Here is a 72089-nt window from a genome sequence, read left to right as displayed (position 1 = left end):
AATCATAGCCAAATGAGAATGAGCAAAATGATTGACAGGTGAAAAGCGTCAATGTCAATCACATATTTGTTTGCTGTTTACAAAGTCTACAGCTGTCACAGAGACCGGTGAGAAATCTGAGGACCAGTGGCGGTGCCAGGATTTTTTCACAGGGGTGGCCGGGCAGGGGCCATCGATCAGTCTGGACTGGCATGGGGTTGGGGGTGTGTGCATTGTTTTTGCATACTTTTCCATGAAAACAAATCACTTACAGCACCTTTAACAGCCATCTGATGTTGTTTACTAGCATAAGACTGGCATATGTGTCTTCCGAAACACCCTAAAACTGAACTTCAGTAATTCAGTTTATTCAGAATAGTACACTGTTGGTTATCTCCTCTTTAAAAGTGAAACTGAGAAAGTGTGTTTCATGTGGTTGATTACCCACAGTCTACAGCCACCTCGTGACATGGCAACGTTTAGGCTACCTTGAAGCATTGTGAACTGCATTGTGAACTGTTTCTGTAGATTACCAGCCTGATTTCAGCTTAAATATTGATCAGACATAAAAGAAAGGAGCAGAAAAGCTTAACAGACAACTAAAGCCTATTGTTTCAATTTGTGTGGCCCAAAGAAAATCATATTTTATATGATCTCGAGGACCTGTAGTGTTGTTCGTCTTCCAGATGCCCTCCACGTGGTGGGGGCACCTCCCCCTGTTGGTGGATAATGGTACTGCATATGTGGACAACAGTAGCTGTTTCAGTGCTACACAGAACACTGTACTGGAGGGGGTGCAGTTTGGAGGAATACCCCTGGTTCTGTTGCTTGACTTTATATTCTTTTTGGTAAGTTCTGAATACATAAATTACAATATGTTATGTTACATGAAATATTGCTTGGTAAGAGAGTTTGTTGTGATTTGATTGGCTTATACATATTCAGTGTGATGTAATTTGAATGATTGTTGTATACCTGTCTGCAGATACTGCTATTGGCCTTCACTCTGATCCGAAGGAAACTGTGGGATTATGGGAGACTCGCTCTTATCGCAGAGTCTGAGGGGTATGTGACATCTGTCACTATGGAAACATACAATGGCTTATTATTACCATGAAAACATACAATATCATATTTTTTTAGTCTTCAATTTTACAAATAAAACAGAAACATTTGCAGCTTTTAAGTAGCCAAAAAGTATGTATTATTTTTTAATTACTTATTTAATTTAATATTTTATAATATTATTATTATTTATGTTAGTATTTATTTGTAAATATAAAGTAATATAATGTTTTTTTTTTTTAAATAATTAATTAGCCAGTACGCAGTACGTGATCCCTGACTATATTCATCACAGGCTGAGCGACGCTAATAAACGACGTTATAGTAGAATGACGTCATCCATGGCTGGTGAAGAACCAGAGTATGAGAGGGTGAGTTTAGGATTCATCAATATTATTATGACATTATCAGCATCATCATTATGATTTTCTTCATTTCTTGTAGGGTTGCTGTTCTTGGCTCATCTTCATCATAAATATGGAGTGAGTACACACACACACACACACACACACACACACTTACATGCACTCAGAAAGCCTTTGTTGTGTCCTAATGTTGGTTTATAATTTTTTAACTCAAGCTCAGTATGGGGAGTTCAGATGTGAAAGTTCTAATAAAGGAAGTTGAGATATGAAACTGATGTGTTTTTATATGTGTGTGTACATACAGTGAGACGATGGTCAAAGAGAGATGCGGAGTTGATGCAGTCCATTATCTGTCATTTCAAAAGCATCTGATCTCTCTGCAGTTGCTCATCTGTGTGCTATCAGTGTTGGTCATACTGCCAGTCAATCTGTCCGGCAACCTGCTGGGTACCTGTCACACATTCACTCCACTATACATAGTCCTCATTGTGTTAGACATGTAGACTATTTTACATTCAATCTGTGTTTAAGTATAAATGTGTTTCGGTCTCTGCTGAAAGGAAAATGAAAGACTGACTGATTACTGTGTTCCAGGCAACAACCCCTACAATTTTGGGAGAACCACTATAGCCAATCTTAAGCAGGGGTATGCATGTGTGTATGTGTACAGTATGTCTTTAAATATAACTGTGTATGCAAGAGTCTGTTTAAACTGTGATTTTGTATTATGTCTCTTCAGTGATAAATTGCTGTGGCTGCACACTGTGTTTGCTGTTCTCTATCTTATGCTGACGGTGGCGCTGCTGAGAAGGCACACTTCGAAAATGGAGGGAACAAAGAGAGAGGTGGTAAGCCATTTTGCAGTCTCACGCACTCACACATGTAAACTTGTGGGTTGATGTCAGTCTAACAGGTTTATGTTTCCATAGGCCAGAAACACCCTGTTTGTGAATTCTGTTCCAACCACAGCCAGTGACGAGAGTATAAAAACTCACTTTATGTAAGTGGGAACACATTTCCAAGACTTCATGCAATACATTTTTTTTTTTTAGCCATTCACTCCATCATTTCCCTCCTCTGACTAACTTTACATTTCCACGCTATTTGTTCCATTCGAAAAGCATAATGAAAGATGATCTCAGGCCACGTCCACAGTAATCCGTTTAAGGTTGAAATCTCCGTTTTCAGTTTATAACTTTTTTCAAAAGTATGTGGTTATGGAAAGCGTTTCTAAAGGTCTCCAGTTTCGGTGGAGAAAACAATGTTACAGTGTGGATGAGAGGTGTAAACGTAGCAAAAGCAATGCATTTTTCAATAAAATGTATTTGTGTGGACGTGGTCTCAGATTACAGCTTGTGGGTTAATCAATGGAATTTTAAAGGCAACTAGATAGGTAAAGTTTGTCAAGACAAACTTTGATATTGGCTTGATAAATCTTGGCCTGAAAGTTTTACATTTTTTTCAAAGTTTAAGGTTTAAAGGTTTTATAGACCTTTCAACAAACAGCCAGCTAGCTAGTTAGCTAGCAAGAAATACAAGAGACAGGGGCTGCATCCAGATCCTAAGGTAGCTGCCTTGTTGCCTCGCTGACCTATTAGTTAATGACTTAACAGACAGTGTTTACGTGTGAAGGTACCTCCGGAAACTGGTTTGGACAGGCTTCTGAGGAAACATTGCTTCGTATCGTTGCTAGCATACCAGCATTCATTCAGTCCAGCCAAACCACAAAGGTCTAATAATCTAAAACATAATCAAGAGAGTTTTGGCGATAACCAAGTGTATATTTAATAACCACTTTACTAATTTCTCGTTAGAAATGGAATCAAAAGTTGTAAAAAAGTGAACAAAAATTTGCATTTATGCACAAACCGTCTGTAAACGGCCACTTTGTCCGCCATTTTCTTTCTTCAGTTCAACCGCTGTGGAAACGCACGCACAGGATTGTGATTAAAGGCCTTGGGTGTGTTTGTTTACATTTGAATTTTTTTGAAAGTTTGAGTTTGAATGGTCTTCAGTGTAACACAGTGTCTACACCAGATGTGGATTGCATCAAAAGCATATCTTTCCCATTATTATCAGTGACGCTGACTACAGTAGAAGCAACCATTGCGTTGCGTTGCATTGCGCCAACAGTAAACGGATGCCCCATTTTATTGTTGATTCACTGTAGTGCTACTCCAGCCACTTTATTATCATGTCCATCTGAAATAAAATGATTTCTTACCAAATTTTATACATGTGAATCTTTCTGCCATGAATTTTATTTGTTACCTATTTAAATAACTTCTGACTGTTGCATTAAAGCCAGCTCATTATATTTTTTGGTCTCTAGTCTGTTAATTTCAAAACTTTTGTTTCTAATCATATGTCATACATGTGCATCTATGTGAACTTCTGTAGTTAATCCTGGATGGACTTCAAAGACTTTAGTCATTAATATTACAGTTCATTAAAACAAAACAAAAAACACTTTTTTTTTTTTTTAATACTGGACCTTAACACTTACTTAGTTTATACATTTAAAACCATGACTTGCACTGCACATAAATAAGTAATATTGGCATTATATTCATGATGTTAGCCAGAAGTGAACAGGCCCCCACAGTGAGCCTGGTTTCTCCCAAGGTTATTTTTCTCCATTAACCAACATCTTATGGGGTTTTGTGTTCATGCCACAGTCGCCTTCGACTTCCTCACAGGGGTTCTAAATACAATTGTTATATCATTATTACATTTTTATACACAATTTACAATTATATTTAATCAAACTACACAATGATCACTTTAAGACTTTATAGATATTACAGTTTCATTTTCTGTTGATGCATGATTTTCTGTAAAGTTGCTTTGAAACGATGTGTGATGTGAAAAGCGCTCTACAAATAAAAATGACTTGACATGTATACACAGTTTTTAGCGACAATAACATTAAAATAATAATTCTATAATAAGTAAAATTTGTACCAGTGGACGTCTGTTGAAAATAAAGAAAATAATGAAAATGTAATCGAAGTCTACTCAAGCTCACCGCTGATTGGTCAGTGTTGTCTGCGCGTCATTTAGAATGTTCACTTGCCGTCAACGGACGCATCTGGTGTAGACAGGGTATAAGTCTATGGATTTATTCTGAGTTTTGATTGTCCATTACCGAAAACCATTAGTCTGATCAGTTAGAAAAATTGTAGCAACCTGAGTCAGAACAGTCTGAAGGTCTGTACCAAGTTTGGTTAATTTTGGAAAAACCCTAAACCATGTCTGTTCACTACTAGTGGCAGCTAATGGAATTGCAATCTGATCTCAACATGGCAATATTGGCTCAGACAATGGCTTGATTTTGGTGTGGGAATACTTGTTTTCCGAGCAATGGTAGATGGGGGTTGTTTGGGAAACCTATTTAAGAACAATCATTATTTTCACAATCATTAATTCGGTTAGGTGCCGCTAGTGTTGACATTACACACTTAACCCTTAAGGCGTTTACATGTCTTCATTTGTTTAAATATTTGTTTGCAGAGAGGCGTACCCTACTTGTCATGTGACTAATGTTAACCTGTGTTATGATGTTGCCAAACTGATCAACCTGGCCAAAAATAGGTGAAGACTTTTCTCTGTTAATTTTTCCCCAATATTGCATTTTAAACAGTGGAGGAAATCTTGTATATCTGCTGCTGTTAGTTTTTTTTATGTTTTACATCATTTTATTGAAAACAGAAAGAGGGCCGAAATAAACCTGGAGCATTACCGTAAGATTCTTCAGCGGCATGGCCGGCGTGAGGTCATCAACACGCAACCGTGTAGCTACCTGTGCAGCTGCTGCCACTGTCAGAGCTGTGAAAAAGTAAGATGGATCACACCATTGGTGGCGGGAATTTGTGACTTTTTGTGTTTTTAATTTTCATAATGACGTTTTGGGCTGCAAGATAACGTGTGCATTTGTGTATAGGTTGATGCTATAGAATACTATAGCTCTCAGGAGGCTGCTATGGTTGAAGAGGTAAATAAACTTAGGGAAAGTGAAAAGCTGGCTCCTCTGGGCATGGCGTTTGTCACCCTACAGAACGAATACATGGCCTCTTAGTAAGTGCTTTACAGTCAGACATAACAACACAAGGACTGTTCCAAAACCTTGTGAGCTGCCTACTTAACATTTTTAGGCAGTTCCATACAGTAGGCAGCAGAAATGTAAGCATATTGTGTTCATTACTTAAAAACATTGATGGAAACAGTGAGGCAGCTCACTCGGTTTTGTAATTTGTCTTAAAGCGATAGTTCACCCAAAAATTCTCTCATCATTTAATCACCCTCATGCCATCCCAGATGTGTATTAATTTTGTTTCTTCAGCAGAACACAAACAAAGATTTTAAGAAATGTATCTCAGCTCTGTAGGTCCATACAATGCAAGTGAATGGTGACCAGACCTTTGTAGAGTTAAAAAAGGACTTACATTTTGTTCTGTTTCTCACCCACACCTATTAGATCGATTCTGAAGATATGAATTTAACCACGGGAGTCTTATGGATTACTTCTATGATTCCTTAATGTGATTTTTGGAGCTACAGAGGTCTGATCACCATTCAGTTGCATTGTATGGACCTACAGAGCTGAAATATTCTTCTAAAAATCTTTGTATTCTGCAGAAGAAAGAAAGTCATACACATCTGGGGAGGCATGAGGGTGATTAAATTATGAGAGAATTAAAATCTTTGGGTGAACTATTCCTTTAAGACAAACCTTTCAATTAGTCTGAACTCAGTTTGAGAGGTTCTAGAATTCAGTTGATTATATATCTGAGTGTCATGTTCTACCTCACAGTATTCTGAAAGATTTCAATGCTCTGGACTGTGGAGGTGGGGCTAGGGGTGTGGCCGGAGAAGAAATGAGAGTAGGAATTAAGTGTGGGTGTGGCCGGGAGCCTCAGCCGTCCTCTAAGAGTGCAGAGCTGAGGGTACGAAGATGGAAAGTGAGTTACGCCCCTAACCCACATAATATCTACTGGTAGGTTCCATTTTTTTAGGGGCGAAATCTGTAATATTACAACCTGCTTTTGTTTGGGAAAATGATTCCAGCTGATCTCCTTCAATATGTTCTGTTTTTCATACTACTGACCTCTCTTTTTCTCTCTCTTAGGGAGAATTTGTCAGTACGTGGTTGGCGTTGGTGGTTGCGTTGTCTACTGCTGAATATGGCCCTCTTCATCCTCCTTTTCTTCCTCACAACTCCCTCCATCATCATCAGCACCATGGACAAGTTTAACGTCACCAAACCCATTCACTATCTGAACGTATGTGACCGAACACACATTTTCATTCTGTCTACAAATCACATATAGTGCTGCATTTATACTGTATGTACAAATGGAGTACAGTGATTATAATACTGCATATTGTGTTTTTAGAGTGCTGTTTTCAGCCAGTTCTTCCCCACTCTTCTACTGTGGACCTTCTCTGCACTGTTGCCCACCATAGTGTATTACTCTACTCTGGGAGAAGCCCACTGGACCAGGTACACTCTCACTCACAAACACACACACTTACACTCACACACAAAAGCAAACACACTCAGTAATGCTTGTCTATGTGTGTGTAGGTCTAGTGAGAACATGAGCATGATGTACAAGCTGTACACCTTCCTGATCTTTATGGTGTTGATTTTGCCATCACTGGGTCTGACCAGGTAAGAACACACTGAAGCAGTAAGCTACAAGATGTTGTGCATTACTGTGATTTTACCACAGTTAAAGGGTGTTGATAGACTCATGTATTTTCACCTGCATGAACTACCGTTAAGATGCTGCGTGCCTTTCAATACGTACATATATTTTTTGCCATTTGACGAAAAAATAAGAAAATAAAATGACTAATTTCTTAGCTCAATTACGTAATGTTAGAATTATATAATTCACAGATAAGTAGGCTATTGTTTATTTCAGTGGGTTTATTATAAGCAGCCACTTCTGTAAACTCATGTGAAGTTTATTTCAATAGGCTTTTTAAAATAAGTAATTTATAATGTATAATTATTAAATCAAAATTAAATCAGTCAATTTAAAATTTGTTTTTAAAATAAGTAATTTTAAAAATAAATAGATAAGTTTAAAAGATACGTTAATTTGATCACCTATAGGCTAAATGAATGATGTTTTAAGAAAATGAATAAAAAGCAAGGGAAATAACATTTGTGAGCAGAATATTTTTATTGGCCGTCATTTCCAATCTAGCTGTAATTTTTCACAATTATGCAAAAAGTGTGAAATTATTTAATTTGTTTGTATTTAGGATATATAAAATGTTAGCTATGAAATTAGACAAAGGAGTCGGCCATAATTAATAAAAAAATAAACAATAAAAAAAAATGTAATTTCCACCACAGAATTCTTGAAATGGAATTTTCTTGAAAGTGCCAAAAGTTGAGGAAACACCCAAATACAGATTATTTCTCACTCACAACTCATGCCACAGGTAAAGGTGTTTCGCCACATCAAACAGGACACTTTTGCCTAAGCAAACTGCTCTGATGGTGATCTAATGTCCAGATCTGTTATCTTTTTCCCTCAGTCTGGATGTGTTTTTCCGCTGGGTGTTTGACTCGCAGTCTGAAGGGAAGCTAAGGTTTGAGTGAGTATTTCTTCCGCTGTCGTTTTTTTCCCAAACTATGTATTTGCGAAAATATCACAGTGTTCTTTTAAAATGCTTTAAACATTTATTGTCATGCACATTAAATAGAAGCAACCTAATTATAGTCTCTGTCTCTCAGGTGTGTGTTTTTACCTGATCAGGGGGCGTTCTTTGTAAATTACGTGATCGCAGCAGCACTGGTGGGCTCTGGCATGGAGCTGCTGCGGTTGCCAGGGTTACTGCTTTACATTGTGCGACTGGCACTTGCACACTCGGCTGCTGAGAGAAAATATGTTAAACAGGTCAGTCTGTGGCTTTAGATCTTTCTAGATGGATATGGAATTTTTACTTCAGAACCCTAAAGGAATTTTCTGGGTTCAATACAAGTTAAATTCCATTGACAGCATTTGTGGCATGATGTTGGTTACCACAAAAAATATTTTCGACTCGTCCCTTGTTTATAAAAAAAAAAAAAGAAAAACAGAAAAAGTGGTGTGATGTTTATTGAGCAATTTTAGTGTGATGAAATTATTAGTGTAAAGTTATATCCAATAGTACAACTTTGTTGCCATGACGATACAAAGGCACAATTTTATCATACTAAAAACCTGTACAGTAGAACAGAGTTGTTATCAAACTAAAATCAATGTTAACGTGGCTAAGGTTAGCTATACATTGGAACAGTGTGTATTTTAATGTTTATGGACTGGTCCCATTCACTTCCATTGTAAGTGCTTTACTGTAAGCACAAGTTGGAAATATATTCTACGGTAATTAAAATTATGCCACAAATTTTGTCAATTGAGCTTAATTTGTATTGACCCCAGAACATTCCATTAAACTGATTAATTTCAGTTCTGTTTTAAATCTCACCTCATCTCTTTTCTTCCTCTGTAGAGTCAGGCATATGAGTTTCAGTATGGAGCAATGTATGGATGGACTCTGTGTGTGTTCACAGTCATCATGGCATACAGCATCACCTGTCCAGTCATCGTCCCCTTCGGTATGATTATTTTACTCAAAGCATCTTATTCTGTATTTAACAGTATGCAAACATTCAGACTCCTCTGAAGTCAATGTGTGTATTTGTAGGTGTGCTGTACCTGTTTCTCAAACACCTGGTGGACAAACACAACTTGTACTTTGCTTACCTGCCTGCCCGCCTTGATCGGCAAGTTCACCTGGGAGCTGTCAATCAAGCACTGGCTGCACCAATCATATGCCTGTTCTGGCTCTACTTCTTCTCTGTTCTCAGGACAGGTACCGCCCACTAATCACTGATTGGCTGAATACATCTGCTTCTCAGTCTGTGAGGCAATTTATTGGTGTTTTAAATTAATGTGTATACAGATGTATCAAACTAAACTTTTTTATCTGTTCTGTTTGTTCTTTGTGTCTGCGTCTGTGCAGGATTCATGGCGGCCACATCTCTGTTCACATTAGTGGTTTTGTGTATAACCATCTTTATCGGTATAAGTTACACCTGCTTCGGACACTTCAAATACCTCAGCCCACACAACTACATTGTAAGATGATGTTTGTTCCTTAACGAGAAGTGTAATGTAAACGTTGTACATTTTTAATTTTATATGTTAGAGTTTACAAGGCCTCTATTTTTATATATACGTGTATGTCTGTGATGTCTATTTAGGTTAAAGAGGAAGATGAAGATGCTACAGATGGTGCATCAGAAAGCTCATCTGCCTCGGTAATTTGTTATCGAAACTGGGCAAGGTGTTATTTCTATAACACATACCATCACACGTCTATTCTATATGATGTTTTCTGTCTCTCTGTCCGTCTTATTCTCCGTAGGTGTATCTTCCCAAAGTGCTGAACCCAGACTCATCGTCTGAATCTGCTGATAGATGCAGCCACCGTCAATCATACGGCACGACGGACACAAGCCCAGCCTTTCTTGGCACAGAGGAAGACTGTCCAGAAACAGATATCTAACAACAACAGTCAACACATCCACCAATTAGAAGGCATCTGATACCATCTCTGAAGGAAATAATTCTTGCCAAACATGGGAGCAAAACAGACAACCTGGAAGGTTATGTGACAATGAGGACACTCCAAATACTCCAAAAAGGGGTTATCGGTGGGGGGGGTTGCTGAATTGTTAAATTGCTGTGTAACTTATGGAAAGGAGCTTCTCGGGAACTAATGTTTCTTGCCAAAGACTAAACTGTTTATTATGGAGCCCCTAAGAGGACGGGGTGGGATTTTTTTTTTCTTTCTGAAAAAGTTTTGCATGCTCTTGCAATAGTTTGCGTTCCCTCACTATAAATTTACCATGGTTCTACAACAGTAACTGTATTTTAACCATGATATTTGTTGTGAAACCATAGTAATAATACAGGAAAATGAAAACTATGGTAATAAAAATCATAATTTTGTGGTAAAACCATAGTAGCCACAAGATTAACCATGGTTAATCTATAGTAAAACCATAGTTATTATATGGATACAATATTATGTATTATACTATATGGGTTCTGTAAAAAAAAACAAAAAAAAAAACATGGTTACCCTTTATAGTTACTACAATAGTACTATAGTAAAACCATAATTTATGCCCAAAAAAACCCCCCAAAAAAACATGGTTCGCCTACTACAGTCGAGGTTAGTAGTACAATATTACTATAGTAAAACCTTGATTTACACCAAAAACTAAACCATTACTATGGTTTCTGCCAAAAACATGGTTATTACATGGTAACTACAATATTACTATAGTAAAACCATGGTAAATGTATTGTGACTCAAAATAAATTTACCATGGTTTTAGTATAGTAATATTGTCATTTGTGAAGGAATGCAAATTATTGTGAGGGCACGCAAAACTTTTATCAGTAAAAATCTTGCCCTGTCCTCTAAAGGGTTCTGTAGTTTGTAACCTTGCTATTCAAATTGCCAAACATTTCTGCATTACAAAAGCAGCCTCACCAATGAGCATGTGCCAAGGAGTACAAATTCAGCTTTAGTATATGAAAGCACACATTTGAGATGACTCAGTGGTACTTTTTCTGAAACAACGGATCACACACTTTATAACTGTAATTTTGCTGAGGATTGAGTATTTGCTAAGGTTTCTATGTATTTAACTGAAATTTTATACAAATATGTTAATATATTGATTTTGACAGATGTTTTTAAGCTCATTGCTCAGTGGCCTTTCATTCATATCTTTTCAATCAATGTGTTTTGTGTGTGTTAATGAATAGAATTGAGTGAAAAGACTCAATAGATGGCTGTTTGAACTGGTCATCAGAAGGGGGCACTGTTGCCTTTTGATTTTCTAAAGAGCAGTTCAGGCTAAGAGGGTGAGACAGGTTCTCCGACTGACTCTCAGATCAGATGACGTTGAGGGAAACAGTTGGGGCAGGTAGAATCTTTGCGTTACTGTTGAAATTTTTATTTTGCAAATTATATTGTGGATATAAAGGGAAAGTCACTCACTCAAAGGCTGTTCGGTGTTTGGAGAAGCATATTACCATACTACTCTTACTATAAGTGCAGTGTGTAGTATGTATACTGTGCACACTATGCAATTTTTCTGTTGGAATGTTTTGTTTTAGTACGTATTAAGCTAGTATTCCATTCTGAACATGGTTAAAGCTTGATGTAGCAAAGTTTCCTTCAAGGCAAGCCTGTTCACTCGGCGGCCATCTTTTGAAAGCTCCCAGGCAGCTATTTTCTATGGATACATGCGGCATGAAAGTACAGCTCTACTTACATAGGGAAAGACCGAAATCTCCAAAATGGTTGGTCAAGATTATGATCAAAGAACATATTTCAAATCAGCAGTTGAATTTGACATCAATGTTATTATTAATTGTGCTTCTTTGTATCTCGGATCACGCTGAAAAACGCTATTTTTGGTCCAGCTCATGCACATGCACATTTTTGAGTTGACTGATATCTGTATCTAAAAGATGATTGGCTCTTTTACTTGTAAGGCAGGACTTTTCTACATCTGCCATATTGGGCATTCTCGTTTTAATACCAGTGCTCCATCTCGGGCTAAATAGTGTCTACGTTCATTGTATGAAAGGAACAGTAACAGAATTGTAATTGTTGACCAGTTAAACGGCTCAACAATCATACAATGAGTCTCATAGTCTCAGATTAAGCCTCGGTTTTCCTGGTAATGGATGAACGAACGCACCCCACACACACACACTCTTGACACATTTCTCATTTGACTGTGACTGTGTTTCCAGCTCATTAGTTAGGATAGAGCAAAATCTTCTTATATTAACACCATAATCAGCCACAAACTCAGTCTCAGCCTCAGTGACCCGCAACAAATACCCAGGATCAAGCGTCCAAACTCATTAAGAAACTGATCTGATGATTGTGTGTGTGTGTGTGTGTGTGTGTGTGTGTGTGTGTGTGTGTGTGTGTATGTGCGCAAATATACAAGAAATGATTTCATTTAGAAACTCTTCAAACCATTTCAAAGATGTTTAGGGTTTTTAAACAGACAAAATAGTGACGTGTACACACCGTTTCATTCTATGAGAGCCAGAAACAACAGCATTCACAATATTTGACACCACTTTAAAGCCTCAGAGGGTTTTACAACTCCCACATTCTTGTATGGAGTCAAGAATAGATGCATTTGAGTCATATAAATACATATTATAGTTATTCTTAAAATGAGCTAAAACGTGCTGATCGTAGGTCAAGTTTCACTGAATGGAGGTAGTTTGGGGCCTCAAGTGGCAAAACTCCCAGACCAGAAAAGAATTCTGGATTGAACTGAGTCAAGTGTTGGCAGCTGTAGCAAATCCAGAAATACTTTATTAAAACTTTAGAAACAGCTGCTGAAATCATGGAAACTGACCATTTGGACAGCGAGTAAACTTTTGCTTTTTAAAGAAAGTGTACAATATTGACTGGTCTCTTTGGAAATTATGTAGATTCTATCATGTTCATGTAAAACACATAACATGATAATGATTGAGATGTCTCCAGCTGGGTTTGGTCTTTCAAACTACAGGAACTAATTATTGTTGCGGTTGTATGTGGTACCTCCAATGATGATTCATCCCTCCATTAACACAGACTAAGATGTTTCCACCTCTCCTCCCTTCTTTCCTCCTTTCAGTTAGTCTGTGCTCTTTTTTGAAGTCATGATTGATGCCTCTGACCTCATGAACCAGAGTATGTATGACTGATCTGTATGCCAGCCAACCACAAAGCCTGATGGCATTGATTTCCCCTTTAGATCCCTCCCTTTTCTCTGCAGGGATTATTCCCATGGCAACGCTGGTGGTCTGTAAGGTAGCATTCTCAGAGGTGGTGTGATAGACCTTCACCAAGCCCTGGGAGTGAACTTATTCCACTTACCCAGACAAAACTTTTTAAAGAAAACTAATAGCAAAATGTTGTTTCCTTGCCAGACATCTTTTAAAGTTTGCAGAGTTTACTCGGGAGGAAAAAAGGAGACAGCCCAAGGACAGAGAGAAATGAGAATAGAAACTGAAGAATTAGAGAAAGAATTCCCTGACTAAGTCTTTTTCCTAGTTATCAGACAGAATGGTGCAGGAAATCTCAGGCTCCAAAACTGTTGTCTGGGGTCTTTGTCTTGTAGCTGAAATGTGTATTTTTTTTCAGGTAGGGAACGCTTTCCCCTATCCCAGCTTAATATACAGAGACAATTATATAAGCCATTTGTAGGTTGATTTCCCCGTAAAAGTGTAAGCATTGTGTCACATACGTTTGAGTGGCGCAACAGTGACTCAACCAATAATGTGTGTTTGGGGGTATTATCAGACATTTTTGGTTTGTAGAATAATTTATGGGTTACAAATATCTTTGTGAGTAGGGTGTTTCTAATACAATACAATTTGTTAAAAAATATTTGCTTTTCCGTGATGCTGCATCCATGCTAATAGGTGTCAGCATAACAAACAAGACTGCTGTTGTATCATCTAGTGAAAAAAAATTGCAGTGAGCTTTTCAGTGCTTAGGATTTATCCTAAGTTGCAATAGAGTGCGACAGTCTGATTCTGAAAGTAAAAATCGCATTAATTTTCTCCACAGGCGAACTGATTTTTAACAATAACCTATAAATCCTTAAAGACAGACCTTCCATAAACTCTGAGGTTAATCGATGGTATATGCCTCTGTTGAAGGCATCAGTCTGTGTTATTTCAATAAGGTACATTTCAAAATTTCAGTCTGCGTGTTTAATAGCAGAATTTCTGGTGAATGTTACATTTATATAGCACTTTTCTGGCACTGCACTCAAAGCACTTTACATAGTGAACAGGGGACTCTCCTCAACCACCACCAGTGTGCAGCATCCACCTTGATGATGCGAAGGCAGCCATTGTATGCCAGTACGCTCACCACACACCAGCTGTTGGTGTAGAGTAGAGTGATAGAGCCAATTCATGGGAGGGGATTATTAAGAGGCCTGTGATGAGGAGGAGGGTGGGGCTGGGCCGTGACTACACACGGCCAGCCCCCAATTGGGCTAATCAGCCGAGGAGAGGGATAAATGTGGCGGAACGCGGCAGGTAGGGAGAGAGAGAAGGGCCAATTGGGGGAATTTGGCCAGGACATCGGGGTTACATGCCTACTCTTTACGAGAAGTGTCCGTGGATTTTTAATGACCACAGAGAGTAAGGACCTGGCTTTAACATCTCATCCGAAGGACGGTGCCTTTAATAGTATAGTGTCCCCATCACCACACTGGGGCGTTAGGACCCACATGGACCGCAGGGTGAGCCCCCGCTGCTAGCCTCCGTAACACGTCTACCAGCAGCAACCTTAGTTTTCCTCAGGAGGTCTCCCATCCAGGTACTGACCAGGCTCAACCCTGCTTAGCCTCAGTGGGTGACCAACGAACGTTACAGGGTGATATGGCTGCTGACGTAAGATAACTGCAGCCAACAAAGTGTGCCAAACAAGCTTAACAGCCCCTGTCCACGTCCATGACACACTGTGAATGATGCGAGCAAGTCGGTCACCCTACACTCTCTATATTTGCATTTATTTTATTATTTTGCAACAAACTTAAAATGTATTGTTTCTGTACTTAAAATCAATAGTTCTATATTTTTCTTTTTTATTTATGTCATTTGCATTGCTTCGTGGGATTTTTCTGTAAGTATTTTTCAGTAAGTACACAGTCTTGTACCTTTTTCTTTTTGTCTAGTTTTCTAAAAACTTATTGCTTCAAATAAAAATGTGTAATGTTGTGATTCCAACAAGATCACACAGGAAGTTGGCATGTTGTTTCTGGGAGTTCCAGTACACTAGGATCGTCCACATTATGCTGACACATTGACAAGCGGCATCTCCTATCAAACTTTTTTGCATCAGCTCCATCACGTTTACCTTCCCTAGGGCTAGGGGTGCGACCTAAAGCGTGTTGCATCAGCAGCGAAGGAGACCCGGGATCGGATCACACTTCAAAACCATAAAGTAATTGTGTTTGCATAATCAGTTACAAGCGCGATTTGGATGTTGCATTATTCCCTGTAACATTACATTTTTACACCACTAATGGTTAGGTTTAGGTTTAGGGTTTGGGTTGGATGAGGTACAGTATATAAAATATGCATTCCTATTCATTGTATTACAGCCTGTATAACTGGAAACAACTCACATTTGGCGCCTCTCCGTGGACTATACACCCAGAAAATGGAGCTCACACTTGCTCATACACACAACAACACTTAACGCTTCACCACTGGGGGCAGTGTTTTGCAATTCAGTAAGCACAGACTGATTTTAGATAAAGAAAAGTCAAGCTACCATTTCTGATTTTACTGTGAGATCAGTCTTGAGATTCACCTGAGAGCTGGTTGGTTTGGTTTATGGCTTAGAATATGGCTTTTGAAATCCCTATGGAAACAATTAATGGTAAAAATTATTTCGGAACCAAGACAGCTGAAAAAGTGGGCGGGGACTTTTGCACTCTATAGTTTCCATCCATACAACCATAAACATAACAAGGTGTCTATGCTCCATGAAAATCGGTGTCCAAAGATATGAAATTCAGACATCTTTCCTTCCTTTCCTCCCTCATCTCTTCTTCTTCCTCTCTTCCCCATCCTCCCCTTTCATTCCTGTCCCAAATCTTTCCCCTATGGTCATAGCCTTGCAGAGAGGTCTGCGCTTTGTGAGTTATAACCGGCGGGTGTGATGTTGTTGCTGCTAATCTCCTGTGAATGAGTGTGTGTGTCTGTATCTCTCTCTCTTTGTGTTTGTGTGTGTGTGTGTGTTAAAAATTCAGTATCACTAACTCAACAGGGTCTTTGTGGTTAACGGTTCCTTGACAGCGCTGAAGTACCGTCGCTATTCACAGTAATGCAGATATATCAGCCTGCTCGCACTCATGCTCAGTGACTGTGCTGGAGTGTTAAGTACATGACACCTGTAACAGATGTTGCTTGTCAAGGTTTTTGGTCTCATGTGTTGTGTTTATAAAAGTAAAAAAAAAAAGCCTATGCTCTAGAGATGTATAGACCAAAGAAAGGTGAACAAAAGAACTGTCACACAACATGTTAGAAGCAAAATGGGTGAATTCATTCACAAAGAACATTCATAACAAAAAATATAGACTGTATATATTTTTTATATAAAGAAAATGAAGCCTGTGTTAGAACCATTAGGATTTTTTTGTGCTGTGACATTATTCTCATGATGAAGCATTTTGCAAATTCTAACCCATATTCATTACTCATCATCACAATCAAGAACAATGATGACTCTCATTTCTGTAATACAGAAATGTAAAATCGGTCCTGACAAAATAAGTACTTTTATTCAAATCAGCATATGTTAAAGGCAGTATGCCAAATGTTTCCATGATGCACAAATACTTCATTTAAACAATATATCATTACTTTTTGCATTATGGCAACGATACTTAGATTTATTTATTTATTTGGCTTTACAGTAATGAGACTTTGGCAGCAATGTCACAAATGCAAAAAAAAAAAAAAAAAAAAAAAAAAAAGAAATGCTTCTAAAATAGGGACTAAAAATATAATTTATTATTTTTTCTTTTGATTTTGGAGTGAAATATGATCTGCTCTTGATAATCTTCTTGAGTTTGACCCACATTGTAGGCTATTATATTATTTTATAAATTCTAGGTCTACACAAATGGTATCTTAAAAATGTTTTAAATGTACACTAATGCCTGTGCAAAGGCAAAATCTATGTTTGTGATTTTCTTCAGAAAATCTGCACCACACACACACACACACACACACAGAGATGTGTTCACAGCAGACAGCTGACTTCTCCTGTCACTGATAGTTGGTGTTAACAGCACTAGTTGACACATACAGTGTGTAAAGCTCTTGGGATCACGCAGTGGCATTAGGTTGACCAGAACATACATCCTGCCAGCTGTCAGACGCTTCCTTTCTCTTAATAGATTACTGTCATTTGATCTTAAAATGTATGTGTGTGTGTGTGTGTGTGTGTGTATATATATATATATATATATAAACATACACACACGCACACAATGGGGGTAAAAAGTTTGGAATAATGTACAGATTTAGCTCTTATGGAAAGAAATTGGTACTTTTATTCACTAAAGTATCATTCAACTGATCACAATGTATAGTCAGGACATTGATAATGTGAAAAATTACTATTACAATTTAAAAAAAAATAAACTACTTCAAAGAGTTCTCATCAAAAAATCCTCCACGTGCAGCAATGACAGCTATGTAGATCCTTAGCATTCTAGCTGTCAGTTTGTCCAGATACTCAGGTGACATTTTACTCTACGCTTACTGTAGCACTTGCCATAGATGTGGCTGTCTTGTCGGGCACTTCACATGCACCTTACAGTCTAGCTGATCCCACAAAAGCTCAATGGGGTTAAGATCCATTACACCCTTTTCCAGTTATCTGTTGTCCAATGTCTGTGTTTCTTTGCACACTCTAACCTTTTCTTTTTGATTTTCTGTGTCAAAAGTGGCTTTTTCTTTGCAATTCTTCCCGTAAGGCCTACACCCCTGAGTCTTCTCTTTACTGTTGTACATGAAACTGGTGTTGAGTGGGTAGAATTCAATGAAGCTGTCAGCTGAGGACATGTGAGGCGTCTATTTCTCAAACTAGAGATTCTGATGTACTTATCCTCTTGTTTAGTTGTACATCTGGCCTTCCACATCTCTTTCTGTCCTTGTTAGAGCCGATTGTCCTTTGTCTTTGAAGACTGTAGTGTACACCTTTGTATGAAATCTTCAGTTTTTTGGCAGTTTCAAGCATTGTATAGCCTTCATTCCTCAAAACAATGATTGACTGATGAATTTCTAGTGAAAGCTGTTTCTTTTTTGCCATTTTGACCTAATATTGACCTTAAGACATGCCAGTCTATTGCATACTGTGGCAACTCAAAAACAAACACAAAGACACTGTTAAGCTTCATTTAACGAACCAAATAGCTTTCAACTGTTTTTGATATAATGGCAAGTGATTTTCTAGAACCAAATTAGCAATTTAGCATGATTACTCAAGGATAAGGTGTTGAAGTGATTGCTGCTGGAAATGGGACCTGTAAAGATTTTATCAAAAATAGTGATGGTGCTGTTTTTTTACATCAGTAATGTCCTGACTATCCTTTGTGATCAGTTGAATGCCACTTTGGTGAATTAAAGTACCAATTTCCTTCCGAAACAGCAAAATCTGTACATTATTCCAAACTTTTGGCCCAGTGTGTGTGTGTGTGTGTGTGTGTGTGTGTGTGTGTGTGTGTGTGTGTGTGTGTGTGTATATATATATTATATTATATACCTATATTAGTATTAGCTATTTAAAAAAATATTTTGTTAGTGAAACCATTTAATAAAATGTATAATATTTATTCTTTTACCTAAGATATACAGTGTGCCAATATTCTAGTATTGAGGGAGAAAAAAAATACATATCCAGCCACCGAGTCCTTGAATGCAGATGTCATCATAGGGGTGATTCACGGGTGACCCATCCCATGAGTACGAGCTCACAGAGACACACACTCAAGGAGAGGGGGACGAAGCTATTGAGGAAGAGGTCACGGTAAGAGGAGAGGCGGTGGGTTACACGGCACAGATGGGGCTAAAATAAGCATGCTTTATCTCTGGAAATAGGAAAAAATAAAAAACTTACAGTAAACCCTTCCTCCCATCTGTCTTTATTTATGTGGTATATCTTACATAGACTTTTGTGAAAGGAAGTCTTTTAAAGAATTTAGTGGCTTTTTGTCAATGTCTAAACTGTAAAATCATATATATGAAAGTGTTTTCCTAAAAGTTGATAAAATTAACTTTCAGCAGATATAAGTAAAAATACATATTTTTTCTCTTCCAGGAAAACAGACTGTAACACTTCTTGACCACGAGATGCTTGACCACGTCCTCGCTGCCACATATCCCCACCGCCCACCTCAGGCCGGGGCAGCATCCGGCCTGCCTACCACTCCCCCCCCATTCCTGGAGAGGATGTCGGTGACAGCCATCTGCACCCCCGGTCTGTGGACCACCTTGAACTTAAACGGCTAAAGAGCCAGATACCAACGGGTGATCCGCACGTTGGTATCTTTCATGCGGTGGAGCCACTGGAGTGGGGCGTGATCGGAACAGAGGGTGAAGGCCCACCCCAACAGGTAGTATCGGAGAGTGAGGACCGCCCACTTGATGGCGAGACACTCCTTTTCCACGGTGCTGTATTTAGTTTCCCTCAACGAGAGCTTACGGCTAATGTACAGCACCAGGCACTCCTCCCCCTCCACCACCTGCGAGAGCATGGCCCCCAGCCCTCTGTCTGAAGCATCTGTCTGTAAAACAAAAGGGAGAGAGAAGTCAGGTGAATGTAAAAGCGTCCCCCCGCAAAGTGCGGCTTTAACTTGCGTGAACGCCTGCTGACACTGCTCCATCCACTGGACCGGGTCTGGAGCTCCCTTTCTAGTGAGATCAGTCAGCGGGCTGGTGACGTCCGAATAATTAGGCACAAACCTTCTATAATCGCCGCTGTCTTGTCAATTTGGGGACGCACCTGCCCGTGGCCCAAGTGGAACCCCAGATACCGTACCTCCACCCGCCCAGTCGTGCACTTCTTTGGGTTTGCTGTGAGTCCCGCTCGGCGCAGTGATCTCAGAACCGCCCTCAGATGTTGCATGTGCCACTGCCAATCATTGCTGTAAATGATGATGTCATCTAAATAGGCAGCAGCGTAAGCTGAATGTGGTCTGAGGATTCGGTCCATGAGACGCTGAAACGTAGCCGGGGCTCTAAACAAACTGAACGGAAGTGTCACAAACTGGTGTAAACCAAATGGTGTGGAGAAGGCGGTTTTTTCACGGGAAATTGGTGTCAAGGGGATCTGCCAATAACCCTTCGTCAAATCCAATGTCGAATAAAATCGAGCAGTGCCCAACCGATCGAGCAACTCATCAACGCGAGGCATTGGATACGAATCAAATTTAGACACCGCGTTGACTTTCCTATAATCCACACAGAACCGTACAGACCCATCGCTTTTAGGCGCTAGAACAACTGGGCTGGACCAATCGCTGTGGGATTCTTCTATTACCCCCATATCGAGCATTGCATCCAATTCTTCCCGAAGGATTTTCTTCTTGTGTTCGGGTAATCGGTAGGGGCGGCTACGTACCACGACCCCCGGTTCGGTCTCGATGTGGTGGTGAATGAGGTTTGTACATCCCGGTAGAGGGGAAAACACATCCGCAAACTCCTGTTGCAACCTAGCAACCTCCGCAAGTTGACTCGGTGAGAGGTGGTCTCCGCAGTGACCGGGGTGAACTGTTTATGTTTTGAACTCACCTCCGGTCCGAGCTCCACCTTCTTGGGAACTACCGTAGCCAACATCACAGGGACCGCCTCCCTCGACAATTTCAGAAGATTGAGGTGGTATATTTGATGTGCGCCCCCTCTATCGGTTCGTTTAACCTCATAATCGAGATCTCCCACTCGTCGTGTGACCTCAAAGGGTCCTTGCCACTTGGCGAGTAATTTAGAGCTCGATGTGGGAAGAAATACAAGCACTTTATCTCCCGGTGCAAATTCCCTTAGCTGAGTTCCTCTGTCATACAGTCGGCACTGTCGTTCTTGAGCTTGGAACAAATTCCCCTGTGTTAGTTGCCCCAAATTGTGGAGTTTTGCTCTAAGATCAAGAACATATTGAATTTCATTCTTACTATTTGAAGGTCCCTCCTCCCAGGCCTCTCGCAATACATCAAGCACACCACGTGGGCGTCGCCCATACAGCAGCTCGAATGGGGAGAAGCCAGTGGAGACTTGCGAGACCTCTCGTACTGCAAATAACAGGGGGTCGAGCCATTTATCCCAATTTCTAGCATCGTCGTGCACGAACTTACGAATCATGTTTTTGAGGGTTTTATTAAATCGTTCCACCAGGCCATCTGTTTGAGGATGGTACACGCTGGTGCGAATTGATTTAATACTCAACAATCCATACAGCTCACGTAGTGTTCGTGACATAAACGTTGTGCCCTGATCGGTGAGGATTTCTTTCGGAATCCCCACCCGGGTGATTATTTTGAAGAGTGCCTCCACAACACTGCGTGCTGAGATGTTGCGAAGAGGTGCTGCTTCCGGATATCGCGTTGCATAGTCCACTAGGACTAATACAAAGCGATGTCCGACGAGGTCCATTCCAATTCTCTCAAAGGGGACCTCGATCAACGGAAGAGGGCACAATGGCACTTTTGGGGTGGCCGGTGGGTTAATCAGCTGGCATTCGCGGCATGCCACACACCACCTGCGGACATCGCCGCCAATGCCCGGCCAATAGAAGTGGGCTATTAGACAGTTCAGTGTTTTCCTTTCTCACCATGGGATTATAATGAGCTGCCTAGAATACCATTTCCCGACGGCTCTGTGGTATCAAAAGTTGGGTTGTATCTTCTTTAGTCTGAGCATCCTGTGTCACTCTATACAACCGCTCATTTATAATTGCAAAATAGGGGTATGAAAGGGTGATGTCAGGCTGGAGTCGTTGACCATCAATGACTCTCACTTGGTCGAAGGTGTGTTTGAGGGTCTCGTCTCACGACTGCTCCAAAGGGAAATCCCCCTCAGGGAATTCCCTGAGAAGGGGAGGAGCTGCAGCCTCTCCCCCTCTCTCGTCATTATGACGTGGAGCTGTCGAGGACAGCCCCGGCTCCGCCTCCCCTGCCAGAGCATCGCACATTGCACATCTCCCTAATTTCATACAGGACCCATCCGCACAAATTCCCTTTAATAAAACTCTAAAGTCAGGCCAATCAGTCCCCAAAATCAGCGGATGGGTGAGGCGGGAACTAACCGCGGCCTCCACTCTATGCTTTTTCCCCCAGAATTTAATTGTCAGGGTCACCACTGTATACTTATGAATATCCCCGTGCACACATTTCACCCTCACTGTTTTATTTGTGCCCAAAGCCTCGGGTTGAACCAAGCGTTGGTGGATAGTGGTTTGATTACACCCGGTGTCCACCAACACTTGGTGAGTACCTCCCTTGACACTTACCGGTATCTGGTATGCTCCGGCCGGTCGGGGGCAGCCTGCGGGATGTCAGAGACCTGCACCACCATCCCCAGCTCCATCAGAGGGCACTGATCCCGGAAGTGGTCTGGGTCCCCGCACCTCCAGCAGGCTGGCCCAGGCGCTATGCCCACACTTGCATCGGTGGGCTCCCCCCTGAGGGGGAGAGTGGCGGGGCATCGGGGTAGGGGAAGGTTTCGGAAGGTTTTTCGGTCTCAGTGTCTGAAGTCCTCCTCTTCAGACACTGAGACCGAACACTGGCGGTGTGGCTCTTTTATGCCGCTCTCCCCGTGCTCACTGAAATTAGAGACAGGTGTTAGACATAATTTAGCTCGGGTGTAAGCGCCCTTACCACTTTCTCTCTCTCCGGAGAGATGCTTGACCACGCCCCCGCTGCCGCACAGACCAAAAATGTTGATGACTCATGCTGCATTCACTCATTTTGCCCAATCAAATGCTCTCTAGAATATGAATGTCCCTCCCCTTAACCTACTTCTAACTAGCAATAGCAAGATGCAAATCATGTTGTTCATGGTTGTGACATACTGTAAACTAAAGGCACCAGTCCTTTGATATGTCCAATCTGAGACTGACTTTAATATTTAGTACTCAGAGTGTTTTTTTCAAGATATTGTGGAAAAGTGCTTCAACGGAAGAAAAGAATACCCACACAAAACGAATGATGAATGTGTTGTTTATGTTGACGTGGTAATGCTTTGATTAAAAGGAACTGTTATTATTTATTTGGCTTTTTGTTTATTCCTGGTGAGCGTTGAAGTAAATATCGTAATTGGCAGGTGGCTTGTTGAATTAACATGTTTTTCTCCTTCCGTAGGTAAAAGTAAATGAGCAGAGTCGGTTGTCACGAGAGTGTTTCATATTGATAAAGACGGATCTGTGGTGCCACATGGTGCATTTGTCAAGAGCCCCAGAGGCAAAGTGCTGACAAACTGAAACTTTGGAGGTACTATATGCTTACAGCCAAAATCTTTCAAGAAGTTAATTTGTGAGTTTGTGTGTGCACAATCTGTATGTTTGTTAGTTTGTAAGTGTATATACTTTCTATTAGAACTGAGAAGGAGCTGTGTATAACACTAAATTCTGTATGTTTCTATTCTGCTGATCATATATCATAATTTCAGATGTGTGTGTAAAGATTATGGTCTCAATTACAGCAACTCCCATCTTAATTCTCTAAAGACTCTAGCTTTGTTTGGAATAGCAAACTATTATATACTCATACTATTTCTGCTGTATATACTGTATTATGTGTACTTTGAAATATGCAAATTTTCTGAACAATGTATGGAATACGGAATAAAAATTAAGATTTTTTGCACAAAATTGGAGTAAAAATATATCTATTTTTTATTCTCAAGATAACTGGATGGCACTGTTTTTTACTGTGTGAATGATTTATCATTGCATAATACATACTGTTTCACATATACAAAAGACATATATTCATGTTTTACAGGTCTACATCCGTCTGAGGCTGCAAAGCTGCGCAACTACCTGCACTTTCGTGAGCCAGTTAACTTGAAGAAGAAATCCATCTTGGAAATGGCTAAAATGAACCCTGCTCTCGACTTCCTAGATCCTTTGAGGGAGGACATTCCCAACGATAGCAAATCTAATCTTTCATTACCATTTTGCATTATGCTTTTTTTTTTTTTTTGTGATTAACATTTTTTATTGATTCACACAACAAACAAAGAAAAGCAAAACATATATATATACCGAATCAACATTTAACCCCTACTACCACCCCTCCCAATCCCCAACTCCACCCCGACCCTTAACAAACACCTCTGTGGTCACACATGAGCACATGCACACACACACACACAAAAACATAAAATAAAATAATCACACACATAAATAACCACCTCTCTGTCCACTGCCCAACCCCGAGAGCCCTCCAAGAACACCAAATATTTGCCCCATTTCCCAACAAACAAATCCAAATTTCCCATTCTTCTAGATGACCCTTCTTAGAAATCCGCCACCCTCCCCATCTCCGAGCACCACTCCTGAAATGGGGCACTCCAGCTGACTTCCATCCCCTTAAAACAACTTGTCTGGTGATAATGACACTGGTTAGGACCCAGTTTTTTATGTGTTTATACCCTTTATTGATGACCGCCCCATTGCCTAAAATAGAGATTCTGGGGCATTTTATTGCCCAATACGTCACACATAAAACTCTGAACCTTCAACAAAATTCTTGGATCTTAACACACCATCAAAAATCATGGGTTGTGTCTCCAACTTCTGACTAGCATCGCCAGCAGGTGGGTGTGTCTTTAAGACCAAGCCTATACAATCTAGAGGGGGTCCAATAGAATCGATGTAAAATCTTGAATTGCATAAGGTGCACCCTTGCATCTCTAGATGCAGACTTGACGTTTTTTTTAGAATCCTAGCCCACACTCCTTCCTCCAATACCATGTTTAAATCTTTCTCCCATAATCTCTTTATAGAAGTTAAAGGTCCGTCCCCAGACTCTGAATTAGCAGGGAGTAATACACTGATGCCTCATGACTTTTCCAAAAGCAGTAATCACCTCTCCCAGAGTATCTGCCGCTTTAGGGTGGTGTATGCTACTCCCAAAAATAGTACAGAGCAGGTGTCGTAGCTGTAAATACCTAAAGAACTGAGGTCTGGGAATTCCAAAATGGTGAACCAAATTTTCAAAGGATCTCAACACTCCACTCTTATATAGGTCACTGAGTGTATTCACCTCCCTCACAATCCACTCTGACCAACAGAAAGGGGACTTATTAATACATAATTTTAGGTTCAGCCATATGCTTGAGGCAACATTTAATTAAATGTCCGAATTAAACACTCTGGACACTTTTGTCCATACCAAGTGCAAATGCGAGATAACGGGTTGTAACTTAACTTCTCCGATTAGTTTGATAGAAAGGCTTTGCAATGGCGAAATAGGGGCAAGAATTCCTGTTCAATACAAAACCAGGGAGGGGCTCTCTCAGGTAGAAGCGACCAATGAGCCAAATGTCTGAGACTGAATGCATAATAATAAAACAAAATCTCAGGTAGGCCTAGCCCACCTTTGTCAATCGGCCTATGCAATTTACTGAAATGTAATCTGGGACGTTTACCGTTCCAAATGAAGGACTTCGCTATGCTATCAAATTGCTTGAAATAAGTGAGGGGGATATCTATAGGGAGAGACTGTAGCAGGTAGTTGAATTTTGGAATACAATTAATTTTAATAACATTAACCTTCCCAATCATAGATAAATGTAATGAAGCCCACCTGCCCACATCGCTTGAAAACTTTTTATTATAGGGTCAAAATTAAATCACTAAATCACACAAATTTGCTGGGAATAAAATACCCTGTTTGGGCCACTGGAAGGGGCCCGGCTGAAAAGCTGTTACCGACTGGGCAGTATGCTGTCAGAGCCAAAGCTTCGGGTTTAAACCAATTAACTCTGTATCCCGAGAACTTAGAAAAGGAATGAATAATTCTGTGGAGGCAAGGCATAGATCTAGTAGGGTCGGAGATGAATAATAAAATATCATCTGCGTAAAGCAAAAGCTTATGCGCCACACCTCCCGCCACCACCTCTGGAAAATCATCCTCCTTTCTTATCGCGGCTGCTAATGGTTCCAGGGCAAGACAGAACAATATTGGGGAAAGAGGGCAACCCTGCTGGGTGCCCCTATCCAGAGTAAAATAATCTGAAATTAATCAATTTGTTTGTACCACTGCTACCAGGTGTCTATAAAGTAACTTAATCCAACCAATAAAAGTATTCCCAAACCTGTGCATTTACAAAATCTTAAAAGATAATCCCATTCTACCATATCAAATGCCTTTTCGGCATCAAGTCATATGGCAGCGACCATAGTCTGATCATTTACCACTGACGACATGATATTGATGAAATGCCTAATGTTATCAGAAGAGCTACGGCCCTGAATAAACCCCACCTGATCTATATGTATAAGAAATGTCATAACTTTACTTAATCGGTTAGCCAAAATTTGTAACAATATTTTAACATTTAGATGGATCAGGGAAATGGGACAGTAACTCTTACTCTCGCTTGGATCTTTGTCCTTTTTAAGAATCAGACTGATCCGGGCTTGCGTCATGGTTGGCAGAAACTTTCCAATCTTTAATGATTCCGTATAAACTTCTAGCAAAAGTGGAGCCAGTTCTGTAGCATAAGATCTGAAAAACTCAGCAGCAAAGCCATCTGGCCCCGGAGACTTGCCTGTAGGCTAGGCCTTAATTACCTCGCCAAGCTCCTCCAAGGTTATCTCAGAATCAAGAGACTTTTTTTGCTCAGCCGTCAGTTTTGGAAGTTCTAATGGTTCCACAAAGTTTCTAATATCCTCATCAGTAATCGAACACGTGGAACTATGGAGATCAAAATAGAATTCTTTAAAAGCATTATTAATATCAATGGCTGAGGTAAATATTTCACCTCCAGCACTGAGGGAATGGTAGAAAAAATCTCTCTCTGTTTTCTATATCTAGCCAGAAGTTTTCCTGCCTTGTCCCCTGACTCAAAGTATGACTGTCTTGCCCTCAATAGCCAAAACTCCACCTTCCTTGACAAAATAGTGTTATATCTGTATTTCAGTTGGGTCAATTCTCTGAGGCCATCAGACGACATTTGGCGCTTCAGCTCTGTTTCGGCACTTTTAATATTCCCTTCCAACTCCATGAGTTCTTGTGCTTTGGATTTTTTAGTGAATGAGGCATACTGTATGATCCAGCCCCTAAGAACCACCTTAAGTGCCTCCCAAGCCACGACCACAGAGGATACTGAGGACCAGTTGGTCTCCATATAAACATTGATTTCAGCCTTTAACATTTGTTGGAATTCAGGATTTTGCAAAAGGGATACATTAAAGAGCCAACTATATGATTTCCTTTTCTCCATATGCGGCAACACCTCTAAACTCACCAGGGCATGATCTGAGACTAAAATGTTTCCAATTGAGCAATTAACAACAGATGAAATGAGGGACTTAGATAAAAAAAAAAAAAAAAAAAAAAAATCTATTCTAGAATAAATCTTATGGACTGATGAAAAAAATTTACAGTCCCTACCAGATGGGTTAAAACGTTTCCACATATCTGTAAGACCAAGATTTTTACACATCCTGTGAAAAATGTTGCTCTTGGGGGCTTACACTCTTTTGCTTCACTATGATCAAGGACTGAGTCCATCAAAAGATTAAAGTCTCCTCCCAATATTATATCATGAGGGGTGCCAGCGGCTTGCAACATCCCTTCAAGATCTTGACCACGTAAGTGTCTTTTAATGTCTCCAGAGACCGAGGATTTTGAATTCTTTGACATATTGTCTTCCTAGAACAGTTATGTAACCGAGTATATCGAATCTCACCGGTTTATGACATTAATAGTGTTAAAACTAGCAAAGTGCGCAGAGCTCGCCGTTCACACGTCCGAACCTCGCATGGCGCCACGCGACTTGCGTGATGCTTAATTCTTTGTGCGGTTTTATTTCCAGGCACAATATTCTTTCTTGAACTCGCAATGACATCTTCCCACCCTCAAACCTTGTAACGAAATATTTGCAGTAAATCCCAACTCCTCTTTTTCATTAGGCATTTTTACTGTAATTCAGAGGTGAACAACACCTGTTAACACCACTGCACTACACAAAAAAAAAAAAAAAGGAAAAAAAAAAGATGCTGACATGCAAATTGCTTTTTTTAGCCAGTCCATATAGTGGTGGGAAATAAGATGAGGGTGTAAGAATCCTAATGACAGATATGATTTGGCAGCTGTCTAGGCTAAACCAAGGGAGACATCTTGGGTGTTGTTCTGCAAACTATGATCCCGTTGTTCTCGTTCCTTACGCTCTTTTTTTTTATTCTTTCTGAGAAGCATTTGAGCGATTGCCATTTCTACATCAACAATAAATCAGTGTTTCCCTCTCATACATCATGGTTGCTCTCTGACGTGTTTGTCAGTTGGTGGCAACTAACAAAAAGGTTGTTCAGAAAAATATTCTTTTGTGGTCTTTCTACAAATTGGTTTGCTCGCAAGGTTGCTGAAAGCTATTCATCAAACACTCTTCATGAAGCTTTGCCCATTGCTTGACCAGGCTACAGACCAAATACGGATTGTTTAACGTTGATTCAGCTGTAGAGTTCCTAGTGGAATATCTTGTTCTGCTGATTCTGAATCTTAACCAGATGGAATCATGAGAGCATCAGTTTGAGCCTTAAAATTGACAGAAAACACTACTTTGGCTTATGACTTTGGTCTTTATCCTTGGATTTAGATGCATCATACAGCACTCAAAACACGATTAAGACCTCTTGCTGGATGTGAACTTAAACTGTAAAGACAGACAACGAAGGAGAAGTCTGTAATCACCCATCAAAGACTACATAAATTAGAGGACAAAGAATAATGTCCTCAAAGGGAATATCACTATCAGACTCAGGTTTAGAAGGCAAATGCCACTTTGTTTTACAGTAGAGAGTTTGATGACCCGGTCACCCAACTGGAGATATGCCCAGATTTCAAGTGTGTCAGAAACATCTCTGCTGTTTCGTTAAAGGCGGTGAACTGTCCTTCTTTATTTCTCTCTCTAAGGGATGGCTGCTCACCAGGCAATATCCAGCTAAGCTGATTTGTTTCGTCTTTGGAGACTTAGTACTCTGAAAAAGTAGCTGGCTCAGGCCTCAGAAAGAGGGGATTTACCTGCCCTGTTTAAAACTTTGCTCTTTTTCCACATGACCAGTCAGGTGGAAATAACACAATATGGTCTCTAGAGGTTCCAGAGGTGAACAGGTTCGTCTGGATGCCTCAGGTAGTGGGTAGAGTATACTGGGAAAGAGCTCTCTTGATGAGTGCTATTTACCGCCCTTTGCCTTCTCTCAGGTTTCCATGAATGTGGCCTGGACAGGAAGATGTGGGGAGATTTCCCAAGAACTTGGAAATGAAGAATGTGTTTTATTACCGCATAAATTTGAGCCAAATATCACTGCAACAAATGGGTGGAAGCCATTCAATTTAATGATGATGGAAGGCTCCAAACTGCCAGTCTGTCTACCCTAGAGTCCGAAGCTATTGGGAATACCTGTCTCAATACTTTGGTGCTTTGGGAGTCTAATTGCCACATATCATCTTTAAAATCTGCCATTCCGATTGCTGCATTGCAATGGCAATGCACTCCCTTCACCGTTTAGGGGTGTTTCTTCAACTTTGTGCATTTGCATGACAGAGGGTTTGATTTCTTTATGAAAACGAACAGATTTCCAAGTGGTTTTTTTTTTATGATATGAAGGTCACATTAAACTGACTTGGAAACTTTTACCAGGCCTTCATAATTTATTTTTGCCACTTTTCCAATGATTTTTATAAATTGAGTTTTACTGTTTTAACAGACCCAGTCTTTCAAATTAAACTATGAAAAGCCATATAAACAAATGATTACATGTTTAAAACTATGACAACCTAAACAAAGAGCAAAATAAGCTATTTCAATATTTATTGTGTAAAAATGATCCCACAGTTGCGGTAACCTTTTCACCACACAAAACAATTTGCCTCAATTTGTTTTTTTCCCCTCAAAGTTAGTGTACTTTTTAACCAAGTCAAAAAAGGGAAAGTAATGTTTTAAGGAAAATCTCTTGGGGTGAAAAAAAATCAAGATAATTATCACTTATTTTATTGAGAATATAAATTTCAGAATAATTTATTGGACCTTTTTTTAATTAAGCTGTAATTTTACCATATTAGGCAGAATGTGTTTAAATATTTAGTTTTGTGTATTATTTAGGATAAATAAAATGTTAGCTATGAAATTAGCCTTAGCAAGACAAAAGGGGTCGGGCATTTTATTTAAAAAATGATAATGTAATTTCCATCAGAATCATTCCCACCACAGAATTCTAAACACAAAACAGAATTTGAGATGTGCTGGAAATGAGACCGTGATGGGAATTTTCATGACTTTTAGAAACAATTTTACATAAATGTCCTGTGATGCATGTACATACACTGTTGGACATTTTTAGTAGACAAATAAAATAAAAAAAAGTTTGAGGGAGTCACACTGCTAAAAGAAGGGGTGTCTGACAATGGACATTACTGTTGTTGACATTTAAACTATTAGGTTAAACCAAAGTCTTTCTAGCAAGTCAGTCCACTGTCGGTCATCTTTGGAACATTCTAGGGAGGCTATTTCCAGTCATGCCAGTGCAGCTCCTATCTGCTTGAATGGGAAACACAGAAATCTACAAAATGGTTGGTCAAGATTACTAAGTACATATTTCAAATAAGCAATAAAATTTGACAACACTGAAATCATAAATTGTGCTTCTTTAACTCATATTATGCTAAAAAAAAAAACAATAATAATAATTCCCAGCTTGTATATCTAATGTGCATGCATGCATGTTCTGAAGTTGATTGACAGGCGATGTATGTATATAAACAGGATTAGCTCTTTTACCTGTACCTGACTTCCTTTCTACATCCGTTTACCGTTGGGGCCTAGAGTTTCTTGGTTTGACGTTCCAATTTCTCCCATTCATTTTAATAAAAATGGTCCGTCTCTGCTAAACAGTCATTTGCAGTTGATGTTCAGAGCTGCGATTCACACACACACACAGACTTCATTGGCATTGAGTTTTGTGGTGCTGGGTGCAAGCCAGTGCAGCAGCTGGATGCGGGGGCCACCCAGACAGAAAGACCACTGAACGGCTCTTCTTTATGCACTGCTATGATAAAAGTCATCCCTAACTTAGCCAACTCTGTCAACAAATGTTCTTCTCTCCAGATTTTGTTCAGCATGTCACATTATCTGAGTCTGGTTTTTGACAATGCTTCCTGTGTTATGGCTAATAATTCACAGTCAGTTTATGTAAAGTCATTTCTCGTCTCATTTTCTCTTTGATCCATTAAATGTAGTCTGTTTCTTGTCCCAAATTGTGCTTACAGTGTGTGTTCTTCCTGGAGGGTCATGGAGTCTACAGTTTGAGCAGGGAGGTACCGTGTGTGTATTACGCAGCCTACTCTGGCTGGGTCTCACCTTCTACCACATTCCCCAGACCCCACAGCATGGATACATCTACATGGGAGATGGACTTATGAATCTTGACCTCTCTTTCATGTTATAGCAGCCAAAACACTTAGCACACTCCCATTTATGTTATATCACCCAGTTGTGGTGTCTAGATGGTAACCCTGATGGTGTAAAAACATTATCTCATAACTTTGTGACCTTACTGTCACTGTGATTTTCTTTCCTGTTATTTTATGTGATAAAATATAAACAAATGCCAAAATGTTTGGAGGGTTGAAAGCTGTATTGATGTTTCATCCTCAAGGCAGTCATGAGAGTTTGCCTTGCTTTCTCTCTGGCTCAAACACATGCAAACTCAGAAACAGCTGCTTGTGAGATAAACACAGCCGTTTTATTTGCACATCTGCCTTTGCGATAATATAATCTCAACATTCCTCTAAATCAGACAGTTCAACAATTACCACAATCAGAGGGCTGCACACATGGCAGGAGTTACGTGGATCTCTGAATTTACTTCTTGATGTTTCTTTAAAAATTGCATGATTTCACCATTTAACCTCTCATAAGAGAGAGGCAATGAACAACAAGTAAAAAATGCAAATCCAGTTTTACATATTCACTCCATGAATCATAGATCCCATAGTCCCATCCACAAGGCACTTGTCACGGTTTTCATTGGATGAGCAGCTCTGTCCTTCAGTGCTTTATGTACAATGGCTTGGGGCTGTATCTGACGTTGTTTTTTAGGGCAGGATTTCCCACAGGCATTCTATTCTTACACCACTTTAGCCCTGTCTTGTAGATGGGCTTCACAGACTTCACAGAGTACCGTGTCAGGTACCTACAACAGACCATAAGAGACAGTTTAATTGAAGGGATGCACTTAAAAAAAAAAAAAAAAAATGGTCTATCAGATATGTAATCTTAATATCGGCTTTCTGGCACCTGAGAAAATATTGTGCCTGTTGAGAGGTGGGTTTGGCTTTGGTTTTGGTACATGGCCTTCTGGTAAATGGGTTCTATGATCTGGTAGGAGAACTGGAAAGAAATGAGAAGGAACCAATTAAATTATCATAATTATAACTACTAATGTGTACTTCAGGACAGATAATTAGAAACATAATTTTCATATACAACATAAACAAAGTAACAGCAGAGTCTTTACATATACAGTTGTGCTCAAAAGTTTGCATAACCTGGCAGAAATTGTGAAATTATGGCATTGATTTTGAAAATATGACTGATCATGCAAAAATGTATTTTATTTAAGGATAGTGATCATATAAAGCCATTTATTATCACATAGTTGTTTGGCTCCTTTTTAAATCATAATGGTAACAGAAATCACCCAAATGGCCCTGATCAAAATTTTACATACCCTTGAATGTTTGGCCTTGTTACAGACACACAAGGTGACACACACAGGTTTAAATGGCAATTAAAGGCTAATTTCCCACACCTGTGGCTTTTTAAATTGCAATTAGTGCCTGTGTAGACCAAGAAAGATTTCAGCCACAACTGCCAGAAAAATTGTTCGGGATACGAAGAAAAACCCACAGGTAACCTCAAGAGAAATACAGGCTGCTCTGGAAAAAGACGGTGTTGAACAAAAATTAGCTGCATGGTCGAGTTGCCAGAAAGAAGCCTTTACTGCGCCAATGCCACAAAAAAGCCCGGTTACAATATGCCTGACAACACCTTGACACGCCTCACAGCTTCTGGCACACTGTAATTTGGAGTGACGAGACCAAAATAAAGCTTTATGGTCACAACCATAAGCGCTATGTTTGGAGAGGGGTCAGCAAGTCCTATAGTGAAAAGAATACCATCTCCACTGTGAAGCATGGTGGTGGCTCACTGATGTTTTGGGGAGGTGTGAGCTCTAAATGCATGGGGAATCTTGTGAAAATGGATGGCAAGATGAATGCAGCATGTTATCAGAAAATACTGGCAGACAATTTGCATTCTTCTGCACGAAAGCTGCGCATGGGACACTCTTGGTCTTTCAAGCACAACAATGACCCTAAGCACAAGGCCAAGTTGACCCTCCAGTGGTTACAGCAGAAAAAGGTGAAGGTTCTGGAGTGGCCATCACAGTCTCCTGACCTTAATATCATCGAGCCACTCTGGGGAGATCTCAAACGTGCAGTTCACACAAGACGACCAAAGACTTTGCATGAACTGGAGGCATTTTGCCAAGACGAATGGGCAACTATACCACCTGCAAGAATTTGGGGCCTCATAGATAACTATTACAAAAGACTGCATGCTGTCATTGATGCTAAAGGGGGCAATACACAGTATTAAGAACTAAGGGTATGCAGACTTTTGAACAGGGGTCATTTCATTTTTTTCTTTGTTGCCACGTTTTGTTTTATGATTGTGCCATTCTGTTATAACCTACAGTTGAATATGAATCCCATAAGAAATAAAAGAAATGTTTTTTGCCTTCTCATGTTTTCTTTAAAAATGGTACATATATTACCAATTCTCCAAGGGTAGAACCTGTACAGTATGATACTAGATATGATGCTCTCAAATGTATACAGCTTAAGACAATGGCCAAAATTGTGGTCACTTAAAATGCTCATCTATGCAAAAACTTGCCTTCATGATGGGCCATCTGCACACAAATTGCAATCTTGCTGTGTTCCTGAGCACAGATGCCTGTAATGCACCGGGGCAGCATCCCGCCATCTGAATGAATGAACTGACTGAGCAACAGGAGGTCCTGCATGTTTATAAGAAAGAAAGAGATTCATTCATGCATTCAAACATGTTTTAAGAAAACTGGTTTCAGAATGCCTTCACAGTGGTGTATGAAATCATGCAAATTAGCATTTCTGAGCAATTACAGTGTAGTTGGACTTGTTTTGTAGGTTCCATCTGTAAATGGGGCACGGTGCAGTGAGGTTGGGAGGCTGTGGTTGCACAGATGAAGGCTCTATAACACCGTCTATCTGATAAAACAGGGAAAAGGAAGCATTACCAGATTATTAAACAGTGAAGTTGTATGGGAAAACACAAGGCAGCTGGTTTAATCCAAGGCTGTAAGCACCATAGTTATTGAGGGCAATATTCATATTAATAGGGTTTTTTATTGGTTGATTCAAAACTATTACTCTCCCCCACCCCCTTGCAATCATAATATTGTATGTTCAGTAATACAAAACTGAAATTCAAAGGCTACAACATGATAACTTGCTTTCTGAAATAATCTCTACGACTGTACTACTTACAACTGTCGTTTTGCCCTCCTTCTTCTTCACCACTGTAACACAGAAACAACATACACACAAATTTAAATGACATCATCTGATGTGGATATGCAGAATGCAAGAGTCCAAAACACCAAACTTAGACAGTTACTTTTATTAAATATTTAGATTTGTATTACATTGTTGATGGGTTATTATTACTACAGAAAAAATAATATAATATATCAGCTACTGTTACGAGATAATATCTAAGATCATGTTTCTGACATGAAGACGACGTTGCAGTACAGGCGTTCCATTGCAACAAGATGAAACTCCGGCAAACCAACACACTCTCAAAGTGAAAATGTCAGGATTCTTATAACTTTTCTAAATTTGGCTAATTCGTATGATATCGTGCAATTGCACTTGAATTCCTACGACTTTCACTACAGCCAAAGACATCACTGGACATCATTTCCATCTAATAAGCGTCAGTTACTTGCTTCTGTCACACACAACAGCTTCCTATCATGTTTACACACTCTACTGTGTGGTTAAGTTTAGATAAGGGGTTTGGGAAAGGGCATAATATTAATAAGCATGTCCTTAACGCCTCGTGCATGGAACATGCGCTTACTTCCACATTAGACATCCGGAAATTTGCACGTGATGAAGTCGTAAGAATTTATGCGAACAACATCGTGCGAGGCCATACGAAATAGCCAACTTGTAATTATATATGAATTTTAATGAGATCGGGTTATTTCCTGTGCGTGACTGTCAGTTGTGGCAGTAAATGTAAAATCGTCATCTGAGGGCTTCACTCAGTAACGGCTTTATGACTAATTCGGTAGTATTTCATACATGAAAAGATAAAAGCATAGATAATGGCATTCATTTATGAGCGGTTCCATTTTTAACTTACATTGTGATTTAATTACAGATACATGCAGTTCCACAAGATGATTTTTTTCATCAAATGAAATGGACAGCTTACTGCTGAAGATGTGACGTGGTGTGATAACCAGCACCAAATAAGAATGTATTTGTATATTACAGTTTGTCATGATTAATTAGACACTCAGAACACAATCTTTACTTTTTCAGTTAGATTTTCATTGCAAATTAATGTGAGGGATGCTGAAATTATCTAGAAGAATCTCCCCTAGACTGGACAAAGAGCAGCTGCCACTTTCCAGTAATGTTTGACAGACAGGTGAGTCTGATAAAAAGGCGAGTCTGAATTTATGCAGTGAAATTAATGAGCACATTTTGTTCGCACATTGTTGTGTTAGTTTACAGAATTGGCTCACTGTTTCTTTTCTTTCTTTTTTTTGTTGTTGTAAGATTGTCATTCAAAATGTATTTTAGCCTGAATAATTTAATTATTAAATCTTGTGAAAAGTTTTCTGACTTAAACTGACCTAAAGATTATCTGACTTACAGAACAAGCAGGCAATCAAGTCTATATGAAGGAATTGTTCACGTTGTCATAATTTTTCACCCTTGTGTCATTTGCATATCTGTATGACTTTCTTTCTTCCATGGATACAAAAGGTAATTTTCTGAAGAATGTCGTCACAGCTCTTTTCCATTTTACAAAAACAGTCTTTCAGGCTCCAAAAAGGACAAAAAGAAAAGCACCATAAAGTATTGTACAAGTACATTTACATTTATTCATTTGGCAGATGCTTTTATCCAAAGCGACTTACAAGAGAGGAAAAACATAAGCGAATCATCTTAAGGAGACAGTGGTACGAAAAGTGCCATATTACAAAGTTTCACTAGCATCAGAATAGCATTCAAAACAGATTAAAGTGCAACAAGGACATTTTTTTTTTTTTTTTTGTGACTGGTTAAGTGCTCATGGAAAAGATGTGTTTTTAGCTGATTTTTGAAGACAGAAAGAGAGTCAGCTTCACGGATGGAGTTGGGATGGTCATTCCACCAACGTGGTATGATGAAGCCAAAAGTCCGGGAAAGTATTTTGGTGCCTCTTTGTGTTGGTACAACAAGGCGACATTCCTTAGCCGACCGCAGGCTTCTAGTGGGCGTGTAGCTCTGAAGAAATAATTTTAGGTATGCTGGAGCAGACCCAGTGACTGTTTTGTACGCTAGCATCAGAGCCTTGAACTTGATACGTGCATCAACCGGCAGCCAGTGGAGAGAGACAAGGAGTGGTGTAACATGCACTCTCTTTGGTTGATTAAAGACCAGACATGCTGCTGCATTCTGGATCATTTGCAGGGGTCTAATTGCACATGCAAGTAGTCCACATGTTTTGTGTGTGGAACAGGCCATAATTTAAAATGTTTTTCAGTTATATTCCCCTCTATCATAGTAGCCTACAAATGCATCTGCGCTCATGTGTGTTCAAATATGATAAGTCAGGACACATGCCAGTTTTGATATCAGTGGTGAACAGTCACGTCAATCATGGCGCGGTGCGTCTTGACTATTTGTTATATATTGTGTCGCCTTAATTAAGTCATGAATCAAAACTAGAACAAAACCACAAAAATACACAGCAGAAGTGTAATCAAGCTTGTAATCTTGATTGTGCATAGAAACTGCAATGGCAAGATGTAAAAATGAAAATGAGTTAAAATGAGTTACATTTTGGCCTGTTCTCACCCAAAACCAATTGGATCACTTCAGAAGACATGAGATAAACCACTGGAGTCTTAAGCCCAAAGTATACTTCGATTCTGACTTGAACACTCAATGTCTGTGTACAGTCGAACGCGAGCCTGTCAAAGTATACTCCATTTTATTGTGTGCAAATACATAGGCACTTGGTGCAGTTAGCGCATGCAAGCTACGAATGCACGAGACACCTGACTATTTCTCTTCAGGAGTTTAGACCCTTAAAGATATCTTCATAGTCCTTCAGACTATGGATGGGCATGAGTAATTTAGTACTCGGGTACTCGGACATGGCAGCAATGATCGATCATGAAAACGATGATCGATGGTGATCATGCATGGTGTGACTTCTCACTTATTTCGAAATTCAGTGACAATTACCTGACAACTAAACACAAACATGTCAAAGAGGGAGCTTATTTTTAATTTTGAGATTGATTATGTTGGGATTTTTAGGGGTACATTGATTGTCAGAGACGTCTCATAGCAACCAAACTGATATACGACGCTGCAATGCTATCATTACGATCATCAAAAGAGAGTGTAATTAACCGTTTTTTGAACACCCATCTCTACAAAACGTTTGCTAAACACGTTTTATTATCATTTAATGTAAGAACTTTGACTCATTAATGGATATTATTTAATAAGTGAATGTTTGTCACTGACTCTAAACCTCCCTGCCCTGGGTGCAGAAATGTTTGCATGAAGTAACACACACCTGCTTCTTGACGAAATGGGAGTTGAAGATTTCCGCACGAGTTTCCAAGTTAGAAGTCCGACATAAAAGCTTTGTCTCGTTTCGAAGGCTGCGCGCTAGGTAGGATGCATCCTTTGAATGCTGAAGTATACAGAGCATCCTCCTTTAAACAAACCTCATTTAAGCGAGACGGAAACAGAACTTATCATGGTTGCTATGACAGCACACCACTCTTTAACAAGCGCGAGCACTTTGAGTGAGAAGGCAACAAAGTCCCTTTGGAAGGGAATGTTGTATGAGGTAAAATTTTGGAGAGATATAATGATGAAGAGAGAAAAGAAAATAGATTTTACAGGTGTACTTTTAGTCTATAATACTTTGTTTTAATTAAATATTACAATAATTCTACATATTATATTCTCTGCACCCGTCTACTGAGGTACGTCAACTTGGGAATTAACATTACTTGCGTTTGAACATCAGATTTTCTGGCAAATTGGCGTTATTTGTTTTATACATTTCTGTTGAAGCAAAGAATTGTGGGTTGTGAGTGCCCACGAAGGATACACCTCGAGCATCCTCCGAATTCCCATGAAAGCAGGTCGCATTCGAATGCTGCATTCAGATTGTCCTACTCGCATTTCTGAAACAAGACAGCCTCGATGACGTATGCGGCTGACAAATGCTACCTCCGGAGGATGCAGCCTTCCAAATGAGACACAGCCAAAGTGTCATTCGCTGCACTTTCCCCAGTTGAAAGGTGGAAATTCTGACTCTCAGAGTTGAATTGAAAGCTTCATGAATCATCACAGCAACAACAATACGGAGCATCACAGCTTTCCCCATGGAGCAAACACTTGGGGAGGCACACACAACGTGCTGTGAGTGTTTCATACAGCTAGGAATAACGCAGCTAAATGGAACAGAATGCAGTGTCTTCAAAACTGAACTTCAACTTAACATGCATATTAAAAACACGATGGTTATGGCATCTCCTGTAAAGCCAACTGCGATTTGAAAATAGACGGTTCAGACACTCACCAAATAACTGGTGCGCGCTTAATAAGATTACTACGGTAAACTGAAGGAAGAACAGACAGACGTGCATTGCGCGCATTCTTTCATTGAGTTGGGCAGCGAATGTTCACATAATGACAAAATAAAATGCATTATATTTTGATTATGCAATCTTTTGTACATTTTGTAACGGATTATTTTATAACAGCCTATAATAATGAATAGACGATACACTGGAATAAGATGCAATACAGCAGCCAAAGACGTTTGTCAGACATGTTATTATACTGTATATACAGTTATGTACATGTCATTGCCCCTAGAGTACTCGACGAGTACTTGAGTAATTAGTCCAAGTACATCCCTACTTCAGACTCGAGTTTTTACCTTCGTCTCCTGTTGTTACATCTTCTAATGCATCTTCGTAACAACAACGGCACAAATGTGAGTGTTGCCACCTTTTGGACCCACTAATTAGTGCAAATAATTTCAGGCGCATGCGCATTCTGCGTGTTCAAAGACGCATGGTTAGAAAAATTGGGCTGCATGCGTTCAGTGCTCGAGCACTCTGCTGATGATGAGATTTGCATCAAGTGTTCGCATCTGACCGAAATATACTTTTGGCTTTATGGATGACCTTTTTGCTGCTTTTATGTCCTTTTTGGAGCTTGAAACTTTGGTCACCATTCACTTGCATTGTGTGGACAAAAACACCTCATATCCCCATTAAAATATCTTAATTTGTGTTCTGCAGAAGAAAGAAAGTCAAATGAGTTTGAAACGACATATGGGTGAGCAAATGATGAGAGAATTATAATTCATCTAACCTTGTAGAGTTTTGATTTCCACCTACAGTAGTTTTTGCCTCGATACAGTGTATGACTTCAAGCTTATCTGATTTTGAATGAATTGAACTCTTCAGGAAACTGATCTCTGAACAGTTTGAAAAGCACCTTATTTTCATCCTGCCTCCGTATACAGCCTCCAAAGGCAGCATTTTCCTGGTTTTGGACCCAGCATGTGACTGTATTCCGTAGGGGCAGGCGATATGACCAAAATCTTGGTAATTTTATATCACGATAATGATATATATATCACAATATAGTAATTTTTTTGTGTGTGTGTGTGTGTGTGGGGGGGGGGGGGGTCAAGAAAAATTGGCTTATGTATTAAATAACCATATTGTAATGTAAATTTTTGGGTAATTCTGTCAGTGAATTAAATACTTTCAAATATTTCCTTATATAATTTTCTCTTTATTTGGAGATTGACAATAGTCAAAAGTTAAAAAAAAAAAAAAACCCACCTTGGTTTTAAATAATTCTTACCATAATGCTAAATTTCACATTATGTCACATTTCACTCTATGTTGTTGACCAATATTATTATACACTTTCCTCAAGAAACTCAAGATCTTCCCAGAGCAATACAACATGGAGAAAAATACATAAGTAAAAAAACAAAATGAAAACAAACACTCCTTGCAGAAAATAAATATAAAATAAATATAAACACTTCTTGAATTTTTTTAATATATATATATATATATATATATATATATATAGTACATATAGCTGAATTAATGCGGAACACATCTTTTGGCTTTCATAATATTCTTTTTCGTGCTTCATTTTGAGGTAAAACAAATTGCTTTTATTACGAGTGATTATCAGTTTGCATTTTTCTACTATGTGTTAGGTTTTGTGAACCTACACCACAGATGTCGCACCTGTTTAAATAACAAGCTCCTGTTCATTTTCTTAACTTGTTTGTGAGTCCTTCCGTTCTGTTCTGTTTTCTCAGGGTTTTTCCTTGGTCAAAAATCATTAAGTAGCGTGCGTGATCCCACTCTGCGCTCTCCTGTAAATATCAAGATGCATGCTGGACTCACGCACACATTCATGCTCCAGAGAAAGCGCACGCAATGCTCACATGAAACACAGATGCATGTGCCAGAGGAGCTCTTATGAAACGCCAAACACGAGATTGATGTAACTGAATTTGCTTGAGCGGCTGCCGAAAATGGTTTGAACCCTGTCCATGTTTCTTAAATCTCTTAGTCTCACATGAAGCCCTGCCCACTGATAGATAAGCCCATGCTGCGCACATGGATATTTACATATCGCGATATACATGATATAGCAAAATCTCGATTCAATCGACTGACACTTTATATCATCGCCATGATATATATTGTCCTATCGCCCAGCCCTAGTATACCATAACATTCAGTTGATTTAGCTTTACAGTAGCAGAGGTTTACCCAAATTACATGTCTTACCTACTACCTTCTCTTGCTCCACGTGAAACAATATTACATAATATGATGTAGCAAAGGCGAAAGACATAATCATCATTTTATCTGACCAGCCAGGAGCATCTTAACATTGTACAGTGATTTGTGTTGACTGTGAAATGCTTGAAATAAAGCACAAAGGCACTTTATAGTGATACAGTGATTGTTAGACACTTATCTCAGAGACTTCGTCTATGTCATATGTTGGAAATACCATAATAATCAAACAGCAGCTTGCAAAACTAGTCTTTAGATCACTAAATGAAAGCATTGAAATACAAGAAAATTATCTATAGCTTTCACTGTCATGAAACATCACTCATAAACTTCCCTGAGGTTTCACAGATGCTCACACTACATTACTATTTCTATAAAAAATCCTAGATCCTAAATCACTGACTTTTTATTGAATTGCTTTAAATATGAATGCTTATCATAAATCATTTATTTGAGATCGGACAGAGCAGAAAGGTAGGTAGGTTTCAGATTCATTTTTCAGTTTTTGTATGGGCCAAGACTTCCCTCTGAATTTACGAGGGCATATGGTTTGGAAATGCTTTTCTTCCAGATGTTTGCCGATTTTCACAGTGTGTAAAATGTATTGATTTGTGTACTTATGGAGGGAAATAGCCTCAAATACTGTACGTGTCTTGATGGGATATGACATAATAAATAATCCTATAAGATGTGTTGATATGAGACATATTTTTGACATTAAGCCTGAAGTAGTGTTGAGTTTCAAACACACTGATGTAGTAGAGCGATGAAGTAGACAAGCAGTGAATTTTACAGGCTTCATATCTAAAGCTTCAGGAACATATCCTCACTTTCTTGTAGAATGGTTGAGATGCAGGTGTTTTGCCTTGGGTTTACGTAGTTTTATTGGGGTACTATATTCTTTGCTGTCCCTCATGTAAACAGATTTTCATGAAACACGCAGATAAAAAAAAAAAAAAAAAAATAATTGTGAGGAAACCTGTGGAGGCTGCATAAATAAACATTAAATATTTTTAATATGTTTTGCTCTTCTTTTATTCTGAGCCCAGTTTTGTTGGTTAAAAGTGAATCATTGGTTTTGTATTTCCAGAAAGATATCTGTTTTTCCCATCTTACCAATAGCTTGTGATAAAGTAGCTCACAAATTTGGCTTCACCCCTCACATAGAGAATCCTTTTTATGAGTTAGCAGTTACGTAAAAAACAACAACATTCCATTCATGTCACCTCATTTTTAAAGGAAATGAGAATGCCTGACCACCTCTTTCACATTCCTCGGCAAATATCTCAATAGCACTGATGGAAACGGATGTTAACAAGGTCGTCTCTTAAGTGAACGAGCAAATAACTTCACACGCATGGTTTTTGGCCTTTTAGACTGGCGCCCCTTGGATCTGGTGGGCCTGGCACCTTCTGTAAAATTATTAGTGTGTGAATAATGGGCTCCTCTTGTACTTTTACACAAAACCAGTCGTTCAGAGAGCTCTTATGGTGTGGATGAAGCCCTTATGGTTATGTCTCTCCTTCTTGATTTACCGATGAAAGTGATGTAATTCTTCCCAGAAAGAGAGGGAAGGGAACCAAGGCAGAGAATTTCAGCTTCACACACAAGTCATGACATCATATCTTCTGATGAGAATGTTGGGAAACCTTTTTCATGAACTTTGGAGACCTTTGTTAAAATGTTTGTTATTTTTTTTTTGCTTATTAATTTTGTGGTTGTAGTTAGTTGGTGTAACATATTAGCACGCATAATGCAAGGCGTTGATCCTATGTCGAGTTCTGGAAAAATACTTGTGTCCATAATGGTGCGTAACAGCACATTTGCATCTTCTCATTTTAGGGCTGCAACTATCGATTATTTTGATAATCGACAAATCTAACGATTATTAGAACGATTATTCGACTATACGGGCGATTATTTCAATGATTATTCATTAGCTCTTAACCGACTATTCAGCTTGTGCCTCGACTTGAAAGGTTGTATTAAACTTTGAAAAAATAATCTATTAAAAATACCTCTAAATGACATTCACTGAATTACAAGGGAAAAAAATACTTGGATTTGTATTGTTTAATTCATTAAAAAAAAATTTTTGTTATCAAGTGTTTGTGATCTAAAAAATCTAAATGATCTAAAAATCCTTAAAACAAGATACATTTACCTGAGAAGAAACATAAAAGATATTCAGACAAGCTTTCAGAGAATGTATCTTGAATATGTGTATTTTTTCACTCGTTCATACTTCTGCTAGTGCAGTAAAGAGCAAATATTCTTATATTCAATATATATTCTCTGAAAGCAAGTCTAAAAAATCTTATATGTTGCTTCTCAGGTAAATGTATCTTGTTTTAAGGATTTTTGGATATTTTTAGATTTTTAGATATTTTAAAATATTAATACTTTCAATTAATAAATATTCAACATTCTCCCAAAAAAATTTTTCTTCTGCAATAAAGCTTCTAAAGTAAATGTGCATAAAGAGTTTTAGGTATCTATATTGGAAAACAAACCAAAAAAGACATCAAAAACCTATTTTTTTATTTTTGCATTGACTACACTCACCTTTTTGTTAACTTTGATGCATCTTTAACTTACAAAAAAACAAACTCTCTCTTCTTAATAGTGCTGCATATCGCCGAATTTCTTACGATAAGATACACACCGTCCGTGACACATTTATATTATGATTCACTATGTTGCAAGCCATCATGTTATAATCTAGCTGCAACAAGTGCGTGTGAGAGACGAGTGTCTCCGCACGAGAGAGTGTATCAGCCGGGAGCAATTTGACACTATAAGCGGCTCTGACCGCACAGAGAAATGCCAGTTTCGGAGTTTGTGCTTATTTACACAACCCGCTTCCTTATTATTTGAACTTTAATAAAGGATGCATTAAAGATATAACGATGTGTTTTCTTCCTCTCCTCAATCAAGTGCTGTTCTCGCACATCATCATTAGCATTTCAGATTATCTCATGTTACGTTAAAGAGATCAAACTACTATTCGACAACAAAAAATGTTGTTGACAATTTTTTATTGTTGACTTTGTCGATAATGTCGACCAATCGTTTCAGCCCTACCTCATTTGTATATCGGCACATCTGGTAATACAAGTATCTTGGACTTGACCCAGAACTTGAGTGCGGCAGACAAAATTTTGGTCTATTTTTGGGATCCCAAATATGAGAACGGCAAAGCAGGGAGGTTCTAATGGGGCTTTCTAATTAGGGTTTTTGCATTGTGTGTGTGTGTGTGTGTGTGTGTGTGTGTGTGTATGTGTAGGTTGAGCTACACAAAGCAGGCATTGTTTGTCCAGACTAATTCCTTTGGTCATCAGCCCTTCAGCAGTCACATTCCCTGACAAAAGTGTTGTAGAAAAATGGCATTTAAAGTGTCTGGCCAACTTCTCATGGGCTTTGATATTTAAATGAAACCTGGAGCTTCCTAAACAGATGGGAAAGCTGAGTGTGGACTGAAGGGGAGTAAATCAGATAATTTTCAGATGATGAAAAGAGATCTTCTTTTATCCCCACAGACAGAGATGGAGGACAATGGCTCCATGTTGATTCAGTGTCACAGTGAGAAGTTATGGGTGTGCACAGGAGTTTAGCACCACAGAAACATGTGGGGGGTGATGAACACAACTAAACATGAAGAGCCATGTGGAGGTCACAGAGTGCTGATGCAGGCAATGATCATTGGGAAATCTTTGTCCACCGAAGGCTTAGTGAATTGTTAGTATTGTGCCATATGCATGATAACTTTAAATGTTTGGATTAAGCAAGTTATTATGGGTGTCTCCCTGTCTTTGGGTAGTGTTTGATTTTGAAATGTCCAATTAGCATGCCTACATTGAATCTGCATTTTTGCAGATTTCCATAGAATTGGGGCATTGTCGTTAATCAGATATTTAGGTTAATTAGAGTTTCCTTTAGATAAGAGCCTACAACTCTCTGTTTAACATATTTACAAAGTTTAAATCAGTGGTGGCTGGTGCTTTTCTTAAAAGTGGGAAAGCAGACTATTGTTTTTGGTGTCTGAAATGTTGCTTCCAAAAGATGCTCAAACTACAACTCACACAGTGAATTTCTAAGCGAAAATAATTAACCAAGCTGTTTTTGCAGAAAAATAGGCAAAACATCAAATTGCAAATAACTGTGCATGTATCTCCATGCCCACAAATCCTCTGTGCTCAACACAGGTGATTTTACATTACATTAATTGGCTGTTTGTTGCGAAATCCCACCCAACCAATTTTTATACAGGCCACTTTATACACACTACAAAGTTTCAGGAGTGACAACTGCAATACAAGAGTTACTCCCACAAATGCGATGACTGACAAGTGATAACCATAGAAATGCTACAGGTTGAGAAATAAATATGAATGTCGCTGCTGTCGAAAGAATCACCATGTTTTGTTTCTGCGCCTAAGCAGCTGTTGCTGAACACAGCGCATGCTTTCTCTTCCTCATTCATCAGAAAAAGCCTTTTTAGGCACTTCCCTGCTTGTTTGAATCCAAATGGAGTGATACATGAATGATAGCATTCAGAATATCCACAGTGTGTATTCCTGGCCCCCTGTCTGATCAGAAATCTGGGATATATCACACTGCCAGCGACGTGAAATTTAACCCATCTGCATAGCTACATAATGTCTCTATTTCATCCTTTATCTTCCTCCCTTCCACACACTGTCCCTCCCTGCCCTTGCTCTCTCTCTCTCTCTTTTTTTCTCATTCCCTTTCTTCTCCGCTCCCACACTGAAGCCAGGTGACTGGAGAGGCTCTGGGTGTACGTGCAGAGTGGCAGAGGCTCCACTCAAAGAATCAGTGTGCTTTTGGAAAAGCCTCAGGAGATTCAGGTCTCTCCATGTCTCCCTCTCTTTCTTGCTCTGCCCAAACTCTTCACATTTGCCAGCCTCTAACCTCATGTACCCTTTTCATTCTCTCTGTTACACTCTCCAGGCGTATCTTGTGGTATTTTCTTGTGTGTGTACTCCCTGCTACAGGTGCCTCCATCCCATTGGTTCAACTGAGTGTACCTGCTTCAGCCAATCACAGGCAGGCTCTTGACCAGCAACAAATCACGTGTGGGGACCTGAGATCTTCCAACCCAATATAAAGATCCAAGATGGTGGAAGATAGTTGCTTGTTTGGCTGGCTGGATTGTTTGTGCATGTGTTTTTTTTTTTTTGTTGTTTTTTTTTTTTACTGCTCCATACTTTTCTTCCAATCTCATTATTGGACTAGGTCTTCTGACCTTTTTGAGATTTTTTTTTTTCCTTTTGGAATTGGGAACAGGTCAGGGGCCCAGCACATTTTGCACCATGTAGTACTTTCTGTTTTAGTCAGAGTAGGTAGACTTTATCCTTTGTGTTTTATGCCAATTCCTGCCGAGTTTACTTCGATAATAGAGCTTTTTCACACACTGGGTATTGGAGCGTGGAAGTAAACATTTGCAGGTGTAACGTGGCCAGCTGGTAGAAAGCTGTGCAGTGTGTGTAAACCTCACTCCTCTGGCCTCAAGAGGCACACTGGCGACTGATGCTAGAGGCTGTAGTCTTTAGCCTCCTCGTTAGCACACCCACCTCCCATGCCAGAGGCTCTGGTTCGAATCCCGCTCGGAGCGGGTTGAGTAGGACCGGTTACAGTGGTGCCGTGACCCGGATGGGATTGAGGTGTAGGGGGGTGAGTGCAACAGTGGCCAGCTGGAAGGTAGCTGTGCAGTGTGTGTAAACCTCACTCTCCTGGCCTCAAGACGCGCACTAGCGACTGACACTAGAGGCTGTAGTCTTTAACCTCCTCGTTAGCACTCCCGCCTTCCATGCCAGACACACCGGTTCAAATCCCGCTCGGAGCAGGTCGAATAGGACCAGTTACACAGGGTAAACTTTGACAGCAGTGAATGGGAGATCACCTTTATGTTATGCCCCCAGTAGTCTAGGGGTGATGAAGGGGCATAAACTAGAGCAGATTAGCTAGAGCAACCTCCTACTAAATAAACTCAGGAAGACCACGAAACAAAGGGTTGAAGTGCAATCACCAAAGTGTTTACTAGTGCTTAAAGATATTTACATACTTACAATGGGATCAAACATGATCCAACAAAACAATCATTACAAAAAGAGAAAAAAAAAAAGAGCAAAGGGGAAAAGGGCACAAGAGTGTTGCCAAAAAAAAAAAAGAACCAAACAAAAACCATAATCCAACTAGCTGAAGTCAGGGAACAAAATAAAGTCTACCTACTCTGACTAAAACAAAAAGTACTACGTGGTGCAAAATGTGCTGGGCCCCTCACCTTTTCCCAATTCAAAAATGGGGGGAAAAAAATAAAAAAACTCAAAAAGGTCAGAAAACCTAGTCCAGTAACAAGAGGAAGCAAAGTATGGAACAGTACAAAAAAAAAAAAAAAAAAAAAAAAAAAAACATGCACAAACAAGCCAAAGATCTACTATCTTCTGCCATCTTGGATCTTTATATAGGGTTGGAAGATCTCAGGTCCCCACATGTGATTGGTTGCTGGGCAAGAGCCTGTCTGTGATTAGCTGAAACAGGTACACTCAGTTGAACCAATGGGATGGAGGTACCTGTAGCAGGCAATACACACACACAAAGAAAATACCACAAGATATGCCTGGAGGGTGTAACACTCTCACTTCCTCTCTTTCTCATCTCTGTCCAACTCACTTTGCACCTTTCTCTTTTTCAGGCAAATATATACATATGCTTTGCTGAAATCCAATTGCCCCATTAGCGGTAATGGCCAACAGACTCCTGGTCCAGAAATGAAAACATTCAACCTTTTCTTTGTTTTTGACACTTTGATTGTGTCTTCCATGTTTGTTTGCTTTCATTCACTCATATTCAGCTATGCATGCATTTAGTGTCTAAGTGGTAAGTAGGCAATTGATTACTTCATAGACATAACTGAAAACAAAGTGGAATATTCAGCTGTACTGGCTGTGAGATATCATGCAATTTGCCAGTAGCAGTATGTAGCGTTTGAAAATTGAAAACAAGAAAAATAGACTGTGGGAGAATTCTGTAAATTCAGGAACATGAGAAAGGATTATGTAGGAGTTTGTTTTTGGGTGAAGATGTTAGTAAGAGGAGGCATTTGCATAATGTTTACCCCACCATAGTTACAGCTTTTCCCACTTTTCTTACGTCCTCTCAGGCAGTTGCCATGGTACCTTTAGAGGCACTCTTAAATCAGATGGCATTATCTCAGCTGGAGCAAAGATGAAGACACACAAACACACACATTCTTCCATTAATGTACACACATTAAAATACATTTTTACTGTTGTACTTGCATATTTATCAACTGCAATGTAAACTAATGCTTGCATACAAACACACTGTCACATAAACACACCAAAAACATTGGTAAACACACAGATAATAAAAAAATTTTACAAACAAAAAGTGAGAAGGTGTGTAGTTTCATATAGAAGTTTGACCCATCTAGAATAGCTTTTCTGAGGCTGAAAAAAGCAAGTGTGGCATATTGCCAAATATCTGCCCTTTAATTGTCCCTTTTGGACTTTGTAGCCCCTTAAACCCTGCCTTTAATATATAAATAAGTTTTTGTTTGGGTGCTGATCCTCTTGACACCCCCTGTGACAAATGTGGCTTTCAGAGGAAATGAGCACCTGCCATAAAGATGACATCACTGTACTGCCATCCCATCTCTATCAGTCTTGTTCAACTGTTGAATTATTTATCTGAGCATTTGCTCATTATTAACCACTCACTGGCTACTGGGTTCATGGCCGGAGTGCTGTCAGCAGAACATGTTTTATGAACAGTGGCCATCAAACGTGTTTGGACACTTTAGCCACATTTAAAAAAGTGAATTTATTTTTAATTTTTTATTATATAACAAAATATCAAACCAAGTGGCATCTGCAAGCAAATGATTTTACACCTTTTCTCAGAACTAATTTCAATTTTCTGAGCCTTTTTTTGCAATGACCTTTAGCCAATGGTCAATATTTTTGTAGTGGATGTACTGTATAAAGTCAGTTCCCCTCAAGTTCACACAGATGTCCTAGCAAAGTAACCACAGGTGTAGTTCATCACATTAACTATGGACATGTTCCACTAAGTTTGACAACAGAAAGCATCCAAAAAATACTCGTCAGTATGTCAAAAAAAAAAAAAAACAAACAAAAAAAAAAAACCCTAAGGATTTTCAAATTTTGCCTGAAAAGTATTATATTTGCTCTAATACAATTAAATTTGTACATTTTATGTGTGGTAACTACCAAATAATTTTTGGAGCCACTGAATATATGACAGGAACATAATTACTATATCTTTTGTCTGCAGCCCAGTAACTATGTATACTTTACAAAATATTGTGGAAGCCTTAGGTCTGTTTTACCTGTTATTTATGTGCTTTAAATGTCCAATAGGGGGTAGTATAATAGTTTCAGATAAAGCTTAAGCTTTGCAACTTCCCATGTCTACTACTGTTTACATATCTATATGGAGCAGGAGATATGGCAGATAGGAGACATTAGGACAAAGTAACAATTTCTCTATAATGCTTTTGAATAAAGTCAAAATACCATTTATTCTAAATGTAGAATGTTCTCAAAGGAGAAATAGTCCTGTAAGAATCCAAACCATAAATTACATCAGGGGAGTTAGTGATGCTAGCCTGGAAAGCATGCGCTTAGATAAGAAATGTTCCAGTTGACAGATTCATAAGTTAAAAGACAAGATGTAAGTCTTTATTAATGCAGCATTGTCTTTGTTATCAATATGACCTTTATTAGCCCCCAGTTTATCATTCTTAATTCAACACAATGAAAAGAAATTCTAGAAACAGCCTACAGTTTGTAAGTCTGAAGAACACTCCATTCAGTTACTCAAGTTGCTTTGTGTGTGTTTAAGGTGGAATTCTGTGAAAAACCCCTGTTCACCTCTCAGCTGGGGGTCATTCACTGCCAAAAACGTAAGACTGTCTCCCCCATCCTTGTGTGAATGTAGAGAGGGAAAGCAGGTAGTTAAGAGCTTCTTTAATCTGAAGTATATTCCAAATTAGAAGAGATGCACAGGAGAAAAACAAGCTACAAAATATCAGAAACCAAATCCCACCGTCTTAATGTATGGAAAAGTCACGCATTCTAGGATTTCAATGTTATTTAGACAAAAGCTTAGTATTGGTAAAAGTTTTGGTATTTTCGTGCAAGCATGCGCTGAGTTTAGGCGCAAGTGGGTTTGGCAAAACTGCGTGCACAAAGTGCTAATCGCTGGGTCAAGTGCAGTTTAATTTTTAGGTTCTTCTCTGGTTATTGCACCATCACCTATATTATAATCCATTCCCTGTCAAGCACAGTGACTGAATTGGCTTTCCAGGTTAGGCTATGGATTGAGGGAACCTTTTTTTGTTTTGTTTTGTTTGTTTTTTTGCATGCACTTCACTTTTAACACTCGATTTGCTTTAAAAATTAAATTCATTTATTGAAACACCAAAAACTTAAACCAAAAATATTTTTACAATCAAATTACATTTCAAATTAAATGAAAATATAATGCTAATATTTTTTAATATAAATAACCACCTTCCCAAATCCAAACATTTTACCCTCTCTAATTTTGCAGTGATTGCTACAACAGTGACTGTCAGGGACATAATTTGATGATCCACTATATTTTCAAAGTTTGGACATGAACTTTATTACCACCTGCTGATGGAAGCAAATGCAGGTTTAGACTTTGCGCTGAGATTAGACGTGCCGCTGAAATGTCTTAATGCAATTACCTATTTCTCTGGAAAATAGCAAATTGCACTTTGCTCCCCTTCATTAACATACACCAACAGTTTGCACGCATACGTCCACAGATAGCGCAAACACTCCCACCCACGGCCGCTGGCATGAAAATTGCCCTAAGAATTAGTTCTGTCACAAAAATTATAAGGCATTGTACAGGGTTGTTGCATTGTGCTTAGCGTGGTCATGAAAATAGAGCCTGTGTTCATTTATCATGAATTACCATCGACTGGACTGAACTATGTAAGAGTGAACGTGATGTTACATAAAGTATGACATTAGTTATCGATTAGATTGACCACAGCAGACCAAAGAGAATTCTCCAGCAATGTTAATGCATAGAAGGAAAAACATATTTCTTTGTTTCACTTATCTATTAGTTTATCTATTAGTGTATTGCTAAAACGTTGGGTTGAAGTGTAGCTTTTTAGATTCCCTGGGCCAAAGTTTTAGTATGCCAGCTGTTCAGTGTTTTCCTTTCAGTCCTTGTGCAATTCATTTTTTTAAATTCTGCCTTGGCTCAGAATAGGATTCTTGTTTCTACATTATCTACAGTATGTACCATGTGGGCTTTTGCCTGGCTTCTGTGGATTCTTTGGGATTTGTACATTGTGTATTTTGAGAGTCAACCTCATGTTTTAAAACTTGTATTTTTTGCTTCATTTGACAATGTTTTTGGTAATATTTTGTTTGAAGCACTGAGGGAACACTGACATTGACATGAACCCCACTGTGTTCAGTCTGTGGGGTTTGTTTTAGCTGGTTTTGAGGTACAAATGTTTGGTTTCTTCTCTTGCATGTTCCATGTTTGCTATCCATCCAAGCGATGCCCAGTTGAAGCAGAACATTTTCAAAAAGGATTGGAAGTTGCCAAGCTGGTTGGAATTATGCCGTCTTGTGTTTTCTTATTTGCTGTGACAAGTGGAAAGACCATCCTTTATTTTGTGCTACTCTGCACTTATTTTCAAGTCAGATGGAAGTAATCATTTATTTCTGTTTGTTTTGGACAAAGATCAATAGCAAGCATCTGTTTTTTGAGAAACGTTAGATTAATGTTTAAGCAGAAAAGACAGACCTTTACCAAAATGCATCAAGAATTATGTTAATATTGTGATTATAACACATCTTGGAGTTTCCCACTAAGGCAATGGATAACGAAAGTTGATGACTTTCTACTGCAAATTTGAATGTGTCAACTTCTGCCAGTGGGTAGTAATCAGAATCAGAATCAGCTTTATTGCCAAGTATGCTTACACATACAAAGAATTTGTCTTGTGACAGGAGCTTCCAGTGTACAACAACACAAAAACAATACAAAAACAGCAGCAAGACATAGATAATAATAAAAAATAAAAAATAAAACTTATTATACACATACGTACAGACACACACATACATACATACACACATCCACATGGGTAGTGCAAATCTAATACAATCTGTTATGTACAGTGCAAATACAAATCTGTTATGTACAGTGCAAATGTTTTTGTTTTTTTGTTTTTATTTCAGAGGAATGAAATGGCAGAAGAGGTTGGATGTGTTGGATAAATATAAAAAAGACTAAACTGTGTATTGCACATAGTTATTGCTCAATGGGGCAATTTAACTGTTCATGAGATGGATAGCCTGAGGGAAAAATCTGTTCCTGCGCCTGACGGTTCTGGTGCTCAGAGCTCTGAAGCGTTGGCAAGAAGGCAACAGTTCAAAAAGGTAGTGGGTAGGGTGAGTGGGGTCCAGAGTGACTTTTCCAGCCTTTTTCCTCACTCTGGAAGTGTATATTTCTTGAATGGAGGGTGGGGGGGGGAGGTGCAAGAGGCAACCAATAATCCTCTCAGCTGTCCGAACTGTCCTTTGTAGTCTTCTGATGTCTGATTTCGTAGCTGAAACAAACCAGACAGTTATTGAAGTGCAGAGGACAGACTCAATGACTGCTGAGTAAAACTGTATCAGCAGCACCTGTGGCAGGTTGAACTAACTCAACTGGCGAAGGAAGTACAACCTCTGCTGGGCCTTTTTCACAGTGGAGTCAATGTGGGTCTCCCACTTCAGGTCCTGTGAGATGGTAGTGCCCAGGAATCTGAATGACTCCACTGCTGCCACAGTGCTGTTTAGAATGGTGAGGGGGGTCAGTGTTGGGGTGTTTCTCCTAAAATCCACACTGATCTCCACCGTTTTGAGCATGTTCAGCTCAAGGTTGTTTTGACTGCACCAGACAGCCAGCTGTTTAACCTCCCTTCTGTATGCAGACTCATCGTCATCTCAGATGAGGACGATGACAGTGGTGTCGTCTGCAAACTTCAGGAGCTTGACAGAGGCGTCCTTGGCGATGCAGTCATTGGTGTAGAGGGAGAAGAGTAGTGGGGAGAGCACACATCCCTGGGGGGGCACCAGTGCTGATTGTACAGGTGCTAGAAGTGAATATCCCCTGTCTTAAAAGCTGCTGCCTGTCCGTCAGAAAGCTGGTAATCCACTGACAGATAGACATGGGAACAGAGAGTTGGTGTAATTTATTCTGGAGTATAGCTGGAATGATGGTGTTGAAAGCTGAACTGAAGTCCACAAAAAGGATCCTTGCATATGTCCCTGGTCTGTCCAGATGTTGCAGGATATGATGCAATCCTATGTTGACTTCATCATCCACAGACCTGTTTGCTCGATAAGCAAGAGGGCAGATGTCAGGCCTGATTAATCAGTTTGTGAAGAAGCCAACTCATATTATACAGTCTCTTTGGACTAGATTCAGTTATTCCTCATAAAAATTCTGCCCATCTCTCTAGGTTTAGGCTAGGAGCACCTACCCTGTTTAGAACCCTTCTGCATCCTGTTTAAATTTAATGTTAAAATAAGCTGTTATAGAAGTTGTTTCAAGTTGTAAACATATTGAAAAGGAGGAGGAGATGATGGTGACTGAGTGTACATAGGAGTGATTTCAGATGTTCCTCTAACTTTCATCTTTTGATCACCTCTGCACAAAATGTACCTTTGGCTGACCCTGGTTCTCATTCACACCCTTTTGACTGCCACTTTCCTTAGATATTAGTGTTTTTGGTGGGTCGTGAAGAGGAACATATATTGCACATCAAAGACTCACCTTGCCCTTCTGCATGAGATCAGCACAACCTAAAACTTCTAACTTTCTCTGTCATCTCATATCTGCTCAAGAAACTTCCAGTATATCTGGAGTGGTGTAGTGGACTAAAGCACTGAACTGGTAAGAGGAAGGTTGTTGGTTCAATCCCCACAGCCAACACCATTGTGTCCTTGAGCAAGGCACTTAACTCGAGGTTGCTCCAGGGGGATTGTCTCTGTAATCAGGGCACTGTAAGTCGCTTTGGATAAAAGTGTCTGCCAAATGCATGTAAATGTCCCTGTGCAGTGAATGGGGGAATTTTGATGGGTATGAAAGACCCTAAATCTAAGCTTTATCATCCTTCCATACTGTAACATAAAATACACTTTACACCAGTCTCTTTGTAAGCAGTTGATTGGACTTTGACTTTGGTCTTTATTAAAATGCTGACCTTGGGATGCATGTCACCTTTGCATGATAATCATTACATGTTTAATAGGTGTCCAACACACCCCTGATGTTTGACCCTCAAGAGCAGATAAAACATTGGATGCTTGATACAGCACATATGAGATTGTGCCAAAAAAGGGATGCCTCTTACTGTTGCATCTGTTTCTGATCAGTGCTCCGTCCATGGAGGGTTTGCCTGACAGGAAGTGCTTAGCTGAAACAAAAGAGACAGTCGTTCAGAACAAAGAGAAAAGGCCTACCTTTAGACCTACCTTTATCTTTTAGTGGTATTGAGCCAGTTTACTCTCAACCAAGCTACACCTCAATCCACTTATACTCATGCTTGGTACATCTGGACTACAATATGTGAAGATATAATAATGTCATAAGCAAATATTTGGAAAAAGGTTTGGGTTATACTATGTAACTAAATTGAATAATAAGTTGAAATCAAACACAGCATGCAAGGAGTGCTACTTGGGTGTGGAATAATTCCCACTGGTGCTCTTTGGATAAGGGATATTCTGTTAAGATACTCTAGTAGTCCAAGGCACTCAGAGTAGGGTATAAATTAAAAAAAAGCCTTTATTAGGTCATGGCTATTGGATTAAAACATACCTCAAACCGATGCATTGTGGCTTACAAAGCCTTCATCAGGGTCTATAATAAGTTGAATAATACTCTGGTTGCAGGTTCACTTAGTGGAATGTACAGTATTCATTAAAGGTTAAAAGGGCTGTTTCATTTATACATATTATTGTTTTGCTTGTATTTATATACTGTATGTTAATAGAAAACATTTGTAAATCAGTGTTCCCTACTCATGCCATTTAATATTGAACTGTTTTTACTGTATCTTCAAGAAAAAATTTGAACTTAGCATGTACAAGAGTACAAAGCATTTTGCTTTAGCAAAGCCCGCCAAACTGGCCCATAAGCGACCGCCCACTAACATGACACACTTTGAACGACACAATCGTGTTACTTTTACCCTTAAACTATTTATAGACAGTGGTGGAAAGAGTACTGATTCTTATTTACTTAAGTAAAAGTACTGCTACTGAAGAAATAATTCACTTGAGTACAAGTAGAAGTATTGAGAAATATTATGACTCAAGTAAGTGTAAATAAGTAGTTTGCTGAAAAACTACTCAAGTAATTACTTTACAAGTTATTTATGAAAATTATTTTATATATAGTATACAGGTGCATCTCAAAAAATTAGAATATGGTGACATGCCAATCAGCTAATCAACTCAAAACACCTGCAAAGGTTTCCTGAGCCTTCAAAATGGTCTCTCAGTTTGGTTCACTAGGCTACACAATCATGGGGAAGACTGCTGATCTGACAGTTGTCCAGATGACAATCATTGACACCCTTCAAAAGGAGGGTAAGCCACAAACATTCATTGCCAAAGAAGCTGGCTGTTCACAGAGTGCTGTATCCAAGCATGTTAACAGAAAGTTGAGTGGAAGGAAAAAGTGTGGAAGAAAAAGATGCACAACCAACCGAGAGAACCGCAGCCTTATGATTGTTAAGCAAAATCGATTCAAGAATTTGGGTGAACTTCACAAGGAATGGACTGAGGCTGGGGTCAAGGCATCAAGAGCCACCACACACAGACATGTCAAGGAATTTGGCTACAGTTGTCGTATTCCTCTTGTTAAGCCACTCCTGAACCACAGACAACGTCAGAGGCGTCTTACCTGGGCTAAGGAGAAGAAGAACTGGACTGTTGCCCAGTGTTCCAAAGTCCTCTTTTCAGATGAGAGCAAGTTTTGTATTTCATTTGGAAACCAAGGTCCTAGAGTCTGGAGGAAGGGTGGAGAAGCTCATAGCCCAAGTTGCTTGAAGTCCAGTGTTAAGTTTCCACAGTCTGTGATGATTTGGGGTGCAATGTCATCTGCTGGTGTTGGTCCATTGTGTTTTTTGAAAACCAAAGTCACTGCACCCGTTTACCAATAAATTTTGGAACACTTCATGCTTCCTTCTGCTGACCAGCTTTTTAAAGATGCTGATTTCATTTTCCAGCAGGATTTGGCACCTGCCCACACTGCCAAAAGCACCAAAAGTTGGTTAAATGACCATGGTGTTGGTGTGCTTGACTGGCCAGCAAACTCACCAGACCTGAACCCCATAGAGAATCTATGGGGTATTGTCAAGAGGAAAATGAGAAAAAAGAGACCAAAAAATGCAGATGAGCTGAAGGCCACTGTCAAAGAAACCTGGGCTTCCATACCACCTCAGCAGTGCCACAAACTGATCACCTCCATGCCACACCGAATTGAGGCAGTAATTAAAGCAAAAGGAGCCCCTACCAAGTATTGAGTACATATACAGTAAATGAACATACTTTCCAGAAGGCCAACCATTCACTAAAAGTGTTTTTTTTATTTTTTTTTATTGGTCTTATGATGTATTCTAATTTTATGAGATAGTGAATTGGTGGGTTTTTGTTAAATGTGAGCCAAAATCATCACAATTAAAAGAACCAAAGACTTAAACTACTTCAGTCTGTGTGCATTGAATTTATTTAATACACGAGTTTCACAATTTGAGTTGAATTACTGAAATAAATGAACTTTTCCACGACATTCTAATTTATTGAGATGCACCTGTATATGCTTGCATTTTTTATAACACAGAGACATTTTTGTTCTTGAAAGAAACGTATGCTTCCATTCACCAAGGATGCAATAAACTGATAAAAAAAATACTGTCAAAATCATTAATTGCCAATATTATTACGGTTTGAAATAATTGTTTTTAGTGATATTTATTCAAGTTTTTCTTTACCTGTGATAGCAAACATATACTGTGTTACCTATTCCTTACAAAAGCATTCTAAAGTGCTAATTTGGTACTCAAGAAAATTTTCTTATTATTAGAACAATTTAAAATGGTTGCGCTACCATGCGGAAATCACAATACAGTGGGTTTTTTCCCCATTTGCTAAGGTATTGAGTTCTTACAAGTTGCTTCACACTTGTAAGTCAATTTTTTTTTTTAAATAGGCAAAAAGAAACAAATTTCTCCTGAAATTCTATTTTCTCTTAAAGTCTATTGTTTTAGAGAGATGAAGGCTATTCCACGAATTACTGTTTTGAAAAAATAATCTCTCACCAGGATAGAGAGGGAAGTGGATGGCCAGATGCACAAAAAAAGTAAAGTAAATCACAGTCTCTAGTTTGAGAAACAGACTCCTCACAGGTCCTAAACTAGCAGCTTCTAAATGCCAAAGACCTGCATTGCTGCAAGAGGACTCTTGGACAAACAGTTGTATTTTAAGAATATAACATTTATTTAAATAGAAAATTATAGCCATTTGTAACATTCAAAATATCATATAGGAGAAAATGTATCCTCTATGATATTGCAGCAATCATCCAGATATGGAATGAGATTAAGCAAACTGTTATCAACTCCTATATACCAACTGAATAAATAAGGTAAAAATAAACATTTCACACAGTGTTTAGTGAGAGATATGATTGATTCAAACACTAAAAGTGGCTGTTCTTTATATGAATTATTGTATTACAGTTGTAATAATAAAGGCTTAATTAACATTATGGTTATTTTAAATATTGAGATATAATTATTAAGCAAATTGTAGCATTTGGTTAAATTGTTTTGTGATTTCTCATACCTTCTTTATATAACATCCATCCCTTGTGCACTTCTGGCCACTAGCGGGTGAGACAGGGCTGGTAAGTACAGTACAGCACAGTGAGTGAGAGTGTTAACCGCTAGGACAGTTTATTTGAACAAGATGGGCGAACGGTTACGGAATTTAATGCGGGAGTACAATACCGAACTGATGTGGATTGATAGAAGCGGACCCATCTGTGATGGTGCGAGGTACTGGACGGCGGGAAAAAATAATGTTCAGTGAAAAGTCAAAATAAGTTAGCAATGTATATAACTATAACCATAGTTATAACACGAGAATTCGTTGTGTGGGCATTTTTTGCCACCATATTTTGAATTTCGGGGATATTTCGGTCAATTTCTGTGGCATTTTTGCTCCAAGTCCCTATTAATTTCTGACACTATTGGCATTGTATCTTTCTATGGTATTTAAAAAGTTTGTTTTAGACATATAGTAGCAAGTAAACAAGATATCTCCACATATATATGTCAAACTACATTGTGTTAATGTTTGACACAGTTAAAACATTGCCTACCTTAAAAACAAGTGAAGTTTGATCAGTGGTTAAATTTGTTCAGACAGTTCTCTCGTACCTGAATGAATAGCTCCTTTCCAGAATAAAATGAAATATGCAGAAAATCACAGTTACAGTTCTTGTATAGTGATCATGCGCTAAGTTTAGGCTCAAGTGGGTTTGGCGAAATCTTGCGCGCAAGGCGCAACGCGCTAATGGACTGGGTCAAGTGCAATTTAATTTGGAGGTTCTTCTCCAGATATTGCAACATCTGCTTCCTATTATATAGTCCATTCCCTTTCAAGCACCAGTGATATAAACAAAGACAGCACAATCATTAGAAGTTTGTAGTGTAAATGGACTGAATGCAATGAATTAGAAAAATATAAATATTTCTATGACAGTGACATGCTCCTTTTATAAGCAAAGAAAATGTTATTCTCGTCAGGATTTGGATTTTCAGTACGTTCCGTGAAATTATAGAAGTATAAGTATAATTAAAGGGGTCATATCATGAGGAATCAAATTTTCCTTGATCTTTTTACGTATAAGAGATCATTGTACTATAAATACATACTGTAAGTTTTAGAACTGAAAACTTCCTCCTTAATAGAAAAATAGCATTTATTTAAACCAGGCTGTTGAAACGGCTCGTTTGGAATTTGTGTGTTTTGTTACATCACAAAGAGCAATACGTCAATACCCACTTTTACAGTGTTGCACCCTTGGCCCCGCCCACAGGTACTCTGTCACACAGGTGAAGAAGAGAGAGGGCCTGAAATGGGTGATTCATCTACACTAAAGGGGAATTACACAGGACACCGTCATGCGCTTATCTGGATTTAAATGTTTTTCTACATAAACATGCACTAGATAAACAGCTTTGACTGTTAATTAAAAGACGCAATGTCAAGTTATAACTAAAAAAAGAGACCCCCATTCTGTTTCATCTTGCTGTCTTGATGTTTTGAAGGCATCCTGGACCATTTTTGCACCCATTTGTGCTATTTTTAAATGTTGGTCTTTTGTAAACATGCACTAGATGGAAGTTTTTGACCATTTTGATGCATTTCCGGCGATGTGCACCACGTTTTAAGGGCGATACAATGCATTTTTACTGAAAGCTATTTACTCTTGTTGATCCAACTATTTTTAACTGCTTCAGTGAGATATAGCTTGAATTTATTGCTTTTTAGTAAACTGAACAACTTAATTTACTTCAAACCAAACTTTTCTTTTATTAACAAATTTAAGGCAAGCCAAGTCATTTTTATTTGTATAGCACTTTTCACAACACACATTGTTTCAAAGCAGCTTTACAGGAAATCATGAATTCACAAAAAAATGAAACTGTAATATCTATAAAGTCTTAGTGTGATCATTGTGTAGTTTGATTAAATATGATTGTAAATTGTGTATAGAAATTAAATAATGAAATAATAATTGTATTTAGAACCCCTTTGACCAAGCTGACGTCAACTGTGGCAAGGAACACAAAACTCCATAAGATGTTGGTTAATGGAGAAAAATAACCTTGGGAGAAACCTTGCTCACTGTGGGGGCCAGTTCCCCTCTGGCTAAACAGCATGAATATAATGCCAATATTAGCTATTTATGTGCAGTGCATGTCATGGTTTTAAATTTGTAGATTAAGTAAGCGTTAAGGTCCATTTTTTTTTTTTTTTTTTTTATAAAAAAAACAAACAAAAATAATTTTTTTCCTTTACTTTAAATTAATGAATAATGTCTTTTGAAGTCCATCATAGATTAACTGAAGAATTTCACATAGATGCATTGTCCTTTGTTAGTTGGCCTATGAAGGCTTTTATTGGCAATTAAATGATAGTCTATGTATTCCATTTCAAGAGTGTAGTCCATTAATTGGTAAAGGTGATGCAGGCAGAGATTAATGAGGTGCATTGCAGTTCAACCTGCAAGTCATTTCGGTGAGGTTTGGTGGGGTCCATTCTAAGTCCAAGGTTCAGGCAGTGGCATATGAATTATCCGATGTCTTACAGTTGGAGTTGGCATCAGTTCATCCTCTGAAGTCAAAAGACTGAAGTGATGTCTGGCTGGCACCGGCTGTAGTTTGCCATCATCTTTCAGCGACATGTAGCAGTGGAGTCCGAAACCAAGCTGGAACGGAGCTGGATCTGGCTGGCTCTGGTACCCTCGGGATATGAATTCCAAGGTTGGAATATGGAAACAAAAACATTTATATTAGCGTAGATGCCATTTAATTTTATGCAGAGTTATAGATCATGATGGATGTTTCTGGTTCCGGCAGACCTAACTAAAGCAGCCTAATTGTGAGTGGAAGGATAAATTAGGTGTATGCCTGGCTAAATAGATATGTCTTTAGTCTAGACTAAAACTGAGTGAGTGTGTCTGCATACCGAACAGTGTTAGGGAGACTATTCCATAGTTTAGGAGCCAAGTATGAGAAGGATCTACCTCCTTTTGTGGATTTTGACATTCTTGGAATTATTAACAAGCCAGAATTTTGTGATTGTAATGAACATGACGGAATATAGCATATCAGAAGGTCACTAATGTACTGTGGAGCTAGACCATTCAAAGATTTGAATGTAGTTAACAGAATTTTAAAATTAATACTAAATTTAACAGGTAGCCAATGTAACGATGATAGAATGGGGCTAATATGATCATATTTCTTGGTTCTAGTCAGCACTCTGGCAGCTGAATTTTGAACCAAATGAAGTTTATTTATTGAACTTGATGGAGATCTTCCCAGTAATGCATTACAATAATCTAGTCTTGAGGTCATGAACGCATGAATTAGTTTTACGGCATCAGCAACAGAGAGCATGTGTCGTAATTTAGCAATATTTCTCAGGTGGAAGAATGCTGTTTTAAAAATATTGGAAATTTGATTTTCAAAGGACAGATTGGTATCAAATATAACACCTAAGTTCTTTGCTGTAGAAGACGATATAACAGTACATCCATCGAGAGACAAATTATGTTTGATTTTATTTTTAGAGGTTTTTGGACCAATCATTTGTACCTCTGTTTTGTTGGAATTAAGTAGAAGGAAATTTCTGGCCATCCAATCTTTGATTTCATTGATAGATCTCTGCTAATTTGGAGAATTGTGAATTTCCGTTGGGTTTAGAAGAAATATAAAGCTGGGTATCATCGGCATCACAGTGGAAACTTATTCCATGATTCCTGATAATATCTCCCAGGGGAAGCATGTATAAAGACAAAAGCAGAGGTCCTAAAACTGATCCCTGTGGCACTCCATACTTAACTTTTGTTTGATTTGACAATTAACAGTCTGATAAATAAGACCTAAACCATGTTAATGGAAGTCCACTAATGCCAACATAGAGTACTGTGCAAAAGTCTTAGGCATATAAGATGTTTCACAAAAACATTTGTCTTAAGATGGTTATTTATATCTGCTACTTTAGTGTGTCAATAGGAAATATAAATGTTATACTCCCAAACATTCCTTTTGCGCAAAAGACTTGATTGATTGAAACCATAACGTTTTCATTGTTTCAACACACCTCAATTGTGTTCTTTTAAGTTCCTGTTAATTTAGTTCTGACTGATTTAAAATAACTGTGTTCATCTGATAAATGTATTTGTTTTAATTGTTTCAAAATCAGTGGTGAATTCTCAGGGCCAGCAAAGCCTTCTCTGCTGGCCTAACATGGCAAATAAATACATATTTTTCATCCTTTCATTCTCAATCACCTTTACGCCTGTGTATTTTTAACCGCTTTCCACTCTTAATTAATCTATAAACAAATAGAGAAAAACAAAAAGTTTATCCAGAATTTATTCCTTGATGCTTATAAGCAAAGTGTGACAACTGTTTCACAAATCACATGCACGAAGCAGCACGTGAGTTTGAGCTCCACCCCCTCAGGCCTTCAGAATTTCTACAGAATCCCTCAACAGTGCAAATGAATGAGCAACTAAAGTCAGATTGTCAGATTCATCAGTCAATCAGATTGAGTTATTTGTTCTTGGTGGGTGTGATCTTTAGGATATGTCTCGGTCAAAGCTTTCTAGCTGGCCTTGAGTGACGCAATCATGCTTTAAGTGATGTATGTATTTTGAAAGCGAAGAGCGCGAGATCTTTCTGGCGAGTCGGCTGTCACTGCCACATCATCACTGAGAAAGAGATCCTTATGGATTTAAAAACATGAGATGTTCTGCATGACCGTGTGATTGCTAAATTTATTAAATGGAAAGGAGGACTGATTTTCATTTCAAGCAAATTGGTAAGTGCTTTTTGCATTGTTATAGCAACATCAGGAGTTTTCTATGTGTAAATTAGGCTGATTGAGAATTCAGTGTCGGATCAAGTTTTGAAAGGTAGTGCTGCATTCCATACAACTTGGAAAGTTGAATGGAAGTTAATTTCCTACTAGGAAAAGTGCAATGGAATGCATCTTTAAGTCAGAATTACAACTTGGAGGCTCATGCAGAAATTCTCAACTCTGATTTCACCGAGATGCAGGTGCATGATGTCACACGAACATGTCGACACTCAGGGAGATATACAACGTAAGCGATAAACATTCACTTTATTAAGTAATATCGATAAATGAGGTTGTTTCCATATTACATGATATTAAAGCTTGTTTAACAAACGCCTGCTGCAGAAACAGGTGTATAAAACATTATAATCTCTTTTGATAATCGTACACCTGAAGCACAAATGTTAGCGCTGCAGCATTGTTTATCAGTTGGGTTGCTAGGAGACATCTCTAATGAGAGTCAAACCCCTGCTAAGCTAACGGGATCATTGCAGTTTTGTTTCCTTCATCTTCAGAATATCGGGGAATGGAATGCATTTATGGTCGGAGATTTCAAGTGGGAATATCCCACATCAAACTTTAATGGAACGCAGCATAACCGTGTACCCTGATGAAACGAAATTTATTGCAAGCAACATTTAAATCGCAGATATTATTAGATATATTTTTCCAGATATTATAGACCTCCTTGGTAGATTCATATGAAAAATTATGATTTTTGAATGTCTGTTCGGGAGACGTTCATTTCACAAAACAGTCATGCTGCAGTTAAAATTAGGCTTGCTTGAGCATTAAGTGTCATTTCAAGTTTTGGCTCTCATGCGTGGACGTGTTTTTAAAATGTCAATTGGTATTACCAGTTAGCTACAACATAATGTATGATGCCCAAAGGCATAGGGTGTCTTATTCATTGTGAAACTGTGTTTTCTTAACCCTCTGGGGTCTGAGGGTGTTTTGGGCCCTGGAGAAGTTTTGACATGCCTTGACATTTGTGCTTTTTTCAGTTGCTTAAAAACATATTAATAGCTAAAGTCTGATAACACTGTATTCAGCACAAACTGGGCTACAATAATATGTGAGCAACACGTATGTACATGTTTGTATTTTTGATAAAATAACGTTTATGCGTGGTTTTTGAAAAAACAAAAATTTTAAGTCACTGAAATAAGGCCATATAACACATACTAAACATTTGTTGTTCAGTATGTCATGACCCCTTCAATAATTTTCATCTACTGACACAAATCATGGCTAGTATGAACAGTGATTGTATCTGCACACACTTCACTTCTACTGGTCGATTTTGATAAACCGCAATGCCCTGAAAAGGGTGGTGCGAACTGCCAAACACATCATCGGAGGTGAGCTTCCCTTTCTGCAGGACATCTATACCATGTGGTGTTTGAAAAAAGCTCCGGGGATAATCAGAGACTCCAGCCACCCGAGCCATGGGCTGCTCTCACTGCTACCATCAGTTAGTCTGACCGGTGGCGCACCGGCCTGAATCGGGCGGGGGAGGAGTGTGACGAGGAGGAGGGCGTGGCAGCGCTGAATCAGCTGATCAGCAGGAGAGCGAAATAATGGGCAGCTGGAGGCGCCGGTTCGAGAGAGAGAGAGAGAGAGAGAGAAGCACGTGGACGCGTTGCATGTGTGTCTGTGTTTGTTTATGTTTGTTTTAAGTTTTGGATTAAACTTTACGTTGACTGTTCAGCCAGTTCCCGCCTCCTCCTTGCCCGTCCTTGAACTGTTACACAGATAAAAACGTTTCATTCTGCATTTTGGTAATAGTTAAGACTTGACGCGCTTCTGTGGTAATTAAAACGTGCCTTAAATAGGCTGAAAAAATATTGATTTCTATCACATGTCCTATCTGGGCTTGTTTTGTACATAAAATAGCATTATGACGTCCTTTCTCTATCATTTTATCTCTGTCAGGGAAGCGCTGTTGTGATATGTGCGTCAGTGTAATGACTCCGGGTGGGCACATTACAATGGTCCCACCCTACCAACAAGTGTGTATGCTGGTTAATGCTGTATTATCGGTAAATGTGTTCATTGTGATTAAGAAAAATTAATGCGTAAAACTTTTTTAATCACATGCATTAACATGTTAGTTCTGACAGCTCTTAATATTAAAATATAACGTCTTGTATTTGATCTCAAGCATGCTCTTAACTGACTTTAAGACATCACAGCATAATTTTCTGCAAAGCTGCTTTTAAGTGATGTGTGTTATGAAAAGCGTTATGCACATAAATGACTTGACTGACAATTTTTTTCGACTTGGTTAACAAGAACACTAACTTTTAAAAAAACGTCATTAGGTGCAAAATTGTATGATGTGGTGGAAATGACGCCACAACTGTGGGACAGTCATCTTTTTTTATTTTTTTATTATAGAAATAATTTGCACACAATAAATATTGAAATGGTTAATATTTATTTCACTCCTTGTTTAGATTACCATAGTTTAAAATATGTAATTATTAGTATTTTTATAATGAATTTTCACAGTTTTATATTGAAAGTCTGGTTCTGGGACAAAGCTACAACCATAAAATCTATACAGTACATAAAAGGCATTTGAAAAGTACGAGAGAAGAAAATGATGAAGGCCTGGCAAAAATGTTCCAAGTCAATTTGAATGTGAGCTTTCTATAACAAAATGAAAAAAAGTTTAAATCTATTAGTTTTAATAAAAATCAACCCCTGGCACATGAAATTGCCCGAAGTTGAAGAAATACTCAGTAATTAAAGTTAGAGATGCAGAAATAACTTTTACAAGGCTCCAAATAATTGCTAGACCAGAGAGATAAATCTGTCCAAAGCATATAGTGTGTTGGTTCCAAAGCACAGTCTTACCACCGTGAGAGATTCATTCACTGTTCTCAGAGACCCATAAAAGACAAACCATCAGTTCACACAGCTGTGCTGCACTGTCCAAATCAAGTCCAGGAGAGATTCCCTCCATTCACATGTAGTCTTCTTTTCTCGCATAAGCCTGACAGGCTGTTGATTACTATAGGTCTCATATGTTAACTGGCTCCCCTACTGGGGTGAGTATGGATCTGATTAGGAGTAAGTATGTTGAATAACCAGAAGCCTCAAGAGGGGTGGCTAATATAAAACAGACCTCTCTACAACACCTACAAATCAGGAAGAGATCTGTCACTGTCTCCATGATGCTGCACAAAAATCTCTTCCTCAGCAGGAAAGCCTCACTGATTCTCAAAAGGGAGTCAGCTTGACCTGAACTATTGCTAAAGACCCCTCTTTTTTCTACCTGAAGTAATATCTGTATTGCCCAAGGCTACACAGTTTTTGTAGTGAGAGGAGGCTTTACATGCCAATATTAGGAAGTGTGTGAACTAGGATAAGTCCTGTGTACTTTACGGTTTCTTACCCCAGTCATGGCTGTGGACTGTCTTTAGAGATGTCCTTGGGAAATTGTGATTGAGAGTTCTTTGGGAATCTCATTTTTTTCTACCATATTTTCCAGTATTAAGCCACTTAAAGTAAGTGCTTGTTGCTTTTGGGGATCTTGCCACTAGATACAGTCAGTCCAGAATCTGTTCTAATCCCAGAGTGCACTGCAAGTTATTTTAATGGAGTCACTGAAGATTAGGTCATAATACAGATTAAGCTTTTGAAAAGTTTGGTTTGAAAAGTCTTGATTATAAATGACTGTATATGTTTGGGCTAAAACAAGATCTTCATATTGGTGAGGAATCTCCTGAGGAACATGTGAAAAATGCATCTAGATTCTCCAGAATGAATTCTGCTTTTATTAACATTCTAGATATTCACATATGGATGAAATGATTAAATGCAAACCGAGAGCAAGACTGATTACTGTGTGAAAACAGTAAACACCAAATATGGCCTTACTTTATACTTTAATTATATTGGACACTCTTGGATGTTTCATATCCGTTTCACTTTACTTGCCTGTCATTACAGGTTTAGCTTGTGGGAACCTGTTTCAGGACAATGGTTGTCTTCTCTTGCATTGCATTCTGGATGTTAATTGAAACATAATGTCTCCTTATGAGACTACTCTGTTTTGCCAATATAAACCTCTGTTGATCCACAGCAGTATCTCACAATTACCTGCGGTTAACCTGGAATCCCTTGGTGTATCTTTGATTCAACACTGATGAGTGTCATTGAAGCTTTAATTTGAGATGACAAGTTCTTTGTTTTGAGACCCACAGCCTCCAGTGTTTCTAAATAAGCCCACTTTGCTTAATACCCATTTGATAGTTATATCCCACCAAATTGCTAGGAGCCTTGCCAGAAAGGGTTCATAGACAGTCAACCCAGTGTGTCTTTATCGCATAGTATTTTATTTAGTGCAAAAGTTTTTTAACAGTGACTACACTCTCCTTCTGTGGCTACTCAACTTGCAGGGTTATGACCCTGTCTCAAACATATATCATTAGATGTTGTATGTTCAACCACAAGGGGACATTTTTATCCATAGGCTCTGTCGCCATTCTCAACTTACCTTATGCATTGGAAAAAGCTGAGCCTTCCTATATGTCCGGCTTGACCCCTGGTCTGGTCCGTTTCATACAGTAAGTTTAAACAGGCTCGTAATGTCTTGTTTGGGAAGTGGACTTGGTTCTTAGTAGGATTGTGTGCACCGCTGGGTCTGGAGAACAAGCCTCTGTTCTCTCAGGTCTTCCCTTTAGGAATGTCTGGCTAGAGGCTCTGTGAAGGCCTGTAATCCTAGTATCCTGGCAGTGGAACGCAGTGGAACTGCTCCAGATATTGCTAAGAAGCTTTAAAAATCCAGGCTGGAAATTCAATTACCCTTTCCTTCAGAGTACTCAGGTGGTCGTGTGAAGAGAAGTCAGTGAGTAATATCTTATTCTGTTCCATCATTCTGAATAACAGCCTCTGTTGGGCTGGCTTTCCCAACTTTCCCTTAGAGTTTCCTTTCCCCCTACATCCATTTGCAGCATATAGCCTCTTTTTTGGTTGGTATGGTATACATTGCCTAATTGCAGAGAGCGGAAAGGCTGTTTTTCACGGATATGGTTCCATATCACAGTTGTCCCATGCAATATCCATTAAGCCCTTTTTAATGTGAAAACTAAAATTGTCTGCTTAATTTTAATATCTGTTTATATTAAACGGATGTCTATTTGCCTATACATGTCTGCATCTTAATATGTAATGTCATGGTTTGTATTACAAAATTTCTTGCCTGTTCCCTCAGGCTTGCTTGAACAGAAAACAGATGGAAGGCAATGGGAATCCTAAGTGAATGCAGTCCTCTTGGACAGGATCCCTGAATTACATTATATCTATACTGTAACTACCAATTGTGATTAGAACAGAGTTCATGTTAAACTCTCAAAACAGATTTTGCTGTTCTTAATGTAGTGATAATAATATTCCCTGTTAAATTTCTGCACTGAAGCCAGAACAAGAAACTTTCCCTCCAACTTTTTCTAATTTCAGCAAATTGCAAAATCGTGCACAACAACTGCATGCAAACCTCAAACAAAACCTCAATAATAAAAAAAAAAGTTAAAAAAGATTGTATATTCAGTTGATGTCTCAAGATCTGCATTCCTTCAGTGCCTTGCCAACTTCTTTTGTCTTCCCTGATTATATTACTTGTAAATATTTAACTAAGAAAGAGGATGGCATCTTTTACATATTTTTTTTCTTTATGTTTTAAAGCAGTAGGAAGCAGAACAAAGCTCCATTATTTATCTTGCATCCAGGATGAGACCAGAGAGTTTCTTTTAGCTTGTCTTGGCTTTTTACGTGTGTCGCTTAGGGACTGGCAGTTTATTTTGAAAGGAGTGTCTGAGAGAGACATACAAAGCAAAGGGGAGCAGGGTCACCCAGTCTCACCATTGTTGCATGTCTCTCAGCCCACTCCCTGTAGAAAGAGAAGGGAAAAGCGATGCTCTGAACATGATAATGCTGAGAAAGTGGACAGAAACCATTTTTGTTAAGCTCCTCTAGCATACCATCCCGTCTGATCTCATAAATTATTTGATTCATTACACGTATCGTAGCAGTTCTAAGGGTGAAATGTCCACTGGGTGGAATTAAAAGCAAGTTAAATGTTCTCCCAAATGGATGAGGTTTTGATGTTTAATGCACTATCGAGTTTTAAATGAACAAAGCCAACCTCCCTTCCCTAAACCTTAAACCTAGAACTAACTGATAGTGTCATAAAAGCAAATGTGAAATGAAAAGCACCAAATATAGTACTTCTATGACACTTTTGACTTTTTATGACTGATATTTTAGCCCTTCTAATGTTTATTTTATTAGGAAACTGCCATGATGTGCAGAACGAGCCATGTAACAATCATTTTGCAAAAATAAAGGTGTAGGAGCATCACCTCTGGAAATCAGACTTAGCATACATACACTTAAAAACACCGGCATGAAGACCTGGAAGCCACATCATTTACAACAATCAAAGACACAGCTTATCATAAATATTACAGAACTCAGAACTGATTAAAGGGGAAGGTGCATTTTGGTTGCAGGGTCAAAATTATGTTCTTTTTTATATCTGTGTTGGTGTGAAGTGAAATGTACTATGTACAATGGCTGAAACTTTGCAAAAAATTATTTAATGCCCTTGAATACTGCACTTACATCCTCACTTGACATGGCCCTCCTACCCACCTTTGCATTTTATTTATTTTTTTGACCCAAACATCTGGGTTTGGTTATGAGTGGAGGTGTTTCCTCTGGGCCGTTTGGCTTCCTTTCACCGCTCGCCTTTCTGAGTGTTGAAGAACTTTACTCTCTACATGGTGCAATGCTGAAACATGAAGCATCCATTGACATCTTTGGATTTATTCATGGTTTATTGCTCCAGTGAGACCCCTTTCACTTCACTTATCAGCTCAGTTCTCCATCTGCAGTGGCCTGACAGCCCCATTATCATCTAGCTAGCATAGCACTTTATGGTGATAAATACGCCAAGGAGTTCATGTTTTTAGTGATATGCTCACATGAATGAAACCAGTGTTACTTGTTAACCTCTCAGGGTTGCTGAGAGTGATGCTCAATCTGGCCACAGGTGAGTTATGGGGCCAGGAGAAAGATGTTACCTGAGGTTTCTGTCAGTCTAATGTTACCTGTGTGACCTCAAGTCGTTAAGCACATCATATCACTATTGAGGTAGGGTGCTGGTAAAATATATACCTTGAAAGAGACACCACTGTTAATGCATTCGGACAGCTAGATGGCTACTAGTGATAAAATATGGGAAAGTGTACCTATTTCCAGGAAGCAGATCGTTAAACACTGAACAGATGAAAGAGTTTGTCTGGCACATTTATAGCAATTCTTATCATAACCAAGACTGTTAAAGTTCATCATTGTAAGTTTGGGGTCAGGTTCCTGTTTCAGTGCACACGTGTCTAAGTGCGGAACCATGGCATTCCGTACCGATCTGGGCTCGTTGACATGGTTACGTTTTTTTTTTTTCTACTGTGGTGCTTTGAAACCAAGATTAGAATGGACTGGTCCTCAGGTGGACTCAGTCCAGCTGAAAATGAGTCCATCTTAATGAGACTGTGTTACTAAGTATGTTTGTACATATGGTTAAGACAGCTTTGTTGCCATTTTCCTTCTTTCTCTCTCTTTGTGTGTTGCTCTGTCTTTGACTTTTGCTTTCTTTTGTCCTCTTATTTCCATAATAGGCCTTTGGGTCGTGGTCTGAAATAGAAACAGCTGTCTCCCTACAGAGCCACACACACACACACACACACACACACACACACACACACACACACACACACACACACACACACTTTTAGGTAATACTTATTGTCCACCAGTATAGCATGCTGTTACATCCCACTTTTTGTCTAGGGGTAACAGGGGGATAACATTAAATAAAGATGGTAATTATTGTAAGCACTGGGAGGCAAACCAAGATAACAGTGCAAAAAAAAAGGATTTATTGATTCCAAGAATATTTACAATGAAGTGCCACAAAGTGAGTAATTAATTATTTACACTATATACAAACTAGAGTGTCACAAAAACACAGAAATGATGGAGGAAAGAAGGGCTTGAGCAGTGCCAAAGGAAACAAATATAACAAAACAATTCTGGCTAAAGTTAACCCTCTAAATCTAACTAATAAACAAAACAATTAAACAAAGAAATCTTCAATGTCAGTGATGTCCTTACTAAACTACACTGGCTAACAAAGAACAAAACTTCCAAGGAGTCGCACACGCCACTAACCTCATTTGTCTGTACATAAAATAAAACCTAATTGTTGTGCAATGTATGTCATGTGACGTAGCTTACTTGCCCTCTTTTCCCGTCTGGAATGGCACAAATTTCCAAATGTTGGATTAGATGGAACATTATAACGGGATTCACAGGACGGGCATGGAGGAGGCAGGAAATAGGAAGCGGGCCCCCTGGTGGACGGCAGCAGTGAGGACTCCATGAGAGCGCATCCCTCTTCCTTCCTGTGTTTCGGCACCAATGTAACGGGGTTCACAGGACGGGCAAGGAGGAGGTGGGAACTGGCAGTTTAATGACATAACTGAACTTAAACAAACATAAACACACACACACAGCAGCCGTGTGTGTCTCTCTCGAACTGGCGTACCCAGCTCCTCTTTATCCCTCTCCCGCTGATTGGGCTGATTCAGCACTGGGCATCCATCGTTACGGCCCGTCAACACATATCCTACTTGTCACAAACACTCAAGGGTTTTGTAACAGGAACGGGTGTACATACAACAGACAGGCAACATTAGCAATTCAAAAGTATCTGAGCTGCCATGGTTGTATGATGGCTGTCTTATATAGCGGCGTGGTCTACGCTGATTGG

At 38.9% G+C, this 72089-nt stretch overlaps 3 protein-coding genes across 6 annotated transcripts in view; 2 read left to right on the top strand and 1 right to left on the bottom strand.

Annotated features, from left to right (window-relative positions):
• The window catches only part of tmem63a (transmembrane protein 63A), a 12954-nt gene extending 2339 nt beyond the window's left edge, over nt 1–10615 (top strand). Inside the window, exons 2-23 of one of the 4 annotated variants that reach the window (XM_051691019.1) lie at nt 666–827; nt 965–1044; nt 1340–1415; nt 1489–1526; nt 1714–1856; nt 2004–2055; nt 2149–2257; nt 2339–2409; nt 4923–5003; nt 5121–5247; nt 5353–5486; nt 6223–6405; nt 6538–6691; nt 6806–6912; nt 6997–7083; nt 7965–8024; nt 8164–8326; nt 8922–9027; nt 9117–9284; nt 9435–9550; nt 9676–9732; nt 9840–10615. In XM_051691019.1, coding sequence (XP_051546979.1) covers nt 666–827; nt 965–1044; nt 1340–1415; nt 1489–1526; nt 1714–1856; nt 2004–2055; nt 2149–2257; nt 2339–2409; nt 4923–5003; nt 5121–5247; nt 5353–5486; nt 6223–6405; nt 6538–6691; nt 6806–6912; nt 6997–7083; nt 7965–8024; nt 8164–8326; nt 8922–9027; nt 9117–9284; nt 9435–9550; nt 9676–9732; nt 9840–9980 — 2415 coding nt within the window. In that variant the 3' untranslated portion in view covers nt 9981–10615. Of the gene's footprint in view, nt 1–613; nt 828–964; nt 1045–1299; nt 1416–1488; nt 1527–1713; nt 1857–2003; nt 2056–2148; nt 2258–2338; nt 2410–4922; nt 5004–5120; nt 5248–5352; nt 5487–6222; nt 6406–6537; nt 6692–6805; nt 6913–6996; nt 7084–7964; nt 8025–8163; nt 8327–8921; nt 9028–9116; nt 9285–9434; nt 9551–9675; nt 9733–9839 lie in introns of those variants that run through there. The other 3 variants (XM_051691020.1, XM_051691018.1, XM_051691021.1) reach the window with 3 other exon arrangements.
• Nucleotides 10616–13168: 2553 nt separating this feature from the next.
• LOC127436582 (radial spoke head protein 9 homolog) lies at nt 13169–31706 on the top strand. Its single transcript, XM_051690852.1, has 4 exons — nt 13169–13199; nt 23521–23562; nt 24034–24178; nt 31544–31706. Exons 1-4 carry the CDS (start codon nt 13169–13171, stop codon nt 31704–31706), a joined length of 381 nt encoding a protein of 126 aa, XP_051546812.1.
• Nucleotides 31707–32291: 585 nt separating this feature from the next.
• On the bottom strand, nt 32292–46405 carry LOC127436581 (28S ribosomal protein S18a, mitochondrial-like). Its single transcript, XM_051690851.1, has 6 exons — nt 46168–46405; nt 34852–34883; nt 34468–34572; nt 34220–34343; nt 32575–32650; nt 32292–32453 (listed from the first exon to the last, which is right to left on the bottom strand). The coding sequence occupies exons 1-6, from the start codon at nt 46403–46405 to the stop codon at nt 32309–32311; spliced, it is 720 nt and encodes a 239-aa protein (XP_051546811.1). The 3' UTR covers nt 32292–32308.
• Nucleotides 46406–72089: the final 25684 nt, after the last annotated feature.

Source organism: Myxocyprinus asiaticus, chromosome 47 (assembly GCF_019703515.2).
Source record: "Myxocyprinus asiaticus isolate MX2 ecotype Aquarium Trade chromosome 47, UBuf_Myxa_2, whole genome shotgun sequence".
Lineage (NCBI taxonomy): Eukaryota > Metazoa > Chordata > Actinopteri > Cypriniformes > Catostomidae > Myxocyprinus > Myxocyprinus asiaticus.
The sequence above is the reverse complement of the archived record's forward strand: the minus strand, read 5'-3'. Positions and strand labels throughout refer to the sequence as shown.

Bases quoted from the DNA above. Each gene is read 5' to 3' on its own strand.
- LOC127436581 (XM_051690851.1), bottom strand. From the start codon at position 46,405: ATGAGGTTAGAGGCTGGCAAATGTGAAGAGTTTGGGCAGAGCAAGAAA. The intron at 34,573-34,851 runs GTAAGTAGTACA...CTGTTTTATCAG, and splicing joins AGGAGGGCAAAACGACAGTT to ATAGACGGTGTTATAGAGCC. The intron at 34,344-34,467 runs GTAATTGCTCAG...ATAAACATGCAG, and splicing joins AAAACAAGTCCAACTACACT to GACCTCCTGTTGCTCAGTCA.
- LOC127436582 (XM_051690852.1), top strand. From the start codon at position 13,169: ATGATTGATGCCTCTGACCTCATGAACCAGA. The intron at 13,200-23,520 runs GTATGTATGACT...GAAACTTTGGAG, and splicing joins CTCTGACCTCATGAACCAGA to GTACTATATGCTTACAGCCA. The intron at 23,563-24,033 runs GTGAGTTTGTGT...CATGTTTTACAG, and splicing joins ATCTTTCAAGAAGTTAATTT to GTCTACATCCGTCTGAGGCT.